At 45.4% G+C, this 71,052-nt stretch overlaps 1 protein-coding gene across 1 annotated transcript; it reads left to right on the plus strand.

Moving 5' to 3' along the window:
* The first annotated feature begins 25,920 nt into the window (after nt 1–25,920).
* Nucleotides 25,921–59,914, plus strand: LOC144953869 (uncharacterized). Its single transcript, XM_078884521.1, is given in 8 exon segments — nt 25,921–26,301; nt 28,188–28,367; nt 32,472–32,823; nt 40,182–40,601; nt 52,209–52,350; nt 52,352–52,616; nt 53,438–53,566; nt 59,687–59,914. Coding segments are annotated over 8 exon segments (2,097 nt in total).
* Nucleotides 59,915–71,052: the final 11,138 nt, after the last annotated feature.

The raw sequence follows: 71,052 nt of genomic DNA on the forward strand, positions 1-71,052 counted from the left end.
ATGCAAACCATATCCGTTCCAGGAATACCAACGCGCTAAAGTATCATTCCCCATTATTTCCTTATTAGTTCACCACATTTGTTCACTGTGCGTTTATGTTGAAGTCAAGGCCATATATCCAACGAACGCGTCATCAATGTACATCCTTAAATCGGTTATCTGAAGTCGATTAATACCAACCAAAAAAAGCTATATGCTTGAAAAAACCCGTTTAAAATGTTGAGAAAAGATCTAACTAAAGATGCATTCCAACTTTAGCTCAACAGGAAGACTTAAACACTACAATATTGTCAGGAATTGAATCATATTACAACCACTGCTCATCACGCCACTTCGGCAAGTAATCCGATAACATTAGAAACCACCATTGTGCACGTCATTAATATGTGTTCAGTCATCCCTGACTCTCGGTTTGATCGTCGAGCCACTCCATAACATCCAGCCATCTCTCGGGATCCAACTGCATGGGATCGAAGGTGGAAAATTCTTGAGGACTCATTGCAGCACCTTGAACTTCAGCTTTTGATTTCAGTTTCCTATCATTGTGGACCTTCTGATGCCTGTTCATGTTTGATGCGTGTGCAAATGTCTTCCCACACACAGGGCACAGGAATGGCTTATCGCCCGTGTGTGCTCTCTGATGAATCTGAAGATGTGATGACTGTGCAAATGCCTTCCCACACACAGAGCACAGGAATGGCTTCTCGCCCGTGTGTGCTCTCTGATGAATCTGAAGATGTGATGACTGTGCAAATGTCTTCCCACACACAGAGCACAGGAATGGCTTCTCGCCCGTGTGTGTTATCTGGTGACTCTGAAGATGTGATGACCGTGCAAATGTCTTCCCACACACAGGGCACAGGAACGGCTTCTCGCCCGTGTGTGTTCTCTGGTGTCTCTGAAGATGTGATGACTGTGCAAATGCCTTCCCACACACAGGGCACAGGAATGGCTTCTCGCCCGTGTGTGTTCTCTGGTGCCTCTTAAGATGTGATGACCGTGAAAAGAACTTATCACACACAGAGCAATTGAATGGCTTCTTGCCTCCGTGTGCGTGGGGCTGTGGAGAACCTCTCTGTTCCATGTGAGCGTAGTAACAGCAGCGGTGTTATCGAGTCAAAAGTACGCTATCGGCCGCAAGGATGTTTAGCGTTGAGTTTTGGATTTTGTTAACTGCTAAAACGAGTTTATCGGCGAAAATAGACACTTACTTGGAGATTCACGGTATATCGATGTCTGGAACCCGTCTGAAGATGTCGCCACGAACTCTCCCGATGCAAAGTCGCCTAACTGTCGACACAGCAATTGTGCTCGCCAGGCTGCGTTGTCTCGCGGTTGAAGGGCGATCAGCAGAGCGACGAGTCGAGCGTCCAACCTCATCAAGTTCCCTCTCGAAATGGCATTGAGCTCTGCTTCTGAGCCGCCTTATAACTCCCCGCCCTAGGATCCAATCCTCTGTCTTTCAGGATATTTGCATTCGATTGTTAATTTTGGAATGCACAATCCGCATGTCTATTAACATACCGAAGAGCAATGTGCCCATTGTGCTTCATGCATGAATATGTAAGTGCATCTCAGTGTGTAATTGTGCGCCTATTTTGAATAAATGGAAAACTTTGTCCTCGATTTAAAGTGAATGCAGAGAAATAGCAATATTCAGTATGTATATATAAAATAATCGCACAAACCCATTATTACATACATACATGTTACATACATACATGTTACATACTTACGACTGTAGTGTGATTCGAAGAGGATTACGAAGTGATTCGAATAATTCGAATGCGATTAGAATATCACACTTCAATGTAGGTTGTTCTAATCTATAACACTAGTTAATAATGTTATTGTATAGCCTTATAATGTATAGCTTGAGGCCCTGGGTGCCTCAAGGTTCCGCCACGTGCAAAGGCAACCGGTGCCTGAAGCCTGGTCAAATTCTTCAAAAGAAGCCAGGGACCTGCCTAATCCTTCAAGGCTTCGGTGCGAACCCTTGACGCCCCGAAATGCACAAGAATCTACCATGGGCGCGGGACGGGCGTCGAGAACCAGGTCAAAATGCGCAAGGTTGCGCTTGAAGGCTCCACGCCCAATATCAACACTGTATAGTGCTATTCGGTGCCATTCAGATGGAACATTCTACCAACAGTGGGCAGCTTGATTCTAATACGACCATGGTGCGATTGTAATAATTTTGATGCGATTATAAATCTGGTACCACCCAGGCCGCATTTACGACTCCCGATGTGCATCTACATTTAACATACATTCTAGCTCAGTGTAATTCTAATACTACCAAAGTGTTAGCGTACAGGATTCCCTGTATACTTGATGATTAGTGACCGTAACGTTGTGAATCGATAAATAATGGGGCCCTTTCCCCTCCAGGAACACATGTTAATGGGGAGACAGCCAAGATGCTGCCGGTTAAGGGCAGATGTGTGACGAAGATCCTTCACCTGAAACTCGCTTAAAACACGTTGTTGATATGAATAAATAAACGGACACACATTTGTTAAAAAAAACGTTTTTATTCATCTGCAATCATTTTTAAGTCAAAACTCGAACCGAATGTATTATGTCCTATGTTCAAACAGTTACAATACAATGCAAACCATATCCGTTCCAGGAATACCAACGCGCTAAAGTATCATTCCCCATTATTTCCTTATTAGTTCACCACATTTGTTCACTGTGCGTTTATGTTGAAGTCAAGGCCATATATCCAACGAACGCGTCATCAATGTACATCCTTAAATCGGTTATCTGAAGTCGATTAATACCAACCAAAAAAAGCTATATGCTTGAAAAAACCCGTTTAAAATGTTGAGAAAAGATCTAACTAAAGATGCATTCCAACTTTAGCTCAACAGGAAGACTTAAACACTACAATATTGTCAGGAATTGAATCATATTACAACCACTGCTCATCACGCCACTTCGGCAAGTAATCCGATAACATTAGAAACCACCATTGTGCACGTCATTAATATGTGTTCAGTCATCCCTGACTCTCGGTTTGATCGTCGAGCCACTCCATTACATCCAGCCATCTCTCGGGATCCAACTGCATGGGATCGAAGGTGGAAAATTCTTGAGGACTCATTGCAGCACCTTGAACTTCAGCTTTTGATTTCAGTTTCCTATCATTGTGGACCTTCTGATGCGTGTTAAGATTTGACGACTGTGCAAATGCCTTCCCACACACAGGGCACAGGAATGGCGTATCACCCGTGTGTGTTCTCTGATGGTCTTGAAGATTTGATGACTTTGCAAATGCCTTCCCACACACAGGGCACAGGAATGGCTTATCACCCGTGTGTGTTCTCTGATGGTCTTGAAGATTTGATGACTGAGCAAATGTCTTCCCACACACAGGGCACAGGAATGGCTTCTCGCCCGTGTGTGTTCTCTGATGAGTTTGAAGAGATGACGAGTGTGCAAATGCCTTCCCACACACAGGGCACAGGAATGGCTTCTCGCCCGTGTGTGTTCTCTGATGAATCTGAAGATGTGATGACTGAGCAAATGTCTTCCCACACACAGGGCACAGGAACGGCTTCTCGCCCGTGTGTGTTCTCTGGTGTCTCTTAAGATGTGATGACCGTGAAAAGGACTTCTCACACACAGAGCAATTGAATGGCTTCTTGCCTCCGTGTACGTGAGGCTGTGGAGAGCCTCTCTGCTCCATGTGAGCGTAGTAACAGCAGCGGTGTAATTGAGTCAAAAGTACGCTATCGGCCGCAAGGATGTTTAACGTTGAGTTTTGGATTTTGTTAACTGCTGAAACAAGAACGACACTCGCGTCTAACCGAGACGCAAAAAAATCCCGCTAATTTAACGACTTACTTGGAAATTCACGATATATCGATGTCTGTAACCCGTCTGAAGATGTCGCATTGAACTCTCCCGACGCAAAGTCGCCTAACTGTCGACACAGCAATTGTGCTCGCCAGGCTGCGTTGTCTCGCGGTTGAAGGGCGATCAGCAGAGCGACGAGTCGAGCGTCCAACCTCATCAAGTTCCCTCTCGAAATGGCATTGAGCTCTGCTTCTGAGCCGACTTATAACTCCCCCCTTCCCCCTAGGATCCAATCCTTTGTCTTTCAGGATATTTGCATTCGATTGTTAATTTTGGAAGGTACAATATGCGTGTATATTAACATACCGAAGGGTAATGTGCCCATTGTGCTTCATGCATGCATATGTAAGTGCATCTCAGTGTGTAATTGTGCGCTTATTTTGAATACATGGAAAATCTTTGTCCTCGATTTAAAGTGAATGCAGAGAAATTAGCATGTAACTTTAGAAAAGGAAGAGAACGGCCTTCTCGACGAGGTTGGCCCCTGCATCCTCCATCTGTATGTACACACACAGACAGATGCGCTATGGGGCCACCTATTTTTTTCTTATATTAAAATGTATTTTGTTGGTGTTTTTACGTTTACGTATTCCCATTGTGGGTGTTTTACGCATGCATCAGATTTTTGGGTTCCTCACATATGGTTTCAGAGGTGTGGGTCACTCTCAATCGAACAATAACGGGGATCGTTTCAGTTATGACAGCTTGCAGATAGAAACATTGCATGATCGTATACTAATAATGACAGAATTTGTACCCCAGTGTTGTATATGTGGGTTATGAAAATTTTGATGTGTTGTATGCGTGCGTGGGTGAAATTATTATGTTGTATATGTGGGTTATGAATATTCAGTGAAAATAATAGTAATCAAATGAAATTTGGCCAAATGTGTAATTATCCGGAAATATGTTAATTTATGTAATTATGCACATTTAGTTATGCCAATTCGAGAGGTAATCGTAGTAATTATGCGAGTGGGTGTAATTATGATAATGCAAGTCGTTATGATAACCAGACCCCGCCTCGGTGACGAGGGTGGGTTATCGATCGGAATAAGGCAATTAATCGTATGCAGTTATGCAGGTGTGGTGTAAGTATGCAAGATTAACTTAGATTAACTCGGCATCGTTGTCTAGGTTCGTCTCATTCTCGCTTATCTTTAGGTCCCCGGTTCACCCCGTTATCGCTTTAACATTTACTGAGTATGTATGTGTGTTTATTAAGGTCACCAAGTTCAGATCTCAACGCAGAAGCAGATCTTATGCATAGACTTCAGGAAAGAATCACACAACCACTTCTGTATTAATCAATTTATTACTAATTCAACCTCAACTATGATATAGTATGCGAACTCTCAATCCCGGAACGTCAACACGGCATCAATACAGTATCATCAATGATTGTTTGATTTCACTTGACAACGGCACATGGATCCCGCATAACGCGATGGTTGTTAGTGAGAGAGAGTCGTTAAAACATGCAAATACTATGCTAAGAAAAACCTTAACGTTAATGAATGATTACTCAATATTATTCACGCAGTACCGTACTCCTTATTGATCATCCGCAACCCTTATCACGTTGTTAGCACCTTGGGTCACGGGACAGTTGAATATTCTGTAGAGGATGCGAGTACGTGCGGCGATTATGACTGAAAGATACTTGAAAGATTATACGGCGATAAAAACACAATCAAAAACAGTTATTATTCTTAAAGGCACCAATCTCAACAGATACATCAGCAGGTTATCTGACAACAGAATGGCTCGGAGTAAGGGCCTGCGACGGTGCTCCTTTACCGAAGATCGTTATTTTATCAAGTTTACTAATTGGGGACCAGATCACCTGATAAGGATCTGGTGGGCCACCACTCCCCACGTGAGCGTGGCTCGGCGGAAGGAGGTGCCAAGAATCAATTCGTATTGATGGATCTGTTGGGAATTTATGCGATTAAGAGTACAGCCCACTAAATATTAAAGATAAAATTACGAATACTCTTATAACGACGGATGGCCATCACTCGGTCTCGAGTGTTTCTTCACAGCCACGGATGGCTTATGGGTTCGAGTGTGTTTGAGTGGTAAGAGTGGTCTTGAATAGTCAATGTTCGGAGTCGGTTCTTTATGTCAAACAGACGCCTGGTGGTCGTGTGGTGAGGGGGCGGTGCGCGTCATACGTATCAATCGCTCCTCTGTCGCCGTGGGGAATTGGTTGGATGCCTGTTGATACGCTGTCGTAGTTCGGAACCCGGTCGGTAGGTGGCGCCAACAGCTCGCTCGCAGCGCGCAGTGCTGGGTCGTCGCCTCGTCGCCAAACCGCGACCTTCAGCTGCAGAGAGACCTCCGACTCGGCAGAGGTTGGCCCACGCAGGCCGAGTTGAGCTGTCAAGCGGGTCTTGCCCGCCTGCAGAGGAGATGGGGAGCCGCTTGAGTCGAGCCCCGAGAGCCGATCGAACTCGGCTGAGTCCCAGACGAGCTGAAGATGAGTCGAGCCGACCCTCCCGGTCGCAGCTCGCTCCTGAGTCGACCCGCTGGTCGAGCTCCTGAGTCCCCCTCCCGTGGTGGACTCGCTCCTGAGTCGACCCTCTCGGTCGCACTCGCTCCTGAGTCGACCCGCTGGTCGCACTCCTGAGTCCCCCTCCCGTGGTGGACTGGTTTCCAATGCTCAGAGTCCTTTCTTTTATGTCGAAAAATCCCTTTGGGGTCCCGCCCACAAGGCGGGGCTTCTTTCGATTCTTGCTGTGTCAGGATCTGTCCGTAGGTAGGTGTGTCCATGTGTGTGTCCGTACGTCCGTATGTCCTTGTGTGCATCACCCACGGTATATTCCGTTGTCACACTCCCTCCATAAAACCCACGAGCAAACAATCAGATGTTACAAATTGCCTCGAAGTCGTCTCTCTGTCTGGGTGCAATATTATCTCTTGTCTGGCCTTCTTCATGAACCCAAAACACAGACGTTACAAATCGTCTCATAGGCCGTGTTGCACAACCTGGAGGGAGGGGCAACACTCTCTCCGACCCTCACCGATGCACAAAGGAATGGTTAAAAGTTTAACATTTGTCCCTTACCATTTCACAGTTATGATTCTGTATGTAACCTAAGGTCTGTCATTTCCCATCGTGGTGCTTGACTCCAGTGGAGGTGTTTCTCCGAGCGTATACACTCCTATCCCGCATTGCGGGGATACAAAGACGGCCGGGATCTCCCTTTCTCTCCGACCCTGGGTTTAACATCGCTTTTTATTATGTATTTATTTTCGACCTGGTGGTGATTCATCCCGTTATCCTGGCTTTTCACAAGCTTTACTTTTGTCTTTCATGCATACGCTTATTATTATTAATTTATTTCCGCTATCTTAGGTTAAGGGGTAAGTTTCTTGATCCTAGGAATTCGTACTCCTTGGTGTCTGCATGGTTATACAAGCGGAATATAGTTTACGGTGAATAGCGTTAACATCGATGCCATGCACGACATTAGGCATTGTGATGTCTCTAACTTAACTTGCCTGTCAGGGCTTTACTGACATGAAGTTGCACTCCACAGCCCCGCAGTCTTTGCCTCACTCTGTCTCTGCTCGCCGTTGTTGCTGTCCAGCTGACGCCGTTAACTCAAGGCCTCATTAATTTCCGTCACTCCTTGTAGGTGAGGGCGGTTGAACCTTGGAGTCAGTTCTGGTTTTTGTCTGCTTGCTTCTTCTGATGTCCCCTGACCCCGGGAGTTATTATTTCTACTTTTATGGCCTGTCGAAGCCCGACTCGCTGTTGCTGGGCTGATGGGTCGCTGGGTTGGTGTGTTCCCGGCTTTTTGCTTACGTTTGCAGTTCGCCGCGCTCTTATTGTTCATACCCTCTTCAACCTTATATCGACTATTCGCTCCTGTCTGGGTGCGATTCAATTTTGACTTAGGAAGGTTCTGATTGTCATATGCTTCGGGTCGAGTTGTATATTAAAGTATGGAAATAACATTTCATATTGACTTAATGATGGTGATGGTTCAGTAGGCGTAACTTGTGGCCTGGTTTAATTGGAGTGGGTGTGAATATCAATAACTTTAGCCTACCCTGTTGTTAAATTCCGACTTTAACGTTACTTTAATAGCAATACAGAATAATTGAGCTTTTCGTCTTAACTAGGCGAACGCGAACTTCTGGTGACCCCTGCAGCCTTGCTATTCAGCTGAGTCTGCATCCTTGAGATATACAACGCTCTTATTCGTCTCACTGTGGCCATCCAACCTTCTGCTCTGGGAGTGTTATTCTTAATTTCAGGTCAAAGGCCCCCTCACGTTCAGCCGTGCAGGGTTGTTAATCAGCTCCCTCCCCTGTGTACACAACCTTGAGCTGACCCACTTCGTTTGACCACTCACCCTGGATTTATCTTTCCTTGAGGCAAGGTTGCAAATTCTGCCATCCTAGCCCTCCTTCAGTTCATTACTCAACAACACCTGGTTTTTTGCAGCCTGCTGCTTCTTGGTGTGTTTTCATTCATTATATAAAAACAAGTAAAAAGATAATATATAAAAATATCATCAAATATTATTAATATCAATTTTGGAAGAAGGCTAATACACAACACCAGTGGAGGGCATCCCCCACCCAGCGCTTCTTACCGGCACTGTGAGACTTACAAATCCAGACCTCTCCTCCTGAACCGTTCACAATACCCTGTGGTAGTACCTTAATCATCTCAATAAATCGATCACTTTCCAATGCCCATTTTGATCCCGGGAGTTACCGGGGTGGTGTCACACTGTACTCATTGTTATAGCATGTCGCAAATTCCGATATGGCTTGTGCAACGGCCAGAGAGTGACAGCGGCGGGGGCCGGGCTGCAACCTTTTTAGACAGTTTATTACATTTCAAAGTGCATGGGATTGGCACTCCAAAACATCATAAATGTACAGTAACGCCAACTGCATCCGTGGCAAACATGATACGCGGACACATGCTGCATATTATGCAACACATGCCCTTACCAGCAGCAGCATGCCGTCCATGGAGACGTGATCAACGTCAATACATAATAATGGTAATAAGCCGGATAAACAGTCAGCTGGGTTGCCCCATGGGGGTATTGACCCATGGGCGAAACTGTAGGGGGCGCTACGCAACTGGCCGTGGTCCCGGCAGGTGAAGCTGCCAGCTCAGTCCGCTAAGACTCACTGTATAGCGACCCCTGCCTACTCGTAAGGTAAAGTTGTTTGGGGACTCCACTAATCGCAGCACGCAGCACCCATTTTTGACGTAAATGAACGTAATATTAGCGTAACTACCATTCGCACACTTGCATACACACCACACTCACACAGCGCAGGGTCTGCGCCCCCAGTGCACAGCACCACTGCGGCGCAGACCTTGCCACACCTATGCTTTCGCTCTCAGGCGGCTGTTTTATTTATTTATTTTTATCGAATGAAAGTGAGCTTTGGCTTTTTGCCAGCTGTTTTATTTGTATCGAATCAGAGTGAGCTGTCAGGGCGGGGCGTAAATAAATAAATAAGCGTCCAGATACGCACGCAGAAGACCAAACCAGCGTAGTTGTTTAAGATGCTCATCTTCATCGATCCAGACCCACTCCCTGCCGTCCTGCCTCCTCGAGCCGCTCGCAGCATCCGTGTGATGCCGGCGAGTGCTGCTATGAGGCAGTGATAGGCGAGGTTTTTGCTCGTCCTTTTCCCTCCGACTCTCACAGCGCCCGTGCAACGCCTTGAGTAGAGCTACGAGGTACGTGGTAGAACGTTTGTGTAACTGGGTTCATAGGCAGAGTTAGGCTAGGCTCTTCTTAAGAATTATTCCTCCTCCAGGTCGCGTGTATTTGTGCCATTAAAAAACATTAGTTCAGAGTATCGGTGCAGTGTGATTTGTGTGTTTGTGTGGGTAGAAGTTGCGCGTGGTGTCTGTGATTTTTGTGTGGAGCAACTGCGTGGGGAGACGGTGTGTGCGTGAGAGAGCGAGCGCAACGCTGCAGAGTGTCGGAGCGGGGTTGGTGTGTGAGGCGCGCATATATTATGAAATATTCTGCCGCAGTTGATTGCGTCTGTTTGCGCGCGCGTGTGGAAAACGAGCGCCTGATCGCCACGTAAGTATTTAGGGGGCGGGAAACTCTAAATCCACTCACCCTCGTTTGCGCGTGTATATTCATACAGCCCGGTAGCATTTGCCTTTGCGTCCACGCGGATTAGGGCTTAACCACCCGGGCGCGACGCTTGCATATTGATAGCGCCGCCGTTTCCGTTGATTAGCGCCGACCTAAATTTCGATTTAAAGCTTTCGTGACTGCAGGGATTCATCTTCTTGGTTCTTTCGGTAAAGTCATCACGTAGAAGGGAAGTAATAAAATAATAAAAATGAAACATAATAAAATAATTTTATTATGTTTTATTTTTATTATTTTTATTTTATTATGTTTTATTTTTATTATTTTATTACTTCCCTTCTACGTGACGACTTTACCGAAAGAACCAAGAAGATAGCGCCGACCTCTGCTTAGCACATTCGCATGCAGCGGCGCGCGCGTGCACGCCACCGCGTTTGTTTTGGTGGTGGTGTACGTGTGGGAGATAACCAGCCAGTGAGCCATGTCCCTCAAAGAGGGCGCTGGCGCCGGGGAGCCGATCACCCGATCAGAGGGAGCTCGGCGAGGGGAGGTGGGAGTGGAGGGGGTGGACGTCGCGACCCGCCCGCTCACGGGGAGCAGGGAGTTGGACGTCGGCCTCCACACGTGCCACACCCATTGCCACTACTTGGTGCACAGAGGCAAGGGGGTTTAAGATAGTTTATCATTTGTTTCAACTGCTGAGGCAGATGGTGTAGCAGAGGGGCAGTGGAGCACTGCAGCATTGGGGCAGAGGTGGGGCGGTTTGTTATGAAGAAGGCAAATCACATGAATATGTTTTACCACCGCCGCTTGTATGTGCTCTGTAGAAGGACCATTTCCCAAAACGTCTCTTATTGTCTATTTGTCTTTGTACCGCCGCACACACAGCTGGGATACCGCACACACGAGCCAAGACACATTTAACCAACACAGGCAGCACTCGCAAGCAACGCAACGTTACGTTGTGTCCTCAAGGGTTGATTTCACGAACTTTATAGTAACAACAACAACAACAATTATATTGATCCTAATTCTTAACAGAGCATCCTTGAGACTTGGCACGTGCAGGTTTTGTTAATTGTCTGCACCAGACCCCTCCAACTCTCTCACCCTGGGTCAGCTGCCCCTTCCATGTCCTGTAAACCATGGCAAGGTCATCCCATGAGGACCGCCTGGATGAAAACCAGCATGGAAGGGGCCCAGTGTGGGGCCGGCTATGCTAATGGCATAGTCCCGTGTGTGTGTGTGATGTGAGGTCTCCTGGCAGCAGTCATTCTCCGCTGTAGTCCTGGCATCTGCTGCTCAGCTTCATTCCCCAGCTGTGGTCCCAGTGGCACCGTCTCTCTGGGGAACCGTGTGGTGTGTGTAGCGAGTATCACGGGGTGGGCGGGTAGTGTGGTGATAGTGGTCACGGTTGGCACCGATGCACGACCACGGCCACCACCCCTACTGGGCGGTGGACCTGCTGCCACAAAGCAGCACGCGGCGGAGGAGTGAGGCGATCGCTCTCGCCACTCGAGCGAGGCCCCCTCGCTTCCTCTTCTTTTCGTGCATCTCCACCTGGACCTCTTCCATCTTCTCCTCCTCCATCCCCTCTTCTTCACCCTCCACCACCATCTTCTCCTCTACCTCCTCCTCTTCCTGCGCCACCGCCATCTTCTCCATCTTCTTCTCCTCCGCTAGCACAATCTCTTCCTCATTCATCTCCTCCTCAACTTCCGGCACCACCATCTCCACCTCCGTTTTCTCTTCCTCCTCCACCACCATTGTTTCCCCTTTGTACGTCGTCTCCATGTCCTCCAGCACGACCATCTGTTCATCCTTTGTTGTCTCCTTGTCCTCCATCTCCGTATTGTCTTTCTCCTCTCCCTCCGTGTTCTCCATTGTCACCATCACAATCTCGTCCTCCTTTTCCTTCTCTTCCTCCGATTTCTCCTCCTCTGTCTCTACCTCATTCTCCATCATCTCCTTCTTCACCTCTCCCTTCGTCTCCTTCTCCATAACCTCTGTCTTCACTTCAAAGGCCTGGACGAGTGAGGAGGAGGGCTGCACTGGCTCAGATCTGTGAAGAGACAACACGCCACCGTTCCACCTTCCTGCTACGATAGACATCGCCATCTTCTCATCGTCCGTGGGTGGAATGTGTGGCGGATTAATTCGAGCTGAATAGAAACAGCAATAACGACATGGCCAGTGAGTGTGCTTAGTATTGGTGCTGTCATTCTCATGGCGCCAGGCTATCCTTGAGATAGGTGCAGCTGTGTCTCACACAGACTGCTGTAGTTTCACAGTAGTGGGTGGCATTGCTGTGCAAATTTAGTTGAATAATTTGGAGTGACATTTTTTTGGTTCTTTCGGTAACGTCACGTAGGTATAAAATAAAATAAATCACGACGTTTCGATTTCAACACAAGCAATCATCATCAGGTGGGAAACCACAGTAATACATTTTCTTGCAATATCGACATGGCCATCGAAACGTCGTGATTTAATTCATTTGATTTCATACCTACGTGAATTTATCGATATAACCAAAGAGTATGGATCCCTGTAGTCACGAAAACTTCAAATCTAGATTGACATTTTTATATGTATGTTCTAATTGACCCCTTGCACATAATGTCCTAAGCATTTCAAATGGCATCGATAGAGATCCTGAACGTCCACTTTGACGGAATGGGTGTGGATCTGTGTGGTCAATGCAGCAGCAATAATAGCCAAGGCGGGAAGCAAGATCTGAACTGTAATGGTGAAGAATGAGTGCACGACCATTTGGTCGCTTCAACACATCCACGATTTCAAAAAAGTGTCCCTCAGTGATTTGTGGTCGAGAGAGCTACCTCCCTTGACATCGAAGGCATCTCAGAGTGCATTGCATGCGATGAGCCTCTCGCATCTCTCATCTCATCGCGTTTTAAATTGGACACCCCTCTCAGTGGTAGCTGTCGCTGTGCATTACAATGCGACTTGGCAGCTGGCCTGGAAACAGGCGATAGACAGCGAAAATCTCACGGTGGATGGAGGGTTACATGGTGAAGATATGCCGACTTCGTTGTGGTCTAACCCAGAAACCAGTTATGAAAAATAAATCTGTCCTCAGTATAGCGGAATGTACACGTGGGGTTTGCAGTGTCTGTGAATTTTGAGAGCGCGACAGGGCTTGAGCACCTGTGCGTCACAGCAACATTGACCTGGGTTTGATTTCCACGTTTGGCCACATTCTCCGTGTGGATTATGCAGCCACCTGTTCTGGAAAGGTTATGCAGCTTTCTCCCTGTTACTGAACCCACACAAGCAATGCAAATCGTTCAATTTGGATCGCAAACAGTAGCAACTTTCTTGCAAAATGCGAGCAAACTTGGCAGGATCCTCCTGAAAAGAAGTTTTGAGACCGAGTAAGGCTGATGCTGCGTGAGAAGCATGGCAATAAATGACAAAAATAAGTATACCCCGTAAAAACAAAGCTTTTCACTATAAATCCTTTATATGCATGGCGGCTAGAGTCCTCTCGTCCTCTGGCTTGAGATCGCTGCCACCTATGGGTCAGATGATTGTCTGCCAGTATTAACCAATTGGTAATTAAATATTTAATTTGTTTTCCCTAAACAGTGTAAAATTTTGGAAAAAAAATTTCACGGACATTAATTGTCTCGCACAACGAGTCTGTGTGCAAAATGTCAGCTCGATTGGATCACGGGAAGTGGGTGAAAAAACGACCGAAAGATTTGCACGGTCGTAAGCAAGCAAGCAAGCACGCAAGCACGCAAGCAAGCGAACTTAATATAAAGGATTTAATAAACACACAGGGCGCACACGCAGGGTGGTTTACCGTGGTTCAGCGACTCCGGAGTTTGCTTTATCTTCTTGGAAGCCCTCTTCTCCAAAGCTCGAAGCAATTGGGCTCAACACAGGTTTGGTTGCGTTGGCGGTGGTGGTGGTCGTGGTGGTGGCGGTGGTGGCGGTGGTGGTGCTGCTGGTGGTGGTGGTCGTGGTGGTGGCGGTGATGGCGGTGGTGCTTCTGCTGGTGGTATCGGTCTGGAGCCATTGTCGCTCGATCTTGGCGAGGCGCTCCTCCTCCTCGAGGCGCTTTTGCTCCACAAGACGCTTTTCCTCCTTCAAGTGCTCATCCTCCTCCTCTTGACGCTTCACCTCAACGAGGCGCTTCTCCTGCATGAGACGTTTCTCCTCGAGAAGCTTCACCTTGCGAAAGCGCCTCTCCTCAAGACGCTTCTTCTTCTTCTCGAGACGCTTCAGCTCTATGAGACGCTTCACCTCAAAGAGGCGATTCTCCTCCATGAGGCGCTTCTCTTCCTCGACCCGCTGCACCTCAATGAGGCGCTGCTCCTCGACAAGGCGCTTCTCTTCTTCCACCCGCTTCTTCTCCATGAGGCGCCTCTCTTCCTTGACCCGCTTCACATCTATGAGGCGCTTCTCTTCCTCCAGATGCTTCTCCTTGAGACGCTTCACCTCGCGAAGGCGCTTCTCCTCCATGAAACGCGTTTCTTCAAGGAGGCGCTTTTCCATGACGCGTTTCACGTCGTTGAGGATTTTGTTTCGAAGGCAATTCTGCTCCGTTTGGTGTATCAACTTGGCGAGGCGCTTCACCTCATTGGGGCGCTTCTCTTCTATTGGGCATTTCTCCTTCGCAAGGTGCTTGTCCTCCTGGAGACGCTTCACTCCGCTGAAGTTCTTCACCTCCCCAATGCTCCTCTGTTCACGCGAAGATAAGCACATGACTATCCAGACATGCACACTCAGGACAAAATATATTCTCGCAGGCACACAAACATAGACGGGCACATAGACAAACAAAAATGCATACTGGCACATCTATGTACGGATGAAAACATGCACATTAACTCATGGCATGACGTGATGATGGAGGGATGGAGTGATGGTGTTGGGAGATGGTGTTGTGATATGGAGAGGTGAAATTGTGGAATGTTCTGGAGAGATGGTGGCTTGTGATGGTATTGACGCTTTATGAGGCTCTACGATATTGTATTGATTCTTGATTTGAAGCTTTCGTGACTGCAAGGATTTATATGAGTATATTGTATTGAGTTGGTGGTGTTGTGGTGTGATGAGAAAGGTGATGTGAAGAGATGGTGTGGTGATGTGAGGTGTAGTGATGTTTTTGTGCAATGGTGTGGGAGTGTGGAGATAATGTGGTGTTTGACTCCCATAGACCCCATACACACCTTTGGGGAACGATTTTCATAGCTTTGACCTGGGAAAGGGTCCACTTCATCCATAATGTCCCCCCACGTGGTCGACTGGCGCCATGACTCCCTGGCTACGGAAAACAAAATTAATTCAAAGGACGAGAAATGAATTAGAGAACGAAGCACGTGGAGATTCACGGAACTAATTCTGAGATCCCTGTAATTACCTCTTAACACATAACATGACCTGCTGTTGAGAAACATTAATCACATGGCAGCAAAACATTACAAGTCATATTTTTGTAAGCATGTTGAGATCATCAATTTCATAAAGTTGAGACCCCCGTTTAAACCAATATGGCTCAAACGCTGCTCTAAATTCATGCTGTTTGCCACACTTGACCGTTAACCTCTTCCCATCACCACCAAGCCACGTTCACTAAAAATAATTAATCAGGGAGCTCCCTCCTCTGCATAAAAGCCACGTGATGCAGGTAACTGGGACTTACCATCATAGTCCTCCAAGATATCAGCCCACTTGCGTTGTCTGTCCATGTTTTGTGGTGATGGAGTTGTTTCTGTTTGATGTTGGAGGGGCTGGGGAGGTTGTAAAAACGCTCAGATTTATCAGCCTTTTGAATCACTCATCCTCACAATTATTCCATATTGACCACTTGCTGTACCAATCAAATCACTTTCGTGCCGTTTGTTTTACAAGTCCACTCACTCGCTTGTTTTCCCACTCACGCGTGCGTCAGATCACTCACTCATCCACCCACGCGAACATGTTTATTCCAACTGCCTATTGCATTAAAAATAATCGCCAGACATAACCGTGATGTTTAACCTCTAATCCAGACAAGCATGTTGATGCACAGCCCATTTGTATTAATCGACTGCTTGATAAAGGCCCCCCTATGTCTTGTAGGTCATTGGGGTCAAATGACCATACTTTAATTATTTGTTATAACCCGAGAATGACGTCGTAGGTCACGTGATGTCAGAGGTACCGCCCATGTGGCTGTGACGTCACAGATAGGAGACGTCTATGGCAGCAGCTTGGGTCTGAACTAAAAGGCAGACTCCTCCCCCGTGTTGGATAACATTCAAAACATGTAATGCAGGGCACAATTATGCAGGCAATCAGAACACAATAATTATATACATGTTAATCATATTATATGAGATTTAAACAGGTTAGTTATGAACGTTTTAAATCTTGACTTGCTTTGGGTCTAAACAATGACAGTAACAGCAACATATCAGAGCATGCCAAGTAAACTAACTAATAGTCCTAATTTGGTTGCAAAAATCAAAATACCAACATATTCAAAAATAATGAAGATTTAGTTTGTAGTCAAAACGTGCAATAAAAATAAACAACACACATCGTCAACAGGGACGCTCTCACCTCGTTGAGGATTTGCTCTGCAAAGGCTTCTTCTGCTGCTGCTCACTCGTGCGCATTCCTCTCGACTGCGGGTGGAGGCGTGGCTATGACGTAACAGAGGTGACGTCACTACAGCGAGGCTCCGCCCCCACGCGCTTGGCGGGCGCACCACGTGGTGCAGTGCGGGTGGTGTGCGTCACCGGAAACAGCAGAGTCCTCGGTTCGACATTAAACATTTGCCCCCTCGCTTTGTGCTGTCTTTGATGTCGCAGTTACTGCGGCGAGGACTGAAGCGATGCCTGGCCATCAGGCCTGGCATATACCTAGGCCTCAGGCTTCATATTTGTTCGTAGTTATTTTTTGTTTAATTGGAATTATTAACTTGCATTTCATTCATTACATTTCAAGCGTATGAACACCATCCCATTGTTTTTTTTACTTTAAAATTAAGGTTTTTATTATAGTTATTGATCTGTAGTTATATTTGAGTGAGGTGGTTGTACTAAGTGTGAATTTGAGTTCCATGTAAATTATTATTGTGTAAAGGATTTGTCTGTGTGCACCTATCATGGCAGTGGTAATTTAGGCTTTTTATAATTAAGTTGTTAATGAGATTGTTTATTTGTGTGTGTCTGTTATCTATGTCTGTGTCAGGTTACATATCTATGTTTGTAGCTGTTTGTGTTTATTTATTTATGATGGGTGGTGATGATGTATCTTGATAATGGATGGTGGTGATGATGATGATGGGTGGTGATTATGAAGGGTGGTAGTAATGATCATGGGTGGTGGTAATGATTGGTGAGGTTATGATGATGGGTGGTGATGATGATGGGTGGTGATGATGATGGGTTGTTGTGATTATGGGTGTTGATGATGGATGATTGGTGGTGGTTATGATGAATGTTGGTTGTGATGGTTGGGTGGTGGTGGTGACGATGGTTGGTGATGGTGAGTTGATAGTGATAATGATGATTGGTGTTGATGATTATGGGTGGTGATGAGTAAATGAGCCACCATTCAATACATAAGTGACTTAACGTTACTTTGTTTAACCATAACTGTGTGTAGGTTAGTGTCTGGGGGCTCAGCGAATACTACTCATGAAAGAACTTGCACTCCTTTGTGACCGACATTCTACTCATTTTGGTTGATCGAGACGAACAAGGCACGTGCCATGTCCAGATTAATTTTAATTACCAATATTGTCCTTAAATATGATGCTAAAATAAACATTAACACTGGATAAAACCTGCACCTCTTAACCCCTGCCTCGCATTTACGATTAACAATTTGAATTTTACACGTAACATACAGTCAAGCACAGTAAAATGCTAATAAGACAATATTGTTATTCTTGGAATTTGAATTCGATTCTAACCCTGCACCCCCCACAGTTCGCATATCCAACCCCCGGTTCGATGGAACGTTCGCTTTACATACATATGAGCAGTGTGGTTATAATACTTGTAATTAGATTTGAATACCGTACCTCCGTTTATGGTGTAATGAATTAGAAAACCAGTTTATAGTTATTTAATATTGATTGATATCGTTTATAATGATACAGCTGAAGTCATAGAGGTGAAACGGCCTAAGTGTGTAAAATGTAGATAGGGCGTCGCCGTTGGTTCGTCCACCCGTCCCGCCTCAAGACTTATGTCCGTCCCCACCCTGACAGCTCATCCCCATATCCTGTACAGCCCAAGTCTGGTGTGTTCGACGTGATGGGGTGTTTGACAACGGAAACCGTACTCCAAAGGAAATATGTTGTGCCGCTCACAGTTTCCTAGCCCCTGAGGCCCGGGGTACTTCAAGGATCCCCCACGTGTGAGGAATCGGTGCCTGGAGCCCGGTCATGTTTCTCAAAAGAAGCCAGGGACCTGCCTAACCCTTCAAGGCTGTGGTGCTAACCCTTGACGCCCCGAAAGGCACAAGATTCCACCATGGGCGAGGGACCGGCGTCGAGTACCAGGTCAAAATGCGCAAGGATGCGCTCGTAATATCCACGCCCAACACACGGACAATTACGTCGTAAATGTGAGCGAATTCTTCGGTAGTATTCGCTAAACACCGATGGCACTAACCTACACTAAGTTATGTTTAAACAAAGTAAACTTTAGTCGCTCAAATCTCAGCTCAGATAGGATCATCTCAATTATTTCCATAGACGTGTGGGGTCCCACGAGAGCAGAGCCGGCTACAAACAGCCGGACAGCAGTTGGAGCAGAAGCAGAAGTCGCTGCTTTGTCATCGAACGGTTTCGTAGCTGCTGTAGTTGCTTCTGTTACTGTTATATACGCAGCATATTGGTGTCCCGTGATGGGATAACGCCTTTGATGAAAAACTCTGATGCAACCTACCAGATCGAAGCCATCGATCGACGCCTTTGATATACTCTTACATTGTAAACTCTCACACTGTGAACTTTAACATTATGAATTCCAACAATACAGCTTAAACATTAACATATACATTTGAAGAATATACAAATTACTGTAAACTAGTGTTATAGTAAACTAACAATATAACCTATGAGCTATACATTATAAGGCTATACAATAGCCTTATAATGTATAGTTAATTTATGAGTAGTATTCACTAAGCCCCGATTGCACTAACATACACACAGTTATGATTAATCAAAGTAAACATTAATCGCTCATCCCAGCTCAGACATCATCATAGCAATTTTTTCCAAATCCGTGTCAGGTCCCACCAGAACATTGTAAACTCACATTGCATACTCTAACATTATAAACTCTAACAATATAATCTTTAAACTATGAGCTATACATTGTAACGCTTTAAAAGAACACTACAATCTAGTGTTATAGTAAACTATAATGTTGTGAACTCTAACAATATAAGCTATGATCGATACATTATAACGCTATAAAACAACATCATGAACTAGTGTTACAGATTAGAACACCGTACATTGAAGTGTGATATTCGAATCTCATTCGACTTCTTAGATTCACACAGTGGTCCTCTAAGAATCACACTATGCTCATGAGTATGTAACATTAATTTCGATTTAAAGCTTTCGTGACTGCAGGGATTCATCTTCTTGGTTCTTTCGGTAAAGTCACGTAGAATGGAAATAATAAAATAATAAAATTAAAATATAATAAAATAATTCTCACTACGTTTCGGCCACAACGCAAGCAGCCGTCCTCAGGTGAAGAACAGGTCTGTCGATTAGACAGAGTCTGATTGACACGTCCTAGGCTTGGAGCGTATATTTAAGCTGGGAGGGAGGAGGAAGATCGCCTTGACAAAAAAATTTGCATATCAATAGGAATTTTAGCATATTTATAGGAATTGCAGATATGCGACTAGTACTACTTGTGAAATGCGTAAGAGGTTTGGCATGGGGTTTAAAGTCATGTTTTGCCCGTGCATTATGCAGGACCAGCAGCATCAAAGTGAGTGGATAGGGGGAAGTATTAATAGAGGAAAGGAATGTTAACAGTATGTAGCTGCAGCAACCAAACTACCACGTAAACAACCAAAGTATAAACTACATAGTATCATCAGTATACTAAAAATACTCTCCAATAAGCTGAGCTACCAACAGTAAGTAATACACCACAATTCTACGTCGCAACAAATATAACACGCCTTCAGCCAAACTTCATTCTCCCACATCACACGGATCTACCCCGTACTACATACTGCCACAGACAAACCCAACATTAAACCACATACTGTATTACTATACACCACCTTATACATTGTAATATTACTCTATGTATTATTCTACCTACCCTACTGCACACCACACTGCATATCACCATACAACTACGAATTTTAGCATATTTTTGGGAAATGCAGATATGCGACTAGTACTACTTGTGAAATGCGTAGGAGGTTTGGTGGGGGGTTAAAAGTCATGTTTTATCCGTGCTTTATGCAGGACCAGCAACGTGGTGGTTTGGTTGCTGCAGCTACATACTGTTAACATTCCTTTTTTTTTATTAATGCTTCCCCCTATCCCCTCCCTTTGATGCTGCTGGTCCTGCAAAAATATGTAAACTGATAACACTATTAACAATAACACTAAACATCATCATCATCATCACCACCATCCATTATCAAGAAACATCATCACCACCCATCATAAATTAAGAAACACACACAGCTACAAACATAGATATGTAACCTGACACAGACATAGATAACACACACAAATAAACAATCTCATTAACAACTTAATTATAAAAAGCCCAAATAACCACTGCCATGATAGGTGCACACAGACAAATCCTTTACACAATAACAATTTACATGGAACTCAAATTCACACTTAGTACAACCACCTCACTCACTTAAATATAACTACAGATCAAAAACTCTACTAAAAACCTGAATTTAAAAGTAAATAAACCAATGGGATGGTGTTTATACGCTTGAAATGTAATGAATGAAATGCAAGTTAATAATTCCAATTAAACAAAAAATAACTACGAACAAATATGAAGCCTGAGGCCTAGGTATATGCCAGGCCTGATGGCCAGGCATCGCTTCAGTCCTCGCCGCAGTAACGGCGACATCAAAGACAGCACAAAGCGAGGGGGCAAATGTTGAATGTCGAACCGAGGACTCTGCTGTTTCCGGTGACGCACACCACCCGCACTGCACCACGTGGTGCGCCCACCAAGCGAGTGGGGGCGGAGCCTCGCTGTAGTGACGTCACCTCTGTAACGTCATAGCCACGCCTCCACCCGCAGTCGAGAGGAATGCGCACGAGTGAGCAGCAGCAGAAGAAGCCTTTGCAGAGCGAATCCTCAACGAGGTGAGCGTCCCTAAGGGAACCTCATTTACCAGTAAAAATATGATAATTGTTTTTTTTTACCCTTCTATCTGGCAACAAAACTGACACCTTTTTACAGTGCGCCTTTTGGCATCATCAGGTCCAACCCATGTGAGACTAGGCTCTAAGGAAAGCTGTCTCGGGTGTGGACCAATCAACTTCAAGGACAGTGCACATTATCAGAGTTATGTTCTTTTGTTTGTATTATGACTGCAGTTATTGCGGTCTATGCAAACATGACTCCTTGTAAAAAGGTGTCAGTTTTGTTGCCAGATAGAAGGGTAAAAAAACAATTATCGTGAGCGTCCCTGTTGACGATGCGTGTTGTTTATTTTTATTGCACGTTTTGACTACAAACTAAATCTTCATTATTTTTGTATATGTTGGTATTTTGATTTTCTGCAACCAAATTAGGACTATTAGTTTGATTACTTGGCATGCTCTGATAAGTTGCTGTTACTGTCATTGTTTAGACCCAAAGCAAGTCAACATTTAAGTACGTTCATAACTAACCTGTTTAAATGTCATATAATATGATTAACATGTCTATAATGATTGTGTTCTGATTGCCTGCATAATTGTGCCCTGCATTGCATGTATTGAATGTTATCCAACACGGGGGAGGAGTCTGCCTTTTAGTTCAGACCCTAGCTGCTGCCATAGACGTCTCCTATCTGTGATGTCACAGCCACATGGGCGGTACCTCTGACATCACGTGACCTACGACGTCATTCTCGGGTTATAACAAATGATGTACGTATGGTCATTTGACCCCAATGACCTACAAGACATAGGGGGGCCTTTATCAAGCAGTCGATTAATACAAATGGGCTGTGCATCAACATGCTTGTCTGGATTAGAGGTTAAACATCACGGTTATGTCTGGCGATTATGTTTAATGCAATAGGCAGTTGGAATAAATATGTTCGCGTGGGTGGATGAGTGAGTGATCTGACGCACGTGTGAGTGGGCAAACAAGCGAGTGAGTGGACTTGTAAAACAAACGGCACGAAAGTGATTTGATTGGTACAGCGAGTGGTCAAATTTGTAATAATTGAGAGGATGAGTGATTCAAAAGGCTGATAAATATGAGCGTTTTTACAACCTCACCAGGCCCTCCAACATCAAACAGAAACTACTCCTTCCCAACAACATGGACAGACAACGCAAGTGGGCTGACATCTTGGAGGACTATGATGGTATGTCCCAGTTACCTGCATCACGTGGCTTTTATGCAGAGGAGGCAGCTCCCTGATTAATTATTTTAGTGGACGTGGCTTGGTGGTGATGGGAAGAGGTAAACGGTCAAGGGTGGCAAACAGCATGGATTTAGAGCTGCGTTTCAAGCATCTTTGTTTAAACGGGGGTCTCAAGTTCATGAAATTGATGATCTCAACATGCTTACAAAAATATGACTTGTAAAGTTTTACTGCCATGTGACTAATGTTTCTCAGCAGCAGGTCATGTTATGTGTTAAGATGTAATTACAGGGATCTCAGAATTAGTTCCGTGAATATCCACGTGCTTCGTTCTCTAATACATTACTCGTCTTTTGAATTAATTTTGTTTTCCGTAGCCCGGGAGTCATGGCGCCAGTCGACCACGTGGGGGGACATTATGGATGAAGTGGACCCTTTCCCAGGCCAAAACTATGAAAATCGTTCCCCAAAGGTGTGTATGGGGTCTATGGGAGTCAAACACCACATTCTCTCCACACTCTCACACCATTGCACCAAAACATCACTACACCTCACATCACCACACCATCTCTTCACATCACCTTTCTCATCACACCACACCACCACCAACTCAATACAATATACTCTTAGGTTTTTTCGGTAAAGTCACGTATGTGAGTATGAATCCTTGCAGTCACGAAAGCTTCAAATCCAGAATCAATACAATATCATAGAGCCTCATAAAGCGTCAATACCATCACAAGACACCGTCTCTCCAGAACATTCCACAATTTCACCTCTCCATATCACAACACCATCTCCCAACACCATCACTCCATCCCTCCATCATTACGTCATGCCATGAGTTAATGTACATGTTTGCATCCAGACATAGATGTGCCAGTATGCATTTTTGTTTGTCTATGTGCCCGTCTATGTTTGTGTGCCTGCGAGAATGGATTTTGTCCTGAGTGTGCATGTCTGAATGGTCATGTGCTTATCTTCGCGTGAACAGAGGAGCATTGGGGAGGTGAAGAACTTCAGCGGAGTGAAGCGTTTCCAGGAGGACAAGCGCCTTGCGAAGGAGAAATGCCCAATGGAAGAGAAGCGCCCCAATGAGGTGAAGTGCCTCGCCAAGGTGAAGCACCAAACGGAGCAGAAGTGCCTTCGAAACAATATCCTCAAAGACGTGAAACGCGTCATGGAAAAGCGCCTCCTTGAAGAAACGCGCTTCATGGAGGAAAAGCGCCTTCGCGAGGTGAAGCGTCTCAAGGAGAAGCATCTGGAGGAAGAGAAGCGCCTCATAGATGTGAAGCGGATCAAGGAAGAGAAGCGCCTCATGGAGGAGAAGCGGGTGGAAGAAGAGAATCGCCTTGTCGAGGAGCAGCGCCTCATTGAGGTGCAGCGGGTCGAGGAAGAGAAGCGCCTCATGGAGGAGAATCGCCTCTTTGAGGTGAAGCGTCTCATAGAGCTGAAGCGTCTCGAGAAGAAGAAGACGCGTCTTGAGAAGAGGCGCTTTCGCAAGGTGAAGCTCCTCGAGGAGAAACGTCTCATGCAGGAGAAGCGCCTCGTTGAGGTGAAGCGTCAAGAGGAGGAGCACTTGATGGAGGAGAAGCGTCTTGTGGAGCAAAAGCGCCTCGAGGATGAGGAGGAGCGTCTCGCCAAGATCGAGCGACAATGGCTCCAGACCGATACCACCAGCAGCACCACCACCACTGCCACCGCCACCACCGCTACCACCACCGCCGCCACATACTCCAATCCTGTGTGGGGCCCAATTGCTCAGAGCTTTGGAGAAGAGGGCTTCCAAGAAGATAAAGAAAACTCCGGAGTCGCTGAGCCACGGTAAACCAGTCTGCGTGTGCATCCCCTGTGTGTTTATTTTTGTTATTTATTGCCATGCTTCTCACGCAGCATCAGCCTTACTCGGTCACGAAACTTTTTTTCAGGAGGATCCTGCCAAGTTTGCTCGCATTTTGCAACAAAGTTGCTACTGTTTGCGATCCAAATTGAACGATTTGCATTGCTTGTGTGGGTTCAGTAACAGGGAGAAAGCTGCAAAACCTTCCCAGAACAGGTGGCTGCATAATCCACACGGAGAATGTGGCCAAACGTGGAAATCAAACCCAGGTCAATGTTGCTGTGACGCACAGGTGCTCAAGCCCTGTCGCGCTCTCAAAATTCACAGACACTGCAAACCCCACGTGTACATTCTGCTATACTGAGGACAGATTTATTTTTCATAACTGGTTTCTGAGTTAGACCACATAACGAAGTGGGCATATCTTCACCATGTAACCCTCCATCCACTATGAGATTTTCGCTCTCTATCGCCTGTTTCCAGGCCAGGTGCCAAGTCGCTTTGTAATGCACAGCGACAGCTACCACTGAGAGGGGTGTCCAATTTAAAACGCGATGAGATGAGAGATGCGAGAGGCTCATCGCATGCAATGCACTCTGAGATGCATTCGACGTCAAGGGAGGTGGCTCTCTCGACCACAAATCACCGACGGACACTTTTTTGAAATCGTGGATGTGTTGAAGCGACCAAATGGTCGTGCACTCATTCTTCACCGCTTACAGTTCAGATCTTGCTTCCCGCCTTGGCTATTATTGCTGCTGCATTGACCACACAGATCCACACCCATTCCGTCACAGTGGACGTTCAGGATCTCTATCGATGCCATTTGAAATGCTTAGGACATTATGTGCAAGGGGTCAATTAGAATATACATATAGAAAAATGTCAATCTAGATTTTCATTTTTCGTGACTGCAGGGATCCATACTCTTTGGTTATATCGGTAAATTCACATAGGTATGAAATAAAATAAATTAAATCACGTTTCGATGGCCATGTCGTTATTGCAAGAAAGTTTATTTCTGTGGTTTCCCACCTGATGATGATTGCTTGTGTTGCAATCGAAACGTGACTTTACCGAAAGAACCAAAAATGTCACTTCAAATTATTCAGCTGAATTTGCACAGCAACGCCACCCACTACTGTGAAACTACAGCAGTCTGTGTGAGACACAGCTGCACCTATCTCAAGGATAGCCTGGCGCCATGAGAATGACAGCACCAATACTAAGCACACTCACTGGCCATGTCGTTATTGCTGTTTCTATTCAGCTCGAATTAATCCGCCACACATTCCACCCACGGACGATGGGAAGATGGCCATGTCTGCCGTAGCAGCAAGGTGGAACGGTGTCGTGTTGTCTCTTCACAGATCTGAGCCAGCTCAGCCCTCTTCCTCACTCGTCCAGGCCTTTGAAGTGAAGACAGAGGTTATGGAGAAGGAGACGAAGGAAGAGGTGAAGGAGATGATGGAGTATGAGGTAGAGACAGAGGAGGAGAAATCGGAGGAAGAGAAGGCAAAGGAGGACGAGATTGTGATGGTGACAATGGAGGAGAACATGGAGGGAGAGGAGAAAGACAATACGGAGATGGAGGACAAGGAGACAACAAAGGATGAACAGATGGTCGTGGTGGAGGACATGGAGACGACGGACAAAGGGGCAACAGTGGTGGTAGAGGAGGAAGAGAAGACGGTGGCGGAGATGGTGGTGCCAGAAGTTGAGGAGGAGATGAAGGAGAAAGAGATGGTGCTAGCGGAGGAGAAGAAGATGGAGATGATGGAGGTGGCGCAGGAAGAGGAGGAGGATAAGATGGTGGCGGAGGATGAAGAAGAGGGGATGGAGGAGGATGAGACGGAGGAGAAAACGGAAGAGGTGCAGGTGGAGATGCACGAAAAAAAGAGGAAGCGAGGGGGCCTCGCTCGCGTGGCGAGAGCGATCGCCTCACTCCTCCGCCGCGTGCTGCTTTGTGGTGACAGGTCCACCGCCCAGTAGGGGTGGTGGCGGTGGTCGTGCATCGGTGCCAACCGTGACTATCACCACACTACCCGCCCACCCCGTGATACTCGCTACACACACCACACGGGTCCCCAGAGAGACGGTGCCACTGGGACCACAGCTGGGGAATGAAGCTGAGCAGCAGATGCCAGGACTACAGCTGAGAATGACTGCTGCCAGGAGACCTCACATCACACACACACACACACGGGACTATGTCATTAGCATAGCCGGCCCCACACTGGGCCCCTTCCATGCTGGTTTTCATCCAGACAGTCCTCATGGGTTGACATTGCATTGGTTTCCAGGACATGGTCGTATTAGCATTTTATTGTGCTTGAATGTATGTTATGTGCAAATGCACATCATTAGTCGTAAATGCGAGGGAGGGGTTAAGAGGTGCACGTTTAATCCAGTGTTAACATTTATTTTAGCATCATATTTAAGGACACTGTTGTTGATAAGAATTCGTCTGGACGTGGCACGTGCCTTGTTCTATTCGATCAACCAAATTTAGTACAATGTTGGTCATACAGGAGTGTGATTTCATTCATGAGTAGTATTCACAGAGCCCCTATGACACTAACCTACCTAAAGTTATGGTTAAACAAAGTAATCTTGATTGACTTAATTCTCAGCTCAGACATGATCATCGCAATTATTTCCAAAGACGTGTGGGGTCCTGCGAGAGCAGGTCCCGACTACAAACAGCTGGGCAGCAGAATCGGAAGTAGCTGCGTCGCCCTCGAAATGTGATGTTGCTGCTGTTGTTGTCGCTGCTGTTGTTGTTGTTGTAGTTGCTTCTGTTGCTGTGATAAACGTAGGGAGGTGGTGTTCCGTGATGGGATGACGCCTTTGATTAAAGCCTCTGATCAAACTCACCCGATTGACGCCCTTGATCGTCGCATTTGATCAACTCTGATATTGTAGACTCTCACATGTTAAGCTCTATCACAGTGAAACGTAATATTATAACCTATGAACTACAACCTATCCATTGTAACGCTGTAAAAAAATATTACCTATTGGGATTCACTCCCTCGTCGAGAAGGCCGCTCTCTTCCTTTTCTAAAGTTACATGCTAATTTCTCTGCATTCACTTTATATCGAGGACAAAGTTTTTCCATTTATTCAAAATAAGCACATAATTACACACTGAGATGCTCTTACATATTCATGCATGAAGCACAATGGGCACATTACCCTCCGGTATGTTAATATACATGCATATTGTACCTTCCAAAATTAACAATCGAATGCAAATATCCTGAAAGACAAAGGATTGGATCTTAGGGGTGGAGTTATAAGGCGGCTCAGAAGCAGAGCTCAATGCCATTTCGAGAGGGAACTTGATGAGGTTGGACGCTCGACTCGTCGCTCTGCTGATCGCCCTTCAACCGCGAGACAACGCAGCCTGGCGAGAACAATTGCTGTGTCGACAGTCAGGCGACTTTGCGTCGGGAGAGTTCGTGGCGACATCTTCAGACTGCTTCCAGACATCGATATACCGTGAATCTCCAAGTAAGTGTCTATTTTCGCGGATAAACTCTTAAACGTGCTCGTCGTCAAATTAGCGGGATTATTTTGCGTCTCGGTTAGACGCGAGTGTCGTTCTTGTTTTAACAGTTAACGAAATCTAAAACTCAACGCTAAACATCCTTGCGGCCGATAGCGTACTTTTGACTCAATAACACCGCTGCTGTTACTACGCTCACATGGAGCAGAGACGCTCTCCACAGCCCCACGCACACGGAGGCAAGAAGCCATTCAATTGCTCTGTGTGTGGGAAGTCATTTTCACGGCCATCACATCTTAAGAGACACCAGAAAACACACACTGGCGAGAAGCCATTCCTGTGCTCTGTGTGTGGGAAGACATTTGCACAGTCATCACATCTTCAGATTCATCAGAGAGCACACACGGGCGATAAGCCATTCCTGTGCCCTGTGTGTGGGAAGGCATTTTCACAGTCGTCAAATCTTAACACGCATCAAAAGGTCCACAATGATAGGAAACTGAAATCAAAAGCTGAAGTTCAAGGTGCTGCAATGAGTCTTGAAGAATTTTCCACCTTCGATCCCATGCAGTTGGATCACGAGAGATGGCTGGATGTAATGGAGTGGCTCGACGATCAAACCGAGAGTCAGGGATGACTGAACAAATATTACGTCAGGTAATATTTGTTAGTTTTACAGTTTTTGTGAGAGTTTAATGACGTGCACAATGGTGGTTTGTAATGTTATAGGATTACTTGCCGAAGTGGCGTGATGAGCAGTGGTTGTGATATGATTCAATTCCGGACAATATTGTAGTGTTTAAGTCTTCCTGTTGAGCTAAAGTTGGAATGCATTTTTAGTTAGATCTTTTCTCAACATTTTAAACGGGTTTTTTCAAGAATATAGCTTTTTTGGTTGGTATTAATCGACTTTAGATAACCGATTTAGGGATGTACATTGATGACGCGTTCGTTGGATATATGGCCTTGACTTCAACATAGACGCACTGTGAACAAATGTGGTGAACTAATAAGGAAATAATGGGGAATGATACTTTAACGCTTTGGTATTCCTGGAACGGATATGGTTTGCGTTGTATTGTAACTGTTTGAACATAGGACATAATACATTCGGTTCGAGTTTTGACTTAAAAATGATTGCAGATGAATAAAAACGTTTTTTAACAAATGTGTGTCCGTTTATTTATTCATATCAACAACGTGTTTTAAGCGAGTTTCATGTGGAGGATCTTCGTCACACATCTGCCCTTAACCGGCAGCATCTTGGCTGTCTCCCCATTAACATGTGTTCCTGGAGGGGAAAGGGCCCCATTATTAATCGTTCATCAACGTACCAGTCCCTAATCCCTAAGTATGTCGGGGATAAACTGTACTCTATAACATGTAAACTGTAATACTAAAAACGATAACACTAAAAATTAAACGATTATAAACCAGTGTTTAATTTATAACCATATAAACGGAGGTAAGGTATTATAATATCATTAGAATCACAGCGTGGTCGTATAAGAATCACGCACAAACCCATTATAAACTCATGAGATTATGAATCGTTACAATTATTATAACAATCACAAATTGTGACAAAGCGAAATTCCCACATGCAAAACACCACGCTCACGTGACGAATTCTTAAACAAACTGCAACACTCAAGTGACAGAACTCAACAAATAAACGCCGCAATAAAAAAAAACAACATCAATGGACAAATCCTAAAAACAGACAACACACGCACGTTAGTAGCTGTTAGAAGAAGACAACACCTAGCACCTTCAACTATACACATTATACAGCCCCAAAGAGCAAACTCGTAAATGGGGCGGTATATGACAGCCTTCGCTGCTGTCGACGGGGCCAAGCAGCGAGTGTTTAACTCCATTGTTTGAAAATCCGTGTCATCACCCGGCCACAGTGCCTTAGCCAAACTACATCTCCCAAACAAGGCAGCTTTCCCTATGCTGTGTATTTTAGCAGTATATTTACGGACGCACTTGAAGATAACAATTCGTCTAGAAAAGGCAGGCGACTTGTTCTACCAACACTATTTCAAATTTCTATCCAAAAGAAGTATGAGTTCATTCATGAGTAGTATTCACTAAGCCCCGATTGCACTAACCTACACACAGTTATGATTAATCAAAGTAAACATTAGTCGCTCATCCCAGCTCAAACATGATCATACCAATTATTTCCAAATCCGTGTCGGGTCCCACGAGAATAGGGCACGTCCACAAACTATCAAATTGTAAACTCACATTGCATACTCTAACATTATAACCTCTAAGAATATAACCTTTAAACTATGAGCTATACATTTCAACGCTTTAAAATAACACTACAAACTAGTGTCATAGTAAACTATAATGTTGTGAACTCGTATTACAGATTAGAACACCGTACATTGAATTGTGATATTCGAATCTCATTCGAATTCTTAGCTTCACACTCGTGAGTATGTAACATGTATGTAATATGCATGAATGTAATGTCTGTATGTAACATGTATGCATGTAATATGGACGTGCGAACCAAGGGTGGGATATGTGAAACGGAAGGTGCAGGATCAGGATGGGATTAAAATTATTTGAATAACACTTTGGTGGTATTAATATCAAGCTGTCCACTAATGGATGAATGTTCCATCTAAATGGAATCAAATAACAATATTCAGTATGAATATGTAAAATAATCGCACAAACCCAATATTAGCCCGTGAAATAATGAATCATTACAATTGCAATGACTCCGGACTCACACTGCAGAGGGTTATTTTATTTAGCCTTTAACGCGGTTTCAGACCCCAGGCGTCACGATATAGCAACGACGACGACGAGACAGCAACCAGCCAAAACAGCCCCAAACCTCGTTCCTCCCCCTCTCTCATTCTCGGCGTGAACCTCCGCCAACACTTGGTCTCGCCTTCCTTTCTCGAACTCTCTCTTTCTTGTCCCTTAGTTGATGCACTGTCTTTAGATCACCCACCTCTATGACCTCTACCTGACCCCGCCATGGGCGGAGCAACTTGGGGGACATACAGATATGTATGTAAATTATCTGTTCAATCGAACCGGGGGTCGGATATGTGAACTGTGGGGGGGGGGGGGTACAGGGCAAGAATCGCATTCAATTTTTAGAATAACAATATGGTCGTATTAGCATTTTAATGGACTTTAATATATGTTACGTGCAAATGCAAATCGTTAGTCGTAAATGCGAGGGAGGGGTTAAGAGGTGCACGTTAAATCCAGCGTTAACATTTATTTTAGCATCATATTTAAGGACACTGTTGTTGATAAGAATTCGACTGGACATGGCACGTGCCTTGTTCTACTAGATCAACCAAAATTAGTACAACATTAGTACAATGTCGGTTATTCAGGAGTGTGATTTCATTCATGAGTAGTATTCACAGAGCCCCGATGACACTAACCTACCTAAAGTTATGGTTAAACAAAGTAATCTTGAGTGACTTAATTCTCAACTCAGACATGATCATCGCAATCATTTCCAAAGACGTGTGGGGTCCTGCAAGAGCAGGTCCCGACTACAAACAGCTTGGCAGCAGAATCGGAAGTAGCTGCGCCGCCCTCGAAATGTGATGTTGCTGCTGTTGTTGTCGCTGCTGTTGTTGCTGCTGTAGTTGTTTCTGTTGCTGTTATATACGCAGGGAGGTGGTGTTCCGTGATGGGATGACGCCTTTGATCAAAGACTGATCAAACTTAACCAATTGACGCCCTTGATCGTCGCATTTGATCAACTCTGATATTGTAGACTCTCACATCTTAAGCGCTATCATAGTGAAACATAATATTATAACCTATGAACTACAACCTATCCATTGTAACGCTGTAAAAGAATATTACCCAATGGGTTTCACTCCCTCGTCGAGAAGGCCGCTCTCTTCCTTTTCTAAAGTTACATGCTAATTTCTCTGCATTCACTTTAAGTCGAGGACAATGTTTTTCCATTTATTCAAAATAAGCGCACAATTACACACTGAGATGCACTTACATATTCATGCATGAAGCACAATGGGCACATTACAATTCGGTATGTTAATAGACATGCGGATTGTACCTTCCAAAATGAACAATCGAATGCAAATATCCTGAAAGACAAAGGATTGGATCCTGGGGGGGGAGTTATAAGGCGGCTCAGAAGCAGAGCTCGATGCCATTTCCAGAGGGAACTTGATGAGGTTGGACGCTCGACTCGTCGCTCTGCTGATCGCCCTTCAACCGCCAGACAACGCAGCCTGGCGAGCACAATTGCAGTGTCGACAGTTAGGCGACTTTGCGTCGGGAGAGTTCGTGGCGACATCTTCAGACGGGTTCCAGACATCGATATACCGTGAATCTCCTAGTAAGTGTCTATTTTCGTGGATAAACTCTTAAACGTGTTCGTCGTCAAATTAGCGGGAATGTTTTGCGTCTCGGTTAGACGCGAGTGTCGTTCTTGTTTTAGCAGTTAACAAAATCCAAAACTCAACGCTAAACACTTTAAATCGAGGCCGATTGCGTACTTTTGACTCGATAACACCGCTGCTGTTACTACGCTCACATGGAGCAGAGACGCTCTCCACAGCCCCACGTACACGGAGGCAAGAAGCCATTTAATTGCTCTGTGTGCGGGAAGTCCTTTTCACGACCATCACTTCTTCAGAGACACCAGAGAACACACACGGGCGAGAAGCCATTCCTGTGCCCTGTGTGTGGGAAGGCATTTGCACACTCGTCAACTCTTCAAGACCATCAGAGAACACACACGGGAGAGAAGCCATTCCTGTGCCCTGTGTGTGGGAAGGCATTTGCACAGTCATCACATCTTCAGAGTCATCAGAGAACACACACGGGTGAGAAGCCATTCCTGTGCCCTGTGTGTGGGAAGGCATTTTCACACTCGTCAACTCTTCAAAACCATCAGAGAACACACACTGGTGAGAAGCCATTCCCGTGCTCTGTGTGTGGGAAGGCATTTGCACGGTCATCAACCATGAACAAGCATCAGAAGGTCCACAATGATAGGAAACTGAAATCAAAAGCTGAAATTCAAGGTGCTGCAATGAGTCCTGAAGAAGTTTCCACCTTCGATCCCATGCAGTTGGATCCCGAGAGATGGCTGGATGTAATGGAGTGGCTCGAGAGTCAACCAGAGAGCTCGGGGTGACTGAAAAAATATTATGTCATGTGGTTATACCTATTAATCCGTATCGAGTATTTTTGTGTGTAATTTTAGCCATTTTAGTTTTACAGTTTTTGTGAGTTTAATGACGTGCACAGTTGTGGTTTGTAATGTTATCGGATTACTTGCCGAAGTGGTGTAATGAGCACTGGTTGTGAGAGGGTTCAATTGTAGTCGTTAAGTGTTCCTGTTGTGCTAAAGTTAGAATGCATCTGTAGGTACATCTTTGCTCAATATTTTAAAGATTTTTTTGTCAAGTGTACAGCTTTTTTTGATTGGTATTAATCGATTTTAGATAGCTGATTTCAGGATGTACATTGATGACGCGTTCGTTGGATATATGGCCTTGACTTCAACATAGACGCACAGTGAACAAATGTGGTGAACTAATAAGGAAATCATGGGGAATGATACTTTAACGCTTTGGTATTCCTGGAACGGATATGGTTTGCATTGTACTGGAAATGTGTGAACATAGGACATAATAAATATCTCCTTCGAGTTTTGACGTAAAAATGATTGCAGATGAATAAAAACGTATTTTTAACAAATGTTTGTCCGGTCTTTATTTTATAATGTTCCTATGTTAAGAGAATTTCAGGTGGAGGATCTCCGTCACACAAGTGTGCCCTTAACTGGCAGCATCTTGGCTGTCTGCACGATTAACACGTGTTCCTTGAGGGGAAAGATCCCCGTAGTTAATCGTTCATCAACGTAACAGTCCCTAATCCTGAAGTATGTCGGGGATAAACTGTACTCTATAACATGTAAACTGTAATACTATAAACGATAACACTAAACATTAAACGATTATAAACTAGTGTTTAATTTATAACTATGTAAACGTAGGTAAGGTATTACAATATCATTAGAAGAACACTGGTTGTATAAGAATCGCACTCTGCTCATATGTATGTATAGTGTACTGCTAGATGTCATCGAAAAACAAAAGACGGAATATATTTATATAAATACACGCACAAACCCATTATAAACTCATGACATTATGAATCGTTACAATTATTATGACAATCACAAATTGTGACAAAGCGAAATTCCCACAAGCAAAACACCACGCTCACGTGACGAATTCTTAAACAAACTGCAACACTCAAGTGACAGAACGCCGCAATAAAAACAACATCAATGGACAAATCGTAAAAACAGACAACACACGCACGTTAATAGCTGTTAGAAGAAGACAACACCTAACACCTTCAACTATACACATCATACAGCCAACTCGTAAATGGGGCGGTATATGACAGCCTTCGCTGCTGTCGACGGGGCCAAGCAGCGAGTGTTTAACTCCATTGTTTCAGAATCCGTGTCATCACCCGGCGACAACGACTTAGCCAAACTACATCTCCCCAACAAGGCAGCCTTCCCTATGCTGTGTATTTTAGCACTATATTTACGGACGCACTTGAAGATAACAATTCGTCTAGAAAAGGCAGGCGACTTGTTCTACCAACAGGATTTCAATTTAAATCCGAAAGAAGTATGAGTGCATTCATGAGTAGTATTCACTAAGCCCCGATTGCACTAACCTACACACAGTTATGATTAATCAAAGTAAACATTAGTCGCTCATCCCAGCTCAAACATGATCATACCAATTATTTCCAAATCCGTGTCGGGTCCCACGAGAATAGGGCACGTCCACAAACTCTCAAATTGTAAACTCACATTGCATACTCTAACATTATAACCTCTAAGAATATAACATTTAAACTATGAGCTATACATTTCAACGCTTTAAAATAACACTACAAACTAGTGTTATAGTAAACTATAATGTTGTGAACTCGTATTACAGATTAGAACACCGTACATTGAATTGTGATATTCGAATCTCATTCGAATTCTTAGCTTCACACTCGTGAGTATGTAACATGTATGTAATATGCATGAATGTAATGTCTGTATGTAACATGTATGCATGTAATATGGACGTGCGAACCAAGGGTGGGATATGTGAAACGGAAGGTGCAGGATCAGGATGGGATTAAAATTATTTGAATAACCCTTTGGTGGTATTAATATCAAGCTGTCCACTAATGGATGAATGTTTCATCTAAATGGAATCAAATAACAATATTCAGTATGAATATGTAAAATAATCGCACAAACCCAATATTAGCCCGTGAAATAATGAATCATTACAATTGCAATGACTCCGGACTCACACTGCAGAGGGTTATTTTATTTAGCCTTTAACGCGGTTTCAGACCCCAGGCGTCACGATATAGCAACGACGACGACGAGACAGCAACCAGCCAAAACAGCCCCAAACCTCGTTCCTCCCCCTCTCTCATTCTCGGCGTGAACCTTCGCCCACACTTGGTCTCGCCTTCCCTTCTCGAACTCTCTCTTTCTTGTCCCTTAGTTGATGCACTGTCTTTAGATCACCCACTTCTATGACCTCTACCTGACCCCGCCATGGGCGGAGCAACTTGGGGGACATACAGATATGTATGTAAATTATCTGTTCAATCGAACCGGGGGTCGGATATGTGAACTGTGGGGGGGGGGGGGGGGGGTACAGGGCAAGAATCGCATTCAATTTTTAGAATAACAATATGGTCGTATTAGCATTTTAATGGACTTTAATATATGTTACGTGCAAATGCAAATCATTAGTCGTAAATGCGAGGGAGGGGTTAAGAGGTGCACGTTAAATCCAGCGTTAACAATTATTTTAGCATCATATTTAAGGACACTGTTGTTGATAAGAATTCGTCTGGACATGGCACGTGCCTTGTTCTACTAGATCAACCAAAATTAGTACAACATTAGTACAATGTCGGTTATTCAGGAGTCTGATTTCATTCAAGAGTAGTATTCACAGAGCCCCGATGACACTAACCTACCTAAAGTTATGGTTAAACAAAGTAATCTTGAGTTACTTAATTCTCAGCTCAGACATGATCATCGCAATCATTTCCAAAGACGTGTGGGGTCCTGCGAGAGCAGGTCCCGACTACAAACAGCTGGGCAGCAGAATCGGAAGTAGCTGCGTCGCCCTCGAAATGTGATGTTGCTGCTGTTGTTGTCGCTGCTGTTGTTGCTGCTGTAGTTGCTTCTGTTGCTGTGATATACGCAGGGTGGTGATGTTCCGTGATGGGATGACGCCTTTGATTCAAGCCTCTGATCAAACTCACCCGATTGACGCCCTTGATCGTCGCATTTGATCAACTCTGATATTGTCTACTCTCACATATTAAGCTCTATCATAGTGAAACATAATATTATAACCTATGAACTACAACCTATCCATTGTAACGCTGTAAAATAATATTACCTATTGGGGTTCACTCCCTCGTCGAGAAGGCGCTCTCTTCCTTTTCTAAAGTTACATGCTAATTTCTCTGCATTCACTTTAAATCGAGGACAAAGCTTTTCGATTTATTCAAAATAGGCGCACAATTACACACTGAGATGCACTTACATATTCATGCATGAAGCACTATGGGCACATTACCCTTCGGTATGTTAATAGACATGCGGATTGTACCTTCCAAAATTAACAATCGAATGCAAATATCCTGAAAGACAAAGGATTGGATCCTAGGGGGGGAGTTATAAGGCGGCTCAGAAGCAGAGCTCAATGCCATTTCGAGAGGGAAATTGATGAGGTTGGACGCTCGACTCGTCGCTCTGCTGATCGCCCTTCAACCGCGAGACAACGCAGCCTGGCGAGCACAATTGCTGTGTCGACAGTTAGGCGACTTTGCGTCCGGAGAGTTCGTGGCGACATCTTCAGACGGGTTTCAGACACCGATATACCGTGAATCTCCAAGTAAGTGTCTATTTTCGTGGATAAACTCTTAAACGTGTTCGTCGTCAAATTAGCGGGAATTTTTTGCGTCTCGGTTAGACGCGAGTGTCGTTCTTGTTTTAGCAGTTAACAAAATCCAAAACTCAACGCTAAACACTTTAAATCGAGGCCGATTGCGTACTTTTGACTCGATAACACCGCTGCTGTTACTACGCTCACATGGAGCATGATTGCGATGATCATGTCTGAGCTGAGAATTTAGCGACTAAACGTTACTTTGTTTAATCATAACTGTGTGTAGGTTAGTATCTGGGGGCTCAGCGAATACTACTCATTAAATAACTCGTACTCCATTATGACCGACATTGTACTAATTTTGGTTGATCGAGACGAACAAGGCACGTGCCATGTCCAGACGAATTGTTATCAACAATTTGTCCTTAAATATAATGCTAACACTGGATTAACGTTAACACTGGATTCGCATTCAAATTATTAGAATTACTCCGTGGTCCTCTTAGAATCACACTAATGTCGTAAGTCAAGGGCTCGCACCACAGCCTTGAAGGATTAGGCAGGTCCCTGGCTTCTTTTGAAGAATTTGACTGAGCTCCAGGCACCGGTTCCTCGCACGTGGCGGATCCTTGAGGCACCCCGGGCCTCAGGGGCTCAGAAACTGTGGGCGCCACAACACATTTCCTTTGGCGTACGGTTTCCGTTGCCGAGTGCCCCACCACGTCGGACACACCAGACTTGGGCTGTACAGGACATGGGGATGAGCTGTCTGGGTGGGGACGGACATAACTACATGGGTACACACTGCGGCCATTTCACCTCTATGACTTCAACAAGACCCCGCCATGGGCGGAGCAACTTGGTGGACGTACCCGGTGTCACCTGTGGGCAATACAACCTGTCTACGACCGCCCATGGAAGCACGTGTTCCCGCCACCCCGTGTTCTTTTAATTAGCGGCTTGCGCTCTGGCAGGGAAAGTTCCTCGTTGTAAATCGTTTCACAACGTTCTGGTCCCGAAACCCGAAGTTTTTATGGGGATCACCTGTACTCTATAACATGTAAACTGATAACACTATGAACAATAACACTAAACATTAAACGACTTTAATTTTTTTTTTTATATAATAGATTCCACCATAAACGGAGTTACGGTATGAGAATGTCATTAGAAGCATTTTAATCGCTCATATGTTTGTAAAGTATACGTTCAATCGAATCGGGGGACGGATATGCGAACTGTGGGGGTTTGCAGGGTTAGAATCGCATTAAAATTATTCTAGTAACAATATGTTCGTATGCGCATTTTACTGTGCTTGAATATATGTTATGTGCAAATGCGAATCGTTAGTCATAAATGCGAGGCACTGTTTAAAATGTGCATGTTTAATCCAGTATTAACGTTAATCCAGTGTTAGCATTATATTTAAGGGCAATATTGTTAATATCAATTCGTCTGGACATGGCACGTGCCTTGTTCGTCTCGATCAACCAAAACTAGTACAATGTCAGTCATAAAGGTGTGTGAGTTCATTCATAAGCAGTATTCGCTGATCCCCGATGACACAGACCTACACACAAACAAAGTACTCTTTATTAAATTATTATCAGCTCAGACATCATCATCTCAATCATTTCCAAAGACGTGTGGGGTCCCGCAAGAGCAGGGCCTGGCAACAAATATCTGAGCAGCGGAAGCAGCAGAATCAGAAGTAGCTGCGTCGCCCTCGAAATGTGATGTTGCTGCTGCTGTATTTGCTTCTGCGTCGATTAAGATTGACGCTCTTGATCGTCGCATTTGATCAACTCTGACATTGTAAACTCTCACATGTTAAACTCTAACATAGTGAAATATAATATTATAGCCTATGAACTACAACCTATCCATTGTTACGCTTTAAAATACGATTAACTGTTATAGTGCAGAACCACATAATTGGAGGTATGGGATTATAATCGCATACTAATCATTAGAATCGCACTGAGCTAATTAGAATCACACTGTGGTTGTACGTATGGTAAGTTAATATGCCAACCGGGGGTAGGATATGCAGGATTAGAATCGAATTACAATTATTCGAATCCCAATAGTCGTGTTAAAATCACACTGTCCACTGTTGGTTGAATGTGTCGTATCAATGAGTATACCAATCACACATTATAACATTTATACAATACACATGATTAAAAAAACGTATTTAAACATTTCTATTCATTTTTTTAAAACTGAGAATGTCGTTGTCCATGTGGGGAGATGGAGCACAGTGGATCATATCGTCTAAGCTGCTTTTAGGAATCCGTGTGAAAACCCAGTAACATCGCCTAACTCCAGTGACAGCACCTTACCCAAACTACATCTCCCAAACAAGGCAGCCTTACCGATGCTGTGCATTATGTTTATGGGATAACAGAGGTGTGTATTTTCCCATACGCCTTGCCCAAAAAGACTGATTGTCCGCTTAACAGCCTAGCCTGTAAACCACCATTGGTGATAGTGTTGTTTGAGAGCAGCTATTAAAGTCGCTTTGGCGACTTTAATAGCTGCTGGTGGCTGGCCAAACCATGCCTCGCTGTTTGTCTCCAGAGTGATGACGGATACAAACCAGACCAAGCGGAGACCATGTACCAGATCGGATTTTGGTAACTGATGTTAGAGTGATTGTATTGCAAGTGTGGTCACTACGCGTCTGTACGTGCTCACTCCCGAAGCTCGGCGATTTTTGGGAACGCAACGGGGCTGCATTCACTTTAAATCGAAGACAATGGAGGGCATGGGGAACGTGTTTTTCCATTTATTCAAAATAAGCGCACAATAACACACTGAGATGCACTTACATATTCATGTATGAAGCACAATGGGCACATTACCCTTCGGTATGTTAATAGACATGCGGATTGTGCCTTCCAAAATTAACAATCGAATGCGAATATCCTGAAAGACAAAGGATTGGATCCTAGGGGGGAGTTATAAGGCGGCTCAGAAGCAGAGCTCAATGCCATTTCGAGAGGGAACTTGATGAGGTTGGACGCTCGACTCGTCGCTCTGCTGATCGCCCTTCAACCGCGAGACAACGCAGCCTGGCGAGCACAATTGCTGTGTCGACAGTTAGGCGACTTTGCGTCGGGAAAGGTCGTGGCGACATCTTCAGACGGGTTCCAGACATCGAAATACCGTGAATCTCCAAGTAAGTGTCTATTTTCGCGGATAAACGCTAAACATCCTTGCGGCCGATAGCGTACTTTTGACTCGAAAACACCGCTGCTATTACTACGCTCACATGGAGCAGAGACGCTCTCCACAGCCCCACGTACACGGAGGCAAGAAGCCATTCAATTGCTCTGTGTGTGGGAAGTCCTTTTCATGGCCATCACATCTTCAGAGACACCAGAGAACACACACGGGCGAGAAGCCGTTCCTGTGCTCTGTGTGTGGGAAGGCATTTGCACAGTCATCAACTCTTCAACACCATCAGAAAACACACACGGGCGAGAAGCCATTCGTGTGCCCTGTGTGTGGGAAGACATTTTCAAAGTCATCAAATCTTCATAGTCATCAGAGAACACACACGGGCGAGAAGCCATTCCTGTGCCCTGTGTGTGGGAAGACATTTGCAGACTCATCAACGCTTCATAGTCATCAGAGAACACACACGGGCGAGAAGCCATTCCTTTGCCCTGTGTGTGGGAAGACATTTTCAAAGTCATCAAATCTTCATAATCATCAGAGAACACACACGGGCGAGAAGCCATTCCAGTGCCCTGTGTGTGGGAAGACATTTGCAGACTCATCAACCAGGAACAGGCATCAGAAGGTCCACAATGATAGGAAACTGAAATCAAAAGCTGAAATTCAAGGTGCTGCAATTGGTCCTGAAGAAGTTTCCACCTTCGATCCCATGCAGTTGGATCCCGAGAGATGGCTGGATGTAATGGAGTGGCTCGAGAGTCAACCAGAGAGCTCGGGGTGACTGAAAAAATATTACGTCATGTGGTTATACCTATTAAGCCGTATCGAGTACTTTTGTGTGTAATTTTAGTTTAACAGTTTCTGTGAGAGTTTAATTACGTGCACAGGGGTGGTTTGTAATTTTATGGGATTACTTGCCGAAGTGGTGTGATGAGCACTGGTTGTGAGAGGGTTCAATTGTAGTCGTTAAGTGTTCCTGTTGAGCTAAATTTGGAATGTGTCTGTAGTTAGATCTTTACTCAACATTTTAAAAGGTTTTTTTTTCAAGTATAAACTTTTTTTTGGTTGGTAATAATCGACTTTAGATAGTCGATTTCAGGGTGTACATTGATGACGCGTTCGTTGGATATATGGCATTGACTTCAACATAGACGCACAGTGAACAAATGTGGTGAACTAATAAGGAAATAATGGGGAATGATACTTTAACGCGTTGGTATTCCTGGAACGGATATGGTTTGCATTGTATTGTAACTGTTTGAACATAGGATATAATACATTCGGTTCGAGTTTTGACTTAAAAATGATTGCAGATGAATAAAAAATTTTTTTTAACAAATGTGTGTCCGTTTATTTATTCATATCAACAACGTGTTTAAAGCGAGTTTCAGGTGGAGGATCTTCGTCACACATCTGCCCTTAACAGGCATCATGTTGGCTGTCTCTCCATTAACATGTGTTCCTGGAGGGGACAGGGCCCCATTATTAATCGATTCACAACGTTACGGTTCCTAATCATCAAGTATACAGTGAATCCTGTACGCTAAGACATGTGAACTGTAACACTATAAACGATAACACGAAACATTAAAATACTATAAACTAGTTTAATCATTTATAACAGCAAAAAAAGAGGTACGGTTTTATAATCTCATTACAAGTATTAGAATTACAACGTGATCGTATTAAAATCACACTCTGCGCATATGTATGTATAGCGTACGTGCAAGCGAACTGCGCTCGTATGCATGTAATATGCATCTATGGCCTTTGGACATGCGAACCGGTGGTCGGATATGCGAATTGGGGGGTGCAGGAGTATGATCGGATTAAAACGATTATAATAAAACTTTGGTAGTATTCGAATAACACTGAGCTAGAATGTATGTTAAATGTAGATGCACATCGGGAGTCGTAAATGCGGCCTGGGTGGTACCAGATTTAGAATCGCATCAAAATTATTAAAATCGCACCATGGTCGTATTAGAATCAAGCTGCCCACTGCTGGTAGAATGAATAGCAATATACACTATTGATATTTTGCGTGGAGCCTACAAGCGCAACCTTGCGCATTTTGACCTGGTTCTCGACGCCCGTCTCTCGCCCATGTTAGAATCTTGTGCATTTCGGGGCGTCAAGGGTTCGCACCGCAGCCTTGAAGGATTAGGCAGGTCCCTGGCTTCTTTTGAAGAATTTGACCAGGATCCAGGCACCGGTTCCTCGCAGGATCATCTCTATTATTTCCATGAACGTGTGGGGTCCCACGAGAGCAGGGCCGGCCACAAACATTCGGGCAGTAGTTTGAGCAGAAGCAGAAGTCGCTGCTTTGCCATCGAACGGTTTCGTAGCTGCTGTAGTTGCTTCTGTTACTGTTATATACGCAGCATGTTGGTGTCCCGTGATGGGATAACGCCTTTGATGAAAAACTCTGATCCAACAAGTCACCTTCCTTGTCGAGACGCATTCTAAACACAATACTGTACTTAAATGTTGCTAAAATAACGTCTACACCCGATTCAACATGCAGTTCCACCTCGGCCATGAGCAACCCACAGCACGCGCAGAGGGAGGAGACCACGAGGGAGACGGCCTCAACTTGAAGAGAAAGTTGACAAACTCACGGATGCCATCACCCAGCTGCTGCAACGCCTGTCGGATGAGATGCTGCGTCCCGCGGCACCAATCCGCCATCACTCCGGAGACCAACAGCGAGGCATGGTTTGGCCAGCCACCACCTCGTTTGCCAAAACGACTTTAATAGCTGCTCTCAAACAACACTATCACCAATAGTGGTTTACAGGCTAGGCTGTTAAGCGGACAATCAGTCGTTTTGGGCAAGGCGTATGTGATAATACACACCTCTGTTATCCCATAAACACAATGCACAGCAGCGGTAAGGCTGCCTTGTTGGGGAGATGTAGTTTGGGTAAGGTGCTGTGACTGGAGTTAGTCGATGTGACTGGGTTATCACGCGGATTCCGAAAAGCAGCTTAGACGAAACGATCCACTGCGCTCCATCTCCCCACATGGACAACGACATTCTAAATTTTTAAAAAATTTAAAACATATTTTTAAATACGTATTTGAAATAATGTGGTGTATATATGTTACCATGTGTGGTTGTTAAGATTTTTGTATGTGTATATATACTGTATATAGCATTTCGATTGTGTGTTGTAATTTTTATCATTTTTATCCGATCCTTGCACGGAGACTATACATACATATGAGCAGAGTGTGATTCTAATACGACCACACCGATTCTAATGCTTCTAATGAGATTATAATACCTTACCTCCGTTTATATGGTTCTAAATTTAAACACTAGTTTATAATCGTTTAATGTTTAGTGTTTTCGTTTATAGTGTTACAGTTTACATGTTATAGAGTACAGTGTATCCCCGGCATACTTCGGGATTAGGGAATGGTAGGTTGAGAAACGATTAACAACGGGGACCTTTCCCCTCAAGGAACACGTGTTAATCGGGTGGACAGCCAAGATGCTGCGGTTAAGAGCACACTTGTGTGACGGAGATCCTCCACCTGAAACTCGCTTAACACGTTATTACTAGGAACATTTTAAAATAAAGAACGGACAAACATTTGTGAAAAATACGTTTTTATTCATCTGCAATAATGTTGACGTTAAAATTCGAACCGAATATTTATTATGTCCTATGTTCAAACAGTTACAGTACAATGCCAACCATATCCGTTCCAGAAATACCAAAGCGTTAAAGTATCATTCTCCAATATTTTCTGATTAGTTCGTCACGTTTGTTAACCTGTGCGTCTATGTTGAAGTCAAGGCCATACATCCAACGAACGCGTCATCAATGTATATCCTGAAATCGGTTATCTAAAGTCAATTAATATCAACCAAAAGAAACTATATACTTGAAAAAAAATCCGTTTAAAATGTTGAGTAAAGATGTACCTACAGACGCTTTCCAACTTTAGCTCAACAGAAACACTTAACGACCAGTGCTCATCACGCCACTTCAGCAAGTAATCCGATGACATTACAAACCACCACTGGGAACGTCACGAAACTCTCACAAAAACTGTAAAACTAAAATGGTAAAAAATACGCACAAAAGTACTCGATATGGTTTAATAGGTGTAACCACATGCAATATTATGTTTCAGTCACACCGAGCTCTCTGGTTGACCCTCGAGCCACTCCATTACATCCAGCCATCTCTCGGGATCCAACTGCATGGGATCGAAGGTGGAAACTTCTTCAGGACTCATTGCAGCACCTTGAACTTCAGCTTTTGATTTCAGTTTCCTATCACTGTGGACCTTCTGATGCCTGTTCATGTTTGATGACTGTGCAAATGTCTTCCCACACACAGGGCACAGGAATGGCTTCTCGCCCGTGTGTGTTTTCTGATGAGTTTGAAGATGTGATAACCGTGCAAATGCCTTCCCACACACAGAGCACGGGAATGGCTTCTCACCAGTGTGTTCTCTGATGACTCTGAAGATGTGATGAGTTTGCAAATTTCTTCCCACACACAGGAATGGCTTCTCGCCCGTGTGTGCTCTCTGATGAATCTAAAGATGTTATGACTGTGCAAATGCCTTCCCACACACAGGGCATAGGAATGGCTTCTCGCCCGTGTGTGTTCTCTGGTGTCTCTGAAGATGTGATGAGTGTGCATATGTCTTCCCGCACACAGAGCACAGGAACGGCTTCTCGCCCGTGTGTGTTATCTGGTGTCTCTGAAGATGTGATGGCCGTGAAAATGTCTTCCCACACACAGAGCAATTGAATGGCTTCTTGCCTCCGTGTGCGTGGGGCTGTGGAGAGCGTCTCTGCTCCATGTGAGCGTAGTAACAGCAGCGGTGTTATCGAGTCAAAAGTACGCTATCGGCTGCAATGATGTTTAGCTTTGAGTTTTGGATTTTGCTTAAACAAGAACGACACTCGCGTCTAACCGAGATGCAAAAAAATCCCTTCAATTTGACGACGAACACGTTTAAGAGTTTATCCGCGAAAATAGACAGATTCACGGTATATCGGTGTCTGAAACCCGTCTGAAGATGTCGCCACGAACTCTCCCGACACAAAGTCGCCTAACTGTCGACACAGCAATTGTGCTCGCCAGGCTGCGTTGTCTCGCGGTTGAAGGGCGATCAGCAGAGCGACGAGTCGAGCGTCCAACCTCATCAAGTTCCCTCTCGAATGGCATTGAGCTCTGCTTCTGAGCCGCCTTCAAACTCCCCGCCTAGGATCCAATCCTTTGTCTTTCAGGATATTTACATTCGATTGTTAATTTTGGAAGGCACAATCCGCATGTCTATTAACATACCGAAGGGTAATGTGCCCATTATGCTTCATGCATGAATATGTAAGTGCATCTCAGTGTGTAATTGTGCGCTTATTTTGAATAAATCGGATTAGCGCTGGAGAAACACGTTCCCCATGCCCTCCATTGTCCTCGATTTAAAATGAATGCATTCCTCAATTATTCCAAGCTGCACAATTCACGGTTGCAGACTGCTTTTAACTGCCAAATGTTATCGCAGTAAACAATTCGGACCACAGCAGGACACTCAATCTCGAGCGCCTGCGAAAGAACGATATGAGGGGGCTAAGACGCAATTATTTTCGAGTGTTCACGTTATTTTAGCAATATAGTAAATTGCGATGATCCTATCGGAGTTTACATTTGAGCGACTAAAGTTTGCTTTGTTTAAACATAACATTGTAGATTAGTGCCATCGGTGTTTAGCGAATACTTCCGGACCACAGCAGGACACTCAATCTCGAGCGCCTGCGAAGGAACGATATGAGGGGGCTAAGACGCAATTCACTGTAACACTAGTTTATGATCTTATCACATACATGTACTTAAGAATTCGTCGACATGGCAGGTGTCTTGTTCTCCCTAATCAACCCAAATTATGCCAAATTACGTCATAAATATGTGAGTTAATTCTTTGGAAGTATTCGCTAAACACCGATGGCACTAACCTACACTGTTATGTTTAAAATGTTATGTTTAAACAAAGCAAACTTTAGTCGCAATTATTTATTATTGTAGAGTATATTTAGTATACTGATGATACTATATAGTTTATACTTTAGTTGTTTACGTTGTGGTTTTAGTTACTGCAGCTACATACTATTAACACTCCTTCCCGTCCCTTTGATGCTGCTAATCCTGCATAATGCACGGGCATAATTAGTACTATTCACATACCTGCATTTCCCATATCCACTCCCTTTGATGCTGCTAATCCTGCATAATGCACGGGCATAAGTAGTACTAATCACATACCTGCATTTCCCATATCCCCTCCCTTTGATGCTGCTAATCCTGCATAATGCACGGGCATATGTAGTACTAATCACATACCTGCATTTCCCATATCCCCCTCCCCTTGACACGTGTTCCTTGAGGGGAAAGGTCCCCGTAGTTAATCGTTTCTAAACGTACCAGTCCCTACTCCCGAAGTGTGCCGGGGATAAACTGTACTTTATAACAAGTAAACTCTAACACTATAAACCATAACACTAAACATTAAACGACTATAAACTAGTGTTTTAATTTAGAACCATATAAACGGAGGTAAGATTAGAATCGCACTCTGCTCATATGTATGTATAGTGTACGTTCAAGGATCGGATCAATATAATTACAATTACACTACGGTCGTTATAGAATCACGATTTTCACTGTTGGATGAATGTTCCAACTCAATAGACAGTTTTCTATTTTGATAAATGCACAACCATATTTCGAACCAGGCTTATCAATCGTTACAATTATTATAACAATCACAAATTGTAACAAAGCGAAATTCTCACGAAGCAAAACATCACCATCACATGACGTAATTCTCAAACAAACTGTAGCACTCAAGTGACAGATCTCAAGAAAAAAAGCCTTAATAAAAATAACAACAATGGACAAATCCTAAAACCAGACAGCACACGCACGTTAGTAGCTGTTAGAAGAAAACACCTAGCACCTTCAACTATACACTTTGTACATTCCCAAAAAACAACTCGTAAATGGTTTTCGATTAATGAAGACCTTAATTAAGACCTTCTTGGCAAATACTATCGCTTTCGCTCGTAATTTGCCTCCTAATTATTGGCCTCAGTTTTCGAAAACTAACTAAATAGATGTAATATCCTCAATTATTCCAAGCTGCACAATTCACGGTTGCAGACTGCTTTGAACAGCCAAATGAATGACAGTAAACAATTTGGACCACAGCAGGACACTCAATCTCGAGCATCTGCGAAGCAACGATATGAGTGGGCTAAGACCTGCAAATTTATTCGAGTGTTGACGTTATTTTAGCAATATAGTTAAGTACACTGTATATGATAAGAATTCGTCGACATGGTAGGTTTCTTGTTCTCCTTAATCAACCAAAATTATGACAAATTTTGTCATAAATGAGTGTGAACTAATTCTTCGGTAGTATTCGCTAAACACCGATGGCACTAACCTACACTAAGTTATGTTTAAACAAAGTAAACTTTAGTCGCTCAAATCTCAACTCAGATAGGATCATCTCAATTGTTTCCATAGACGTGTGGAGTCCCACGAGAGCAGAGTCGGCTGCAAACAGCCGGGCGGCAGTTTGAGCAGAAGCAGAAGTCGCTGCTTTGCCATCGAACGGTTTCGTAGCTGCTGTAGTTGCTTCTGTTACTGTTATATACGCAGCATGTTGGTGTCCCGTGATGGGATAACGCCTTTGATGAAAAACTCTGATGCAACCTACCAGATCGAAGCCATCGATCGACGCCTTTTGATATACTGTTACATTGTAAACTCTCACACTGTGAACGTTAACATTATGAATTCCAACAATATAACTTAAACATTAACATATACATTTGAAGAATATACAAAATACTGTAAACTAGTGTTATAGTAAACTCTAACAGCCAACACTGGTATAAACAGTGACCACGAGTCCATTCATCCCACAGTGACTTGCGCACAAACAACATAACAAAGAGCGGCGTAATCGTATCTAATTCATTTACCCACCCAGCAGTATAACAAAAGCAGTAATTGACCACTTCACAACTCCTCCTCCCCCGCTGCCCTTCCTGGCTCCTCCCCCCTTAACCACTATATAAGGTACAGATATTTTGCTGTGACGGTTTCACCTGAAGACGGAAGCTTGTGCTGCCTCCGAAACGTCGTGATTTTTATTGTTTTATTTTTATTAATTTTAATTTCATTTTTACTTACGTGACTTTACCGAAAGAACTAAGAGTATAGACTATGAGCTATACATTATAAGGCTATACAATAGCATTATTAACTAGTGTTATAGATTAGAACAACCTACATTGAAGTGTGATATTCGAATCGCATTCAAATTATTCGAATCACTCCGTGGTACTCTTCCAATCAGACTACGGTCGTAAATACGTAACATGCATGCATGTAACATCTCTGTATGTAGTAAGTATATGTGCATGTAGCATGTCTGTTTGTAGTAAGTATATGTGCATGTAATATGTCTGTACGTAACATGTCTGTATGTAGTAAGTATGCATGCATGTATCATGTCTGTATTTAACATGTCTGTATGAAGTAAGTATATATGCATGTAACATGTCTGTGACTGCAGGAATCCATACTCTTTGGTTCTTTCGGTAAAGTCACGTAGGTAGAAATAAAACCAAATAAATCACGACGTTTCGAACGCAACACAAGCGCATTCAGATGAAAATCGCGTTGTCCGCGATGTGTTACGTCCGATACGTCGTGATTTATTGTTTTATTTCTACCTACGTGACTTTATCGAAAGAACCAACGAATAGACATATTCTAATACAATATTTGAATATAATTAGAAGTATTAGAATCGCAATGTGATCGTTTTGGAATCACACTGCGCATATTTATGTATAGTGAACGTGCAAGCGAACGCTGCTCGTATGTATGAAAACGCACTCCCTTATGACCGACATTGTACTAATTTTTGTTGATCGAGTAGAACAAGGCACGTGCCACGTCCAGATGAATTCTTATCAACAATAGTGTCCTTAAATAGTATGCTAAAGTAAATGTTATAACTGGATTAAACATGGACCTCTTAACCCCTCCCTCGCATTTATGACTAACAATTTGCATTTGCACATAACATACATTCAAGCACAGTAATTTGCTATTCTAAAATTTGAATGCGATTACTACCCTGTACCCCCCACAGTTCACATATCCTACCGCCAGTTCGATTGAACTGACAATTTACAAACATGTGTAGAGTGCCATTATAATACTTCTAATGAAATGAAAATACCGTTCTTCCGTTTATGGTGGTATAAACTATAAAACCAGTTGATATTTATTTTGTCGTTAAATGTTTAGTGTTATTGTTTATAGTGTTATCAATTTACATGTTTTTTAAGTACAGGTAATTCCCGGTATACTTCGGTATTCTGGACCTGAACGTTGCGAAACGATTCATAACGAGGACCTTTCCCCACCAGAGCGCAATCCGCGAATGAAAAGAACTCGGGGCTGCGAGAACACGTGCTTCCATGGGCAGTGGGGGACAGGGCATGGTGTATTGCCTCCAGGTGCCACCGGGAAAATCCCCCAAGTTGCTCCCCCCATGGCGGGGTCAGGTAGAGGTCATAGAGGTGGGTGATGTAAAGACAGTGCATCAACTAAGGGACAAGTGGTGTCGTTATTGCTGTTTCTATTCAGCTCGAATTAATCTGGCACATATTCCACCCACGGACGATGGGAGTATGGCGATGTCTGCCGTAGCAGCAAGGTGGAACGGTGTCGTGTTGTCTCTTCACAGATCTAAGCCAGTGCAGCCCTCCTCCTCACTCGTCCAGCCCTTTGAAGTGAAGACAGAGGTTATGGAGGAGACGAAGGAAGAGGTGAAGGAGATGATGGAGGATGAGGTAGAGACAGAGGAGAAATCGGAGGAAGAGAAGGCAAAGGAGGACGAGATTGTGATGGTGACAATGGAGGAGAACACGGAGGGAGAGGATAAAGACAATACGGAGATGGAGGACAAGGAGACAACAAAGGATGAACAGATGGTCGTGGTGGAGGACATGAAGACGACGGACAAAGGGGAAACAATGGTGGTGGAGGAGGAAGAGAAGACGGTGTCGGAGATGGTGGTGCCAGAAGTTGAGGAGGAGATGAAGGAGGAAGAGATGGTGCTAGCGGAGGAGAAGAAGATGGAGAAGATGGAGGTGGCGCAGGAAGAGGAGGAGAATAAGATGGTGGCGGAGGATGAAGAAGAGGGGATGGAGGAGGATGAGACGGAGGAGAAGATGGAAGAGGTGCAGGTGGAGATGCACGAAAAGAAGAGGAAGCGAGGGGGCCTCGCTCGCGTGGCGAGAGCGATCGCCTCACTCCTCCGCCGCGTGCTGCTTTGTGGTGGCAGGTCCACCGCCCAGTAGGGGTGGTGGCGGTGGTCGTGCATCGGTGCCAACCGTGACTATCACCACACTACCCGCCCACCCCGTGATACTCGCTACACACACCACACGGGTCCCCAGAGAGACGGTGCCACTGGGACCACAGCTGGGGAATGAAGCTGAGCAGCAGATGCCAGGACTACAGTGGAGAATGACTGCTGCCATGAGACCTCACATCACACATACACACGGGACTAATCCATTAGCATAGCCGGCCCCACACTGGGCCCCTTCCATGCTGGTTTTCATTAAGGCAGTCCTCATGGGATGACCTTGCCATGGTTTCCAGGACATGGTCGCATTAGCATTTTATTGTGCTTGAATTTATGTTACTTGCAAATGCACATCATTAGTCGTAAATGCGAGGGAGGGGTTAAGATGTGCACGTTTAATCCAGTGTTAACATTTATTTTAGCATCAGATTTAGGGACACTGTTGTTGATAAGAATTCATCTGGACGTGGCACGTGCCTTGTTCTACTCGATCAACCAAATTTAGTACAATGTTGGTCATACAGGAGTGTGATTTCATTCATGAGTAGTATTCACAGAGCCCATATGACACTAACCTACCTAAAGTTATGGTGAAACAAAGTAATCTTGAGTGACTTAATTCTCAGCTCAGACATGATCATCGCAATCATTTCCAAAGACGTGTGGGGTCCTGCGAGAGCAGGTCCCGACTACAAACAGCTGGGCAGCAGAATCGGAAGTAGCTGCGTCGCCCTCGAAATGTGATGTTGCTGCTGTTGTTGTTGTTGCTGTTGTAGTTGCTTCTGTTGCTGTGATAAACGCAGGGAGGTGATGTCCCGTGATGGGATGACGCCTTTGATTAAAGCCTCTGATCAAACTCACCCGATTGACGCCCTTGATCGTCGCATTTGATCAACTCTGATATTGTATACTCTCACATGTTAAGCTCTAACATAGTGAAACGTAATATTATAACATATGAACTACAACCTATCCATTGTAATGCTGTAAAAGAATATTACCCATTGGGTTTCACTCCCTCGTCGAGAAGGCCGTTCTCTTCCTTTTCTAAAGTTACATGCTAATTTCTCTGCATTCACTTTAAATCGAGGACAAAGTTTTTCCATTTATTCAAAATAAGCGCACAATTACACACTGAGATGCACTTACATATGCATGCATGAAGCACAATGGGCACATTACCCTTCGGTATGTTAATATACACGCATATTGTACCTTCCAAATTAACAATCGAATGCAAATATCCTGAAAGACAAAGGATTGGATCCTAGGGGGGGAGTTATAAGGCGGCTCAGAAGCAGAGCTCAATGCCATTTCGAGAGGGAACTTGATGAGGTTGGACGCTCGACTCGTCGCTCTGCTGATCGCCCTTCAACCGCGAGACAACGCAGCCTGGCGAGCACAATTGCTGTGTCGACAGTTAGGCGACATTGCGTCGGGAGAGTTCGTGGCGACATCTTCAGACGGGTTCCAGACATCGATATACCGTGAATCTACAAGTAAGTGTCTATTTTCGCGCAAAAACTCTTAAACGTGTTTGTCGTCAAATTAGCGGGATTTTTTTGCGTCTCGGTTAGACGCGAGCGTCGTTCTTGTTTTTGCAGTTAACACAATCCAAAACTCAACGCTAAACATCCTTGCGGTCGATAGCGTACTTTTTACTTGATAACACAGCTGCTGTTACTACGCTCACATGGAGCAGAGACGCTCTCCACAGCCCCACGCACACGGAGGCAAGAAGCCATTCAATTGCTCTGTGTGTGGGAAGTCCTTTTCACGGCCATCACATCTTCAGAGTCACCAGAGAACACACACGGGCGATAAGCCATTCCTGTGCCCTGTATGTGGGAAGACATTTGAAAGGTCATCACATCTTCAGTCACCAGAGAACACACACGGGCGATAAGCCGTTCCTGTGCTCTGTGTGTGGAAAGGCATTTGCACAGGCATCAAATCTGCAAGATCATGAGAAAACACACACGGGCGAGAAGCCATTCCTGTGCCCTGTGTGTGGGAAGACATTTGCACAATCATCAACTCTTCAAAACCATCAGAGAACACACACGGGCGAGAAGCCATTCTTGTGCCCTGTGTGTGGGAAGGCATTTTCACAGTCGTCAAATCTTAAAAGGCATCAGAAGGTCCACGATGATAGGAAGCTGAAATCAAAAGGTGAAATTCAAGGTGCTGCAATGATTCCTGAAGGTAATTCCACCTTCGATCCCATGCAGTTGGATCCCGAGAGATGGCTGGATGTAATGGAGTGGCTCGAGGATCAAACCGAGAGCTCGGGGTGACTGAAACATAATATTGCATGTGGTTATACCTATTAAGCCATATCGAGTACTTTTGTGCGTAATTTTTTCCATTTTAGTTATACAGCTTTTGTGAGAGTTTCGTGACGTGCACAGCGGTGGTTTGTAATCTTATCGGATTACTTGCTGAAGTGGTGTGATGAGCACTGGTCGTGTTTCTGTTGAGCTCAAGTTGGAAAGCGTCTGTAGGAACATCTTTACTCAACATTTTATACGGATGTTTTTTCAAGTATATAGATTTTTTTGGTTGTACATTGATAACGCGTTCGTTGGATATATGGCATTGACTTCAACGTGATGAACTAATAAGAAAATAATGGAGAATGATACTTTAACGCTTTGGTATTCCTGAAACGGATATGGTTTGCATTGTACTGTAACTGTTTGAACATATGACATAATACATATTCCCTTCGAGTTTTGACGTAAAAATTATTGCACATTAATAAAAACGTATTTTAACAAATGTTTGTCCGGTCTTGATTTTATAATGTTCCTAGAAAAAACATGGTAAGAGAATTTCAGGTGGAGGATCTCCGTCACACAAGTGTGCCCTTAACCGGCAGCATCTTGGCTGTCTACCCGATTAACACGTGTTCCTTGAGGGGAACACATTTGCTCAGTCATCAACTCTTCAAACTCATCAGAGAACACACACTGGTGAGAAACCATTTTTTTGCCCTGTGTGTGGGAAGACATTTGCACACTCGTCAAATCTTCAGAGTCACCAGAGAACACACACGGGCGCGAAGCCATTCCTTCAACATAGACGCACAGTGAACAAACGTGTTAAACTAATAAGCATATCATGGGGAATGATACTTTAACGCTTTGGTATTCCTGGAACGGATATGGTTTGCATTGTACTGTAACTGTTTGAACATAGGACATAATACATATTCGGTTGGAGTTTTAACGAAAAAATTATTGCAGATTAATAAAAACGTATTTTAACAAATATTTGTCCGTTTATTTATTTTACAATGTTCAATGCAAAAACGTGTTTTAAGCGAGTTTCAGGTGGAGGATCTTCGTCACTGGAGTGGAAAGGTCCCCATTATAAATTTATTCGCAACGTTACGGTCCCAAATCATCAAGTATGACATGTGAACTGTAACACTATCAACGATAACAAAAATAATTTAAATACTATAATCTTTTAACTAGTTTCATAATTTATAACAACAAAAACAGAGGTACGGTATTATTAGTTTTGAACAACATAAATGGAGGTTCGTGATTATAATCGCTTAATAATAATTATAATCGCACTGTGATAATGCTAGAATCACACTTTGGCCATATGCATGTTAAGTGAATGCGAACCGGGGGTAGGATATGCAAGATTTGAATCTCATTACCATTATTAAAATCCCACTGTAGTCGTCGACTGTCCACTGTTGGATGAATGTAATGTCAATTTAATCGAATAGCTATAAACGGTATTGTTGTATGTGTCGGGTTATGAAATTTTGATGAAAATAATAAAAATTAATAATTTTCCGAAAAATGCGCAAATCGCATTAATTATGTTAATGTGTGAGTTAATATGCATAAATTATGATAATGTGAGTAATTATATGTATAAATTATTATACTCACGGAGATAATCGTAGTAATTTATGCGGATGCTTGCGATTATGTTAATGTATGCAGTTATGATAATTAGGCTCAGCTTCGTTTATCCAGTGTTATATCAATCAGGATAACACGATTATCATCGATTAAACGTTTACCGATTATCCTAGTGTGTGTTATGATATTTTAGGTCTCCATTTTCATATCTCATCACAGGATACAGTTATCAAGAATTAGATAGTTTTGCATGGATTTGGAAAGAAGCACTCGAACAGTTGGTGTTAAGCAATTTTATTCTAACAAGCATGTGACATTCTATCATGCAAAAGCAGGTATTCGTCAATAAATTCATGGGCAAGATTATGCAATTAACGAAAATGAATGACTAAAAATACTTCTTCATTGGCGAAATTATGCATTTAACGAAAATGAATGACTAAAACATTTATTATTCATGTAACTCGACGGCAGCAACTGCTTTGCACGATCAGTTGATATTGAACGCACCACCTCGAAATGGCAACCCTTTTTGAAACGCAAAGATACATTTTTTTTTTAAGTCTTATTCGTGTGCGTGCTGTGTGCGTTGTCTCCTCGTAATATTAATTGTGTTGTTAGCTTGTGTGGTGTAGGAGGATACAAACAGCGGCCAGAAGTTTTCTCTGGGTTGGGCGTGGCCGCCGCGAGCCCCTGCGTGTCTCTGCTTGTGCGCTCTCTCTCCCTCCACTGCTGGATGCCGAGTTGGCACGACGCTCGGTGACGCCCGGTGACGTCCGAGTCGTGCTGCTCTTGCGCTCTCTCTCCCTCTACTGCTAGACTACGAGTTGGCACGACGCTCGGTGACGCCCGGTGACGTCCGAGTCGTGCTGCTCTTGCGCTCTCTCTCTCTCCACTGCTGGATGACGAGTTGGCACGACGCTCGGTGACGCTCTGGACGTCTTGTCTGTTTACACTGGTCGTTGGTAGGTGTGCCCTCAAACACACGGGGCATTCGATGGCGCTGTCCTCTTCCTCACAGCCGTTTGACCAGGCTTTCTCCATTGCTTCGCGCTCTCTGCTTTGCACGCTTGGTCGACGCTTGGCGATCTCCGCCCTTTTACAGGTTGATTGCTTGTCGTCACTCGTCACTCTCTCTGCTCCGTGCTTCCCTTGTTCGTGCAGCTGCCAGCTTCACTCGCACTTAACTTCGTTCTGCGAGAAGCGACACCGGCTATCGGCATCGGTGTTTCGTTTCCTCACGACGCTCCGCCAGACGGAGCACGGCTGAAACCCAGCCCCGACCCAGGTTGAACTCAGACTTCTGCGACTCGAACAACTCCTCCTCGTTCCATCACTTCTCGAGGCACAACCGCCCCAGCTCTCTTGCGAGCCCCCGTCGCAACGCTGCGTCGCAAGCCGAGTTGCGAGACCGAGCGCCTCGGACAGACTGCTCTCAGACTGTCACTTTAACGACGTCTCGTCGTCCCATCTCTCCTTGAGGCACGACTGCCACACCTCTCTTGCGAGCCCCGTCGCAACACCGCGTCGCAAGCCGAGTTGCGAGACTGAGCACGACTCAACCCAGACTGCTCTCAGGCGGTGTGTGCGCCCGTGCCTAACTCAAAACGTGACTCCCCTCTACTGCGCATTCCTTGTGAGCGGGCAACAAAAAACACAAACAGAGCGAGAAGAAGCAGACACCCCGCGACCCTTCCTCGCGACCTTTCCTAACCCTCCAAGCATTCATGGGCCATCTGTTTGTGCTGCGGGGAGACAAAGACGGCCGTGTTTAACTAAAACGTGAGCACCCTCTCCTCTCTCCGCGTCTCTTGCGAGGGAAAATAAACAGAAAAAAAAAACCAGATGTTCTCGAATGTCAGCACAAACCCTTCCCTTTGTGACCTTTCTGCTCCCTTCTTGCTTGCCCTGCGTGGGTCATTCTGAGGTCAGACCCCGCTGGAAGACAAAGGTGGTCGAGGAGATGTATGCGATACATTTATGTGGTCCTGTGTGTTACATTTATTCTTGAATTATATTTTATGAGTTCCTTCGGTCTTAGTATCGTGGTTATCATTCGTCTATGATTAATGAATATTCGTAATGATCCTCGTCACATTATTATTTTGGGGCTTCGCCAAGTTTAGTTCTCCAGAGATTGGTGTTTTATTCTGAGTTATATTTTAATGTCCTGAGGTTAAATGTAACTATGTTTCCACTTAAGCTTTCTGGAATTCGTACTCTTTAGTTTTTCGGAAGGTCGTGTAGATAGGAAACATATAATTCTAAATAATATGTATGCGGTGAATACGAGTAATATAAGCTAATTACTAATAAAAAAACCTATGGTTTGTTGGTTAATTATTTTTGTTAAGTTTCTACTTTTCGGTTAGGAAAACGTTAAGAAACGCGAGTGGCAACCGTTATTATCCTTTACTCTGCTCTGCACCCCCTCCGTGCATCTCAAGATGTCTTGGGAGTTCAGGTTATCGATCTTTGTCCATCTGGATGTCTCTGACCTCTCTGAGACTGACTTCTTACCAGTTTAATGGCCGTTTCACAGATTCCTGGTGTGCTTGTAGTGGTTGTTTTCATTATTTAATTTTAAAAAATATATATATAGATATAATAATTAAAAAAAAATTCTTAATTATTCTTAATATTAATAACGGAAAACAGGGCATAGATACAACAGTATGTAAACAGATAAAGTGTATAACAATCACATATTATAACATAATTGCATTTCATATGATTTGAAAAACATACGTTCATAAAAAAAAAAAACTGAGAATTTCGTGGACCTTGTGGGGAGATGGAGCGCAGTGGATCGGATCGTCTCCGCTGCTGTCGACGGGGCCAAGCAGCGAATGTTTAACTCCAGTGACAGCACCTTACCCAAGCTACATCTCCCCAACAAGCAGTCTTCCATCTGCTGTGTATTTAGCCTTATATTTGAGGACGCTATTGAAGGTAACAATTCGTCACGAAAAGGCATGATTACAATGTCTTTCATAAAGGAGTATGAGTTAATTCATGAGTAGTATTCGCTAAGCCCAGATGGCACTAACCTGCACTCAGTCATGTTGAAACAAAGTAAACATTAGTCACTCAAATCTCAGCTCATTCATGGTCATTGCAATTATTTCCAAATCCGTGTGGGGTCCCACGAGGACAGGGCACGGCCAAAAACTCTCACGTTATAAACTAAACTCTAACATTATAAACTCTAACAATATTACTTTTATAGCTATACATTAAAACGCTCTAACAATAACACTGTAAACTAATTTTATAGTAAAATCTCATGTTGTGAACTCTAACAATATAACCTATGAGCTCTACATTATACCGCTAAAAAATAACATTATAAGTTAGTGTTATAGATTAGAACACCATACATTGAAGTGAGATATTGGAATCGTATTCGAATTATTAGAATTACTCCGTAGTCCTCTTAGAATCATACTTTGCTCGTAAGTACGTTACATGTATTTACGTAACATGTCTGTATGTAATGTCTGTTTGTAATATGTACGTATGTAATATGGACGTGCGAACCAAGGGTGGGATCTGTGAAACGGAAGGTGCAGGATCAGGATCTGATTACATTTTTTGTCGTACCAGAATTACACTGTGCTCAAATCTACGTTATATGTAAGTACGGATCAGAAGACCAAAATGTGGCCTGCGAGGTGCCAGGTTTAGAATCGCATGAAATTATTAGAATCACACCATCGTCGTATTAGAATCAAGTTGCCCACTGATTGATGAATGTTCTATCTCAATGGCATCGAATAGCAATATACAAGTATGGAAATAGATACATAATTGAACAAACCCACGATGAGCTCGTGAGATTATGAATCGTTACAATTCTAATGACTCCAGACTCTGTAGACTATAGAGGGTTATTTTATTTAGCCTGTAACACTGCTTACAACACCGGAATCACGATACAGCAACGACAACGACGAAACAGCAACCAGCCAGGACCCGATATTCCACCAAAACAGCCCCGGACCTCGTTCCTCCCCCGCTCTTATTCTCGTTGTGAATCTACCCCCACCCTTTGTCCCGCCTTCCCTTATTTAACTCTTTATATCCTAGTAATAGGTTTTAAAAATAAAACATAATAAAATAATTCTCACGACGTTTCGGCTACAACGCAAGCAGCCATTCTCAGGTGAAGAATTAAACACAACCATGCTTGGAGCGTATATTTAAGCTGGGTTGGAGGGTGAAGAAGAGCGCCTTGACAAATTAATTTGCATATCAAGAGGAATTTAGCATATTTATGGGAAATGCGTAGGAGGTGGGCGAGGGGGGGTTTCAAAGTCATATTATTTTCCTTCTACGTGACTTTACCGAAAGAACCAAGAAGATGAATTTAAATGCGATTAAAACCGCGCACCTCCTAGGTTACATTTACGACTCCAGATGTGCATCTACATATAACATACATTCTAGCTCAGTGTAATTCTAATATGACCATAGTGTTATTCTAATCATTTTTATTAGATCCTAATCCTGTACCCTCCAGTTCGCATATCAGACCCCCGGTTCGCATGTCCAACGGACATACATATTACATACATACGAGCACAGTTCGCTTGCACGTACCCTATTATACATACAAATGCGCAGAGTGTGATTCGAATACGATCACATTGTGATTATAATACTTCGAATGATATTCTAATATTGATTTGAAGCTTTCGTGACTGCAGGAATTAATACTCGTTGTTTTTGTCGGTAAAGTCACGTAGGTAGAAATAAAACAAAATAAATCACGAGGTTTCGGACGAAACACAAGCGCCTTCAGGTGAGAATAGCGATATCCGCGATGTCTGCTGCGAGCAGCACGATGTCTGCTGCAGACATCGTTTGTGCGCTTGTGTTGCGTCCGAAACGTCGTGATTTATTTTGTTTTATTTCTTCCTACGTGACTTTGCCGAAAGCACCAAAGAGTATAGATATTCTAATTCTGTCCCTCCGTTTACGGTGTTATAAATTATATAAAAAAAACTAGTTTATAGTCGTTTCATATTTAATGTTATCTTTAAGGTGTTACAGTTTACGTGTGTTAGAGAACACGGGTGCCCGCTCCGTCTGTCGCCGTGGAGACTTGTGCGGTGTGAGGGCTCACACCCACCGGTAACACCGGTTCCGCGGTCCCTTTAAACGAACGTTATCACCCGCTCGCGGCGGTCGCGCGTGTGCGAGCAAAGTCATTCGCCCTCCGACCCCTGACCCCCGTTCAGAGCGTGTGATCGATGCGCGGGGCTGTGTGAGGGGAGGCGTCGCATTGGATTGGCGGAGAGGCAACGATGCGTTTACAGGCGTACGGAAGCCGGCGACGAGCCATGCCCCTCTCGCGAACTCGCGGAGGTGCGAACCAGGGAGGTGAACCGTCGGGCGACAGTCCTTACCCCGCGAGCGATGAGCCCAGCGGCGGCAGCATCTGTTCGCAGACCAGCGAGGGGTCGGGGAACGGCGGGACCCCTGCAGTCGGCGCCCAGCAGGGAGAGACCTCGGGGGCCAGCGGCAAAGACAGGACCACGGTGTGAAGCTAAGAATTCGAACGAGATTCGAATATCACACTTCAATGTACGGTGTTCTAATCTGTAACACTAGTTTATGATGTTATTTTATAGCGTTATAATGTATCGCTCATAGCTTATATTGCTAGAGTTCACAACATTATAGTTTACTATAACACTAGTTTGTAGTGTTATTTTAAAGGGTAAGGCGCTGTGACTGGAGTTAGGCGATGTGACTGGGTGATCACACGGATTCCGAAACACAGCGGAGACGATACATTCCACCGAGCTCCGTCCCCACATGGACAACGACATTCTCAGTTTAAAAAAAATGAATAGAAATGTTTAAAAACTTTTTGAAATCCTGTGTATTGTATATATGTTATAATGTGTGATTGTTATACTCTTTAAATGTGTGTATATACTGTAAATAGCCATTAACTTCTATTGCCACACATTCATCCAATAGTGGACAGTGTGATTCTAATACGACTATAGTGGGATTCGAATAATTGTAATTTGATTAGAACAACCTACATTGAAGTGTGATATTCGAATCGCATTCAAATTATTCGAATCACTCCGTGGTCCTCTTCGAATCACACTCCGGTCGTAAGTATGTAACATTCATGCATGTAACATGTCTCCTATGTAGTTACTATGTGATTTTTATATGTGTGTTTGTAGTAAGTATATGTGCATGTAGCATGTATGTACGTAGTAAGTATGCATGTATGCATGTCTAGTGGTGGTATTGACGTGCGCCGACTGTGACAGTGATGGATCACGGGGCGGCGCGGGGTGCGGGGTTGGGCACGCGTTGTGGGCGTGGTGTGGACGCGCGCGCCGGGAGTGACAGATGACGGGGCGGCGCGGCGTGAGTGGTGAGGCACGATGAGATGTGGGAAAAGAGGATCGTAGCCAGCGCCCGGCGATTGGTCGAATAAGTGGGTGCTCGCAGCGACGTCCGCAGGTGGGGTATAAAGGGGGACGCGCGAGAGCACTCGGGGAGAGTTACCCAGTTGAAGACCCGAAGACGGAGCTGAAGACTTAGCCAGTGGCGTTAGTCGCCGAGTAGCTAAGTGGATGTTGGTCATCCGAGTAGCTCAGTGGCGTTAGTCGCCAAGTAGCTAAGTGGGTGTTTGTCACCCGAGTACTAAGTGGATGTTGGTCATCCGAGTAGCCCAGTGGCGTTAGTCGCCGAGTAGCTAAGTGGGTGTTTGTCACCCGGGTACTAAGTGGATGTGGGTCTTCCGAGTAGCTCAGTGGGCGTTAGTCGCCAAGTAGCTAAGTGGGTGTTTGTCACCCGGGTACTAAGTGGATGTGGGTCATCCGAGTAGCTCAGTGGGCGTTAGTCGCCAAGTAGCTAAGTGGGTGTTTGTCACCCGAGATACAAAGTAGGTGTTAGTCACCTGTAACCAAGTTTGATAAAATAAAGAGTGTGTTACCCGTGAAGTCGTCTCCCGCCGAGTTACTACACTACAACTGGCGTCAGAAGTAAACCTGTCTTCAAGAAGTATGGACACAAGGAAGACTACCCGTACCCACGAGCGAGGTCGGGATGACGACGGCGTACCGGGGACACCGACCTCGGGAGTAGAGGACGAGGAGTTGCCGCCGATGCAGCACTTCGCGGTGATGGCCGACGCTCCGCTTGCCTCCGTCACCGGCCTCCAGGACGCGCACGCCCGGTTGGCGGAGTTGCTACTCGCCGCCGCCGCTGTCTTGGCCGACATCTCCGTTCCGGCGAGCGGGAAAACGGCTGCGGGGGTCGTGGAGGAAGCGACGGTGGAGGATTCCCGCCAAAGGGCGCTTCGCGCCAAAAGTCTGGAAGTTGCCGCCGTTTTTGGGGGGCCGCCACCGATTGGCGGGAAAGACGGACGCCACGTGGCCGGACACCTCCGCGCAGCGCAGCCCACGTCATCGGCGCGCGCCGGAGCCCTCCATTTTGCGCCTGACAACCGAACCGACATTTTACACAACTCCAGCGGAGCGCGGGAAAATCTCTCCGACGTCGACGACGATCGGGTCCGCTGTCGGCGTTCAAGGCGGATGGGGGCGACTGGGGAGCCTTCCAACGAAGGTTCCTCGCTCATCAGGAGATGTCGGGGTGGTCCGACACCACTGCCCTGCGTGCGTTGCCAGCGATGCTGGACGACGACGCGCTTGCAGCCTTCACATCTGCTGCAAGGTCGTCCCGCTCTACGCTCCAGGCCGCACTACACCTGATGGCGAAGGTGTTCGGGCCGCCCTCCACGTGCCGCCACCAGTTCTACGATCGGCGGAAGGTGGCTGGGGAAACGACGCTAGCCTACCGCACGGCACTGCTCGCCTTGGCGGACGCGGCTTTTCCCCGCATGGATAAGGAGGGGAAGGACGCCATGGTGACGGAGCAGCTGCTGGTGTTGGCCCACGAGTTGGGGGTCCCCATCAACGTGGCAGACGAGATGGAGATCTGCTCCCTGGCGATCGCCACGAGCATTCACGCGTATGAGGTCCTCAAACGCAAGCCGGGGGTCGCCTGCAAATGGCCGGGGAATGCGGCACTGGCCGCCACGATCGCCGAACCTCAGCCAGCTGCGGTGCAGGAGCGGGGCTTCGCTGCATCGTGTCCGGGGGAGTGGAGAACGGGAGGTCGTTCGCCCACACGTTCGCCCCGCAAGCTGGAGCAACCGAAACCTACGACGTCCGTCGTCTGCTACAACTGCGGCCTTCGGGGTCACGTCGCAGCCGGGTGCCGGGCCCCGCGTCCGCGCGCCGCAGGACCACGTCGGGACGACGACCAGGGCCACAAGTCATCCCAACAAAACCCGGCAAGTCGCGGCACCTCACACGTTCGGTCCACAAACACGGCACATTCGGGTCGCCGCTTCGCGGTGGGGGGTTCGCGGCTGGGTGCCGGGGGTTCAATTCGGCGAGGGGGGTCCGTACGCGGCCCGCAAGCAGTCGAGTGGTCCGAATTGGCCCACAGGATCGTGGCTGCGTCAGCCGGGTCGTCCGTGGTAACGGGGTTCATTGACGGGGTTGAGGTCCGGGTGCTTGTTGACACGGGTGCGTCGGCCACCATCATCTCGGACCTTATTTATAACATTCTTCCCGTCCAAAGTAGACCCCTTCTGCCAGTAGACGTGCCATTTTATGCGGCGAATGGGGGATCCCTGGGGATCATCGGCCAGATTCGGGCGACTATTTGCATTGGGGACATTAAATTAGCGGGCCCTATTTTTGTATCATCATCGCTGGCCGTTCCCTGTTTGCTAGGTACGGACTTTTTGTCAAAAATGCCCATCAAAATTCTTATTGATCAGGCCTGCATAGAGCTTCCGTCAGGTCGGCGGGTTGCCTTCTTGTCGAGCCCTATCAAAGTGCGCACGGTTTGTGCGACGGTGCAGGCGCTGGCGACTCACACTGTACGGGTACCCCCGGGATCGCAAATGTTAGTACCCCTTCGGTTCAGGAAGCCACTCGAGGTGGGTGCGGAGGCACAGGGGGTGCTGTTGGGGCCGTCAAACAGAGCCAGTAAGGGCCTCGACTTAGCGGTTGCTCAAACCGTGGTGAGAGGGGACAGTGAGCCGTTCGTAATGGTCCTGAATACGGGGTCGCGGCCGGCCGTAATTGCGCAGGGAACGGTGCTGGCTCACGCCGCGCCGCTGCCCGTTGAGGAACGGCTCGTGGCTCAAGCAGATTTTACTGTCGAGTCGCATCCTCAAAGTGATGAGGGGACTGAGTGGTTGGACTCGCTGTGTGCGGGTTCTGATAACTTGTCCGGGGTGCAATTGGGAGCATTGAGGGGTTTGCTCATCGAGTTTGCTGACGTGTTCAGCAAACATAACTACGATATCGGCTGCACTGACCTGTTGCGCCACCACATAGCTACAGGGGACGCGGCCCCTATTCGTCAGAATCCCTTCCGGCTCAGCCCGGCCGAGAAGGAACATGTGCAATCGGCGGTTAATGATATGTTGGCGGCCGATATCATTTCGCCCTCTTCTAGTCCGTGGGGTGCTCCTATTGTCCTAGTAAAGAAACAGGACGGGTCCTTGCGGTTTTGTGTCGATTTCCGCCGCTTAAACAAAATCTCGATGGCGGATGCGTATCCGCTCCCCAGGATGGATGAGTCGCTGGATGCCTTGGCGGGAGCGCAGTTTTTTTCCACACTCGATCTGCTTTCTGGATTTTGGCAATTGCCACTCGATAACGAGTCTAAACCTAAAACTGCTTTCCGGACACCTGGGGGCCTTTTTGAATTCAACCGTTTGCCCATGGGCTTACATTCCGCTCCCGCCACGTTCCAGAGACTCATGGAATTGGTTTTGTCGGGCCTCCAATGGGATACCTGTTTGATTTATCTTGACGATATTATCGTCTTTAGTCGGACTTTCGAGGAGCACCTCCAGCGACTGAGAGCGGTGTTCCTCAGGATGCGTTCCGCTAAGCTTAAATTTAAACCGGCTAAATGTTTTCTGCTTCGGGAATCGGTCAGGTATTTGGGCCATATCGTGAGTCGTTCAGGGATCTCGACGGACCCTGCTAAGACGCATTGCGTCAGCTCATGGCCAACGCCAACCTCGGTCACGGAGGTTCGTAGTTTCATTGGTTTTGCCTCCTATTACCGTCGTTTTGTCAAGCAATTTGCCACCATAGCCAAGCCCCTGCACGCTTTGACGGCTATGGGTGTGAGGTTTCACTGGGGGGCAGAGGAGGAGGATGCGTTCTGCTCCCTCCATGACGCTTTGGTGCAGGCTCCCCCCTTGTGTTACCCCGATTTCACACAACCGTTTTTGCTTGACACGGACGCCAGCAATACGGGTATCGGGGGGGTGCTCTCACAGTTGGTCGGGGGGGTTGAACGGGTGGTCGCCTACGGTAGTAGGGTTCTTTCCCCCGCAGAACAACGCTATTGCGTAACTCGTCGTGAATTGTTAGCCATTGTGTTTTTTACACAGCAATTCAGGCCGTATCTTTACGGCCGTCATTTTACGGTCCGGACGGACCATGCGGCTCTACAATACGCTATGCGCGTGGCGCAGCCATCGGGCCAATTGTCCCGATGGTTGGAGGTCCTTCAAGACTACCAATTCACGACGATTTACCGCAAGGGGTTGCGGCACTCAAACGCGGACGCCTTGTCGCGGTTGCCGCCGTGCACGGACTGCACATGTTTGTTGGGATCAGCGCGGTGCAAACCCCCGGTCGCCGGCACCCCGGGAGTTGCGCTCGCCGCCACTGACACCCCGGGAGAGGACGCCCCCACGGGGAGGGATTCGCTGTTGTCGTTGCCCCTCATTGAGTGGGGCCGCCTCCAGATGTCCGACAGCTCCCTACTTACGCTGCGTCGGAAAGTTGGCGCTCCCGAACAAGGGGAGGCGCGGGTCGGTTCCTGGGTGTGCAGACAGGGCCTGTTGATGAGGTGGGACAACATGTCCCGGCGTCACGTGCTCGTTGTGCCTGTTGCTATGCGGGGTAGGGTTGTTCTGGCAGCTCATGAACGGCTCATGCATCTGGGTTTTCACAAAACGCTCGCCCTAATCCAGCGAGACTATTATTGGCCGGGGATGGGTAACGACGTGGCGAATATTCTTAAGGGATGCGTAGGGTGCGCCAAAAGGAAACCGCCACCATTGGCAGCTAATCCACCGCTGCAATCCATTCAGGTTTCGCGTATAAACGAATTGGTAGCGTTGGACATCTTGGGGCCCTTTCCGGTTACACCAAGGGGAAATAGGTTCCTGCTGGTTGGCGTGGAATACTTCACCCGATGGCCTATGGCATGGCCGCTCGCCAACCAGTCGGCTGCGGCGGTGGCGGACGCCTTTGTCCAGGGTTATGTGTTGGACAAGGGCGCCCCCGAACGCTTGCTGACGGATCAAGGGAAGAATTTTTCGAGCGTTTTGTTGCGCGAGGTGTGCGACCTGTTGGGTACAAAGAAAGTGCGTACTTCCCCCTACCACCCGCAGACTGACGGGATGGTTGAGCGTCTGAACAGAACGATTACGTCTATGTTGTGCCAACAGGTCTGCGACGATCAGGTTGATTGGGACTTACAGGTGCCGGGGGTACTCGCGGCCTATCGAATGGCCCCTCATGCGGCGACAGGGTTTTCCCCATTTTTTCTTATGTATGGGCGGGAGGCCGATCCGGCCATGGACGTCCAACTGGGGATTTCCCAGCCACGTGCAAAATCTAAATTGGCAGACCACATCAAATTTAATATCGCCAAATTGACTGAAGCGCGGGAGGGGGCAAGGTTGAATTCGCGGTCGCGGCAAATGGCAAACGAGAAATTGCATGAGCGGAGGGTGCATACGCATGATTGGAAACCAGGCGATAAGGCCTGGCTGCATTGTCCACATGCACCGTTGGCTACGTCCCCCAAGTTGTTGAGACCTTGGAGGGGACCGGTGGAAATTGTGCGGGTTGCACGGCCCCAGAGTATACAGATTAAATGGGGGAAACGCCGTTGGTATGTGCACCCCTCCCGACTGAAGCCCTATGCGGCACCGTGTGACCCCGTTCTGTGCCGTGACGACCGGGCGTGTGATGTGACCGTCGACTCGGGGAGGGAGGTGTCGCAGGCTGATCCTCACGTGTCTCCACCTGACCCACCCCCAGGTGCCTCGGGCTTGACGGCTGCTGACCGTCGAGAGCCTGAACCCCGGGGCACGCACGAGTCCTCGATGCCTGGCCGATGTCTTCCTGAACCGCCGGCACCACCGGACGTTCGACCGCGTCTGGTGCCGTACGACGGACCGGCAAGGCGGACTCGGGCTAGGTCTCAACAATTTTCATGAGGACGGTTTTTTTTGTGCTCTACACCGAGCTCGCCCGGTGTTCCCCTCTGCCGGGGTAATGTCCCGTTGTAGGGACGCTCGGAAGTAAAGGGGACACTGCACGAGTCGAAAGAAAAACATTTTTTTTCCATTTATTTTTTTTGTATACACATTGCTATTGTCACTCGCCGGTTTGTATATATTGTGCTATTATATTCTCAGATTTTTTCGGTAAAGTCACGTAGGTAAAAACATTAAAATTAATGAAAGTAAAATTTTTATTTTATTTTACTTTCATTAATTTTAATGTTTTTACCTACGTGACTTTACCGAAAAAATCTGAGAATATGAATCATTGCAGTCACGAAAGCTTCAAATCTAGAAATATTGTGCTATTGTCGCGGGGGCATTGGTTGAGGGTTGCGGATGGTGGTGTTCGCGTCGTGTTGTGTTGTTAGATTAGTTGTTGTTCTTGTTGTTGTGTTGTGTTACGGGGCACACAGGGAGGGTTTGTATATTTGTGTAGCAGCCGGGGCGGCTGCGAGCTATGTGGTAGGGGGTGATGTAGTGGTGGTATTGACGTGCGCCGACTGTGACAGTGATGGATCACGGGGCGGCGCGGGGTGCGGGGTTGGGCACGCGTTGTGGGCGTGGTGTGGACGCGCGCGCCGGGAGTGACAGATGACGGGGCGGCGCGGCGTGAGTGGTGAGGCACGATGAGATGTGGGAAAAGAGGATCGTAGCCAGCGCCCGGCGATTGGTCGAATAAGTGGGTGCTCGCAGCGACGTCCACAGGTGGGGTATAAAGGGGGACGCGCGAGAGCACTCGGGGAGAGTTACCCAGTTGAAGACCCGAAGACGGAGCTGAAGACTTAGCCAGTGGCGTTAGTCGCCGAGTAGCTAAGTGGATGTTGGTCATCCGAGTAGCTCAGTGGCGTTAGTCGCCAAGTAGCTAAGTGGGTGTTTGTCACCCGAGTACTAAGTGGATGTTGGTCATCCGAGTAGCCCAGTGGCGTTAGTCGCCGAGTAGCTAAGTGGGTGTTTGTCACCCGGGTACTAAGTGGATGTGGGTCATCCGAGTAGCTCAGTGGGCGTTAGTCGCCAAGTAGCTAAGTGGGTGTTTGTCACCCGGGTACTAAGTGGATGTGGGTCATCCGAGTAGCTCAGTGGGCGTTAGTCGCCAAGTAGCTAAGTGGGTGTTTGTCACCCGAGATACAAAGTAGGTGTTAGTCACCTGTAACCAAGTTTGATAAAATAAAGAGTGTGTTACCCGTGAAGTCGTCTCCCGCCGAGTTACTACACTACACATGTAACATGTGTAATGCGGGCGAAAGCGACCTTCCGGATGTGACGTCACGAGGAGGCGGAGCCAGGTGACGTGGGTGAAAGGTAGGGGGTCCTTAAGCGGGAAAACCGGAAGGAGAAGGCAGTCGGGGTGTGAATGGAAAGGTGTGGGGCCACGCGGGCGTACGAGCCGAGGGGGCACCGTCAAAAGCGGGAGCCAACCCTGGGAACAGTAGGGAGCTACTGGGAGGTGTAAAGCTGCAGATAGAGATAGGCAGTAAGGCTGTGTGTGAGGGGCAGCGGGGTGGCTGCCAAGAATCGCAGGAGCGACGAGAAGGCGAGACAGCACGAGGCTGTCAGAGCTGCAGCAGGAACAGCCAAGGGAGCTGTGTGAGAGTACAGCAGCGGAGCTGCTGTGGGGCTGCAAGAGCGACAAGAACAGCAGCGGGGCTGCTGATGTGGACTGGAGTGACATCGGAACCAGCACAGAGAGAATAAGAGAGACAGCCGTGTGGGAACGCAGTACGGACCGAATAAAGGACACTGAGCCAGAGATCGTGGTCAAGTCTTTTATTACACATGTATGCATGTAACATGTATGCATGTATGTAATATGGACGTGCGAACCAATGGTGGGATATGTGAAACGGAACGTGCAGAATCAGGATGGGATTAAAGTTATTTGAATAACACTTTGGTGGTATTGGATCAAGCTATCCACTGCTGGATGAATGTTAATCTCAATGGCATCAAATAGCAATTTTCAGTATGTATATATAAAATAATCGCACAAACCCAATATTACATACATACATGTTACATACATACATGTTACATGCACATATACTTACTACAAACAGACATATTACATACATACATGTTACATACATACATGTTACATACTTACGACTGTAGTGTGATTTTAGGAGGATTACGGAGTGATTCGAAAAATTCGAATGCGATTAGAATATCACACTTCATTGTAGGTTGTTCTAATCTATAACACTAGTTAATAATGTTATTGTATAGCGTTATAATGTATAGCTTAAGGCCCGGGGTGCCTCAAGGATCCGCCACGTGCGAGTAACCGGTGCCTGGAGCCTGGTCAAATTCTTCAAAAGAAGCCAGGGGCCTGCCTAATCCTTCAAGGCTGTGATGCGAACCCTTGACGCCCCGAAATGCACAAGATTCTACCATGGGCGCGGGACGGGCGTCGAGAACCAGGTCAAAATGCGCAAGGTTGCGCTTGTAGGCTCCACGCAAAATATCAATGCTGTATAGTGCTATTCGGTGCCATTGCGATGGAACATTCTACCAGCAGTGGGCAGCTTGATTCTAATACGACCATGGTGCGATTGTAATAATTTTGATGCGATTATAAATCTGGCACCACCCAGGCCGCATTTACGACTCCCGATGTGCATCTACATTTTACATACATTTTAGCTCAGTGTAATTCTAATACTACCAAAGTGTTAGCGTATAGGATTCCCTGTATACTTGATGATTAGTGACCGTAACGTTGTGAATCGATAAATAATGGGGCCCTTTCCCCTCCAGGAACACATGTTAATGGGGAGACAGCCGAGATGCTGCCGGTTAAGGGCAGATGTGTGACGAAGATCCTCCACCTGAAACTCGCTTAAAACACGTTGTTGATATGAATAAATAAACGGACACACATTTGTTAAAAAAACGTTTTTATTCATCTGCAATCATTTTTAAGTCAAAACTCGAACCGAATGTATTATGTCCTATGTTCAAACAGCAAAACATATCCGTTCCAGGAATACCAACGCGCTAAAGTATCATTCCCCATTATTTCCTTATTAGTTCACCACATTTGTTCACTGTGCGTCTATGTTGAAGTCAAGGCCATATATCCAACGAACGCGTCATCAATGTACATCCTTAAATCGGTTATCTAAAGTCGATTAATACCAACCAAAAAAAAATGGCATTGAACTCTGCTTCTGAGCCGCCTTATAACTCCCCCCCTAGGATCCAATCCTTTGTCTTTCAGGATATTTGCATTCGATTGTTAATTTTGGAAGGTAAAATATGCATGTATATTAACATACCGAAGGGTAATGTGCCCATTGTACTTCATGCATGAATATGTAAGTGCATCTCAGTGTGTAAAAATGCGCTTATTTTGAATAAATGAATGCAGAGAAATTAGCATGTAACTTTAGAAAAGGAAGAGAGCGGCCTTTTCGACGAGGGAGTGAAACCCAATAGGTAGTATTCTTTTTTAAATCCTTTATATTAAGTTCATTTGCTTGCTTGCACGCTTGCTTGCGAGCTTACGACTATGCAAATCTTTCAGTCGTTTTTTTACCCACTTCCCGTGATCCAATCGAGCTGACATTTTGCACACAGACTCGTTGTGCATGACAATTAATTTTCGTGAATTTTTTTTCTCCAAAATTTTACACTTTTAGGAAAAAAATTGTATATGTCATTACCAATTGCTTAATGGTGGCAAGCAATCATCTGACCCATAGTTGACAGCCATCTCAAGCCAGAGGACGAGAGGACTCTAGGCGCCACGCATATAAAGGATTTATAGTGAAAAACTTTGTTTTTACGGGTTAATTTTTTAATCCTTTATAATAAGTTCACTTGCTTGCTTGCTTGCACGCTTACGACCGTGCAAATATTTCAGTCGTTCTTTAACCCACTTCTCGTGATCCAATCGAGCTGACATTTTGCACACAGACTCGTTGTGCGTGACAATTTAGTTTCGTGAATTGTTTTTTCCAACATTGTACACTTTTTAGGAAAAAAATTGTATATGTCATTACCAATTGCTTAATGGTGGCAAGCAATCATCTGACCCATAGGTGACAGCCATCTCAAGCCAGAGGACGAGAGGACTCTAGCCGCCACGCATATAAAGGATTTATAGTGAAAAACTTTGTTTTTACGGGTTAATTTTTAAATCCTTTATAATAAGTTTGCTTGCTTGCTTGCACGCTTACGACCGTGCACATATTTCAGTCGTTCTTTAACCCACTTCCCGTGATCCAATCGAGCTGACATTTTGCACACAGACTCGTTGTGCGTGACAATTTAGTTTCGTGAATTGTTTTTTCCAACATTGTACAC

This window comes from Lampetra fluviatilis (assembly GCF_964198595.1).
Source record: "Lampetra fluviatilis chromosome 74 unlocalized genomic scaffold, kcLamFluv1.1 SUPER_74_unloc_1, whole genome shotgun sequence".
Classification (NCBI taxonomy): domain Eukaryota; kingdom Metazoa; phylum Chordata; class Hyperoartia; order Petromyzontiformes; family Petromyzontidae; genus Lampetra; species Lampetra fluviatilis.